The 60,948-nt window shown below is 31.2% G+C and overlaps 4 protein-coding genes and 2 non-coding genes across 9 annotated transcripts in view; 4 read left to right on the top strand and 2 right to left on the bottom strand.

Moving 5' to 3' along the window:
* Window positions 1-717: 717 nt before the first annotated feature.
* On the bottom strand, window positions 718-4,946 carry LOC109816966 (uncharacterized). The gene is made up of 6 exons (XM_020382143.3): window positions 4,254-4,946; window positions 4,025-4,148; window positions 3,846-3,951; window positions 2,335-2,371; window positions 1,959-2,202; window positions 718-1,109 (listed from the first exon to the last, which is right to left on the bottom strand). Exons 1-6 carry the CDS (start codon window positions 4,506-4,508, stop codon window positions 1,021-1,023), a joined length of 855 nt encoding a protein of 284 aa, XP_020237732.1. The 5' UTR covers window positions 4,509-4,946; the 3' UTR covers window positions 718-1,020.
* A 4,916-nt stretch (window positions 4,947-9,862) lies between these two features.
* On the top strand, window positions 9,863-9,947 carry TRNAM-CAU (transfer RNA methionine (anticodon CAU)). The gene is given in 2 exon segments: window positions 9,863-9,900; window positions 9,912-9,947. It is a non-coding gene; the product is annotated as a tRNA-Met (tRNA).
* A 33,985-nt stretch (window positions 9,948-43,932) lies between these two features.
* Window positions 43,933-52,952, top strand: LOC109816967 (putative pectin methyltransferase QUA2). 3 transcript variants are annotated; one of them, XM_020382146.3, is made up of 9 exons: window positions 43,933-44,253; window positions 45,014-45,869; window positions 45,960-46,092; window positions 46,739-46,979; window positions 47,871-48,084; window positions 48,256-48,431; window positions 48,562-48,865; window positions 51,451-51,589; window positions 52,390-52,952. In XM_020382146.3, the coding sequence occupies exons 2-9, from the start codon at window positions 45,160-45,162 to the stop codon at window positions 52,546-52,548; spliced, it is 2,076 nt and encodes a 691-aa protein (XP_020237735.1). In that variant the 5' UTR covers window positions 43,933-44,253; window positions 45,014-45,159; the 3' UTR covers window positions 52,549-52,952. The 3 variants fall into 3 exon arrangements, with proteins under 3 accessions (XP_020237735.1, XP_020237733.1, XP_020237734.1); XM_020382144.3 differs by having other exon boundaries at window positions 43,933-44,383; XM_020382145.3 differs by lacking the exon at window positions 43,933-44,253 and adding an exon at window positions 44,407-44,795.
* A 1,021-nt stretch (window positions 52,953-53,973) lies between these two features.
* On the top strand, window positions 53,974-56,064 carry LOC109816973 (Ubiquitin carboxyl-terminal hydrolase family protein). The gene has a single exon (XM_020382157.3). It carries the CDS (start codon window positions 54,257-54,259, stop codon window positions 55,466-55,468), a length of 1,212 nt encoding a protein of 403 aa, XP_020237746.1. The 5' UTR covers window positions 53,974-54,256; the 3' UTR covers window positions 55,469-56,064.
* Window positions 54,035-54,119, top strand: TRNAY-GUA (transfer RNA tyrosine (anticodon GUA)). Its single transcript is given in 2 exon segments — window positions 54,035-54,071; window positions 54,084-54,119. It is a non-coding gene; the product is annotated as a tRNA-Tyr (tRNA).
* Window positions 56,065-58,231: 2,167 nt separating the features above from the next.
* LOC109816972 (uncharacterized) overlaps window positions 58,232-60,948 on the bottom strand; it is a 3,657-nt gene continuing 940 nt past the window's right edge. For both annotated transcript variants that reach the window (XM_020382156.3, XM_020382153.3), the window contains exons 2-5: window positions 60,877-60,948; window positions 59,340-60,654; window positions 59,082-59,228; window positions 58,232-58,978 (exon numbers count right to left, since the gene is read on the bottom strand). The exon at window positions 60,877-60,948 is cut by the window's right edge and continues 309 nt beyond it. In XM_020382156.3, coding sequence (XP_020237745.1) covers window positions 58,497-58,978; window positions 59,082-59,228; window positions 59,340-60,654; window positions 60,877-60,930 — 1,998 coding nt within the window. In that variant the 5' untranslated portion in view covers window positions 60,931-60,948 and the 3' untranslated portion in view covers window positions 58,232-58,496. The remainder of the gene's footprint in view (window positions 58,979-59,081; window positions 59,229-59,339; window positions 60,655-60,876) is intronic.

Here is a 60,948-nt window from a genome sequence, read left to right as displayed (position 1 = left end):
AAGAAGAAGAGATTAAAACAGGGTGTTCTATTTTGGTCTATCAGGGTGCTGAAATTAAGCCACTTCAATGTGATCTAGGACTTCAAAAATAACATTTTGCAAAGGTGGGAATGAAAAATTTGAATAAACCCCTAAATTAGTTAAGAAGTAATTTGATGACATTTTAATGGAAGAAATAAATTTGTCCCTCTTTACATAAATTAAAATGATGGTACGTTTCAATAATAGATGACCACATTAATGATTTTTATATTAAAAAATGATAGTATTTATATATTTTAGAAAGTTAAAATTACAAGTTCACTATAAATTAAATAATTTACTAGGTGTTTCGACAATAATGTCAATCATCATATTAGTAATGTCTACTTCAAATACTCATCATTAACTATCGATGTATCAAATGTCAATATATAATACATAATATTACTAATGTTGATCTACAGATTTATATTGACAGTTTAATTTTGGTTGGACAAGTATTACACTGAGAAAAATAATTTTAGCGTCTGATATTTTTTGGATGAACCTATGATATCTCTCAGTATGAAGTTAGGCACTAATCCATGAAATGTTAGGATTCATTTAAGGAGTTAATTTTATAGATATCATATGCTCTAGAACATGAGTACGTAGAATTGGGTTCACAAAACTGATTACTGATTGACCTGGTATAAACATAGGTCTGATTTTAGATGCGCGTGTCAGGCAAGAGTGTTGTACCGTGATATATAGTAGTTAATCTTAATATAATAGATTTATACATGGCAAATATTCATTTCACTTCTCACACTTGTACTTAATACGTCCTACATGCGTGTGTGTGAATAAGTGAAAGGAGAAGATAATGAAGAAGTTGATTAGTCCGTCTTTAGAAAATGTCATGTGGAGAACAGCTGAAGCATTATTTCCTAAAGCAAAAGCTTGTGGACTAAAAAAATTATGATATGATGTGGAAAAGGATGAGGAATTAATGTGATGAAATTTAACAGTTGAAACTTAGCAGGTATTATATATTTATTAGTTCTTCCCTTGAGTATTTGAACTTTCTGAAGTTATAGCTACTCCGGCTGCTGTTTCAGAGGAGGTACGTTGCTGACTCTGTGAATCTGATCAAGACCAACCATATAATAAACAATAATTAATAAAAGTTATGCTAAAACATAAAGATATATAAATAATGATTAGCAATTCATTTTTTTTCTTCATATTTTCTCATGTATGTCAGAGAAGCCAAATGCACTTCACAGCATCAGAATGATCAAAATCTGTGAAACGAAGTGCAAATAAATATGTACTACCCCATCACTTTTTTTATTGTTTCAATTGTACGTATATATATATATATATATATATATATATATATATATATATATATATATATATATATATATATATATATTTAAATTCTTTGAAATACAGAAGTTAGAAGTTGATCCAACCTAAGTTGTACTTACAAAGTGGAAGAGAAAGAAGGTTTTGTCTGGTTCGAAGTGTGATGGTTGTATTTATTCAAAACTAAAAATTACAGCACTGATATATACGATAGTATCTCTAACATGCAGTGTGGGCCAATGCAAGAATGACAGAACATTTGACTGCATTAAAGAATTAACCACAACAATTTTTTCCTACTGAAACCACATGCATGAGCATCCACTGTTACTTTACACGATGACTCTCTTTCCCTCTGTCATGACTTTCCACATTGACCCATTACACATCATACGAGTCATGGCACAGCTCATTCACATGGTTCTGTGGTTGCCCGTGTGGACCCCCAATGCCATATATATTGCAGCCAAATCATAATATATATCGTGTCAGTAAGTGCATCATAATTCATAAATCTCTGTCTCTCTCACTCGCGTATATCGTGTGAAATATATCATATATGTTATGTGATTAGAGGGAAGAATAATAAAATTAATTAAAGAAGAGAAGAGAATTAAAGCTACCATTAAGGGAAGGAAAGGGTTGCCTCATTGGTGATTGTTGGGGTGGACGATATCCAGAGAATGAGACTTCCATGGGCGTTGGGTAGTATAGATAGGAGCGATTTGCTTGGGGTGAAGAAAATGTGTTTCTTGGTGCTTGCAATGAATAACCATAGTAATATGGGGTGCTCATGGTTGAAGATGATGCTCCATAAAGTTGTTGATAGTATTGCGGTTGTTGAATCTGTGGGTTGTACAATGTGGCCTGTGTTCATACAATCATTAAGCTAACATTATCCGATTGTTCTCCACTCTATCACTACCTAATTTGAGATGTGATCATTTAAATCAAAATGTTTCCAATTAGTGAATGAGTGAGAAAAATTAACAGACTTACTTGGTACCCGTAATCAGCAGGAGTGTAGGTTGTATAGCTGCAAGAGTAAAGTTGAAAGGAATTTAATTATTGAGAAAATATGTAAATTAATTGCATTAGTGCATTTTTTCCTTTGAGAATAAGTAATGACTCAAAATGGCATTGACTGGTGAACTTAATATGTAATGTTTTTCCGGTAACTTCAGTAACGTCGTATATTGTCGTGGGCCCCACATTGATCAGTATATAAAGAGAGGAAGAAAAAGAGATCGATCAATGTTTGTATTGTGTGCCAATATGGAGTTCTGGTACGTATAGTCCCTAAGTTTTAATTTACTATGACTTCAGTCACTGCTTTCTTATAATAGATTGTGTTTCCCAATAAACAGAAAAGGAAGGAATACATAAACAATAAAATAGAAAGATTAGCTTTGATGTTAGTATCTCACGTAATAATTTCATTTTACGAAAGAGAAACATACAAAAACAATTATAGAAAGACACATTATTATTCATAGAAGTTTCATTAATTTTATTTTTGTATCTTTCTTTCTGTTTACATGACTTTGTTTTATGTATTACTAACGTTAAAATATAAAAAATAAAATAAAAAATACGGTGATATACTAAATTTCTAACATATTTGCATGCACACATACAGAGTCAGTGATGACTTGTAAACTGAAGTAATTAAACTTTAAACAGAGATACTATATATGCAACTCATCAAATTGATTATCAACCACCATATTTCATTATAATATCTTTGGCTTTAGTGTAAAGAATGCAACTAATGTTAATATTAACATATGCAACTAAATATAGTATTTTAGAGCCCTGAATAGTACAAGCTGGTGTGAAAATGACTCGATGGTTCAGATTCAGAACATGCAAAAGTACCGAAAGGCGTGGGATTTTATCTTGTACAAGATCATAAATCAAATTAATTGATGCAGGACCACACTGAGCATATATACACTATGCACCATCAGGGGTCACATATCTACCGGTCTGTATCTGTTATGACTAGCATTTTTACTATTACCATAATTGTATGTAACTATCTAAATCAAAGATACTATAAATATAAACATATAAAGTCTTGGTAAGCTTTATTTATAATTTATGAATTTTTAAATTTAAAAATATTTCGAGTTCTTCCAACACAAACAGAAAAATATATAGATTTACAGAAAGAATGAAGCGAAAAATATTAAATGCAAGTGACTAATAAGCTAAAAAATGCATTTGGTTAAGCATTATAAGAGTGAGTTGAGATTATGCAAAATAGAAGGTGCAATAATGCACGTTATGTGGATGGCAGAGCAACCTTTTCCCCTTTGTACTTGTATTTGGATATGATTTATAGGCTGACAGTGATTCCTACTATAACTGGTGAGGAGCAGTGAATAGCAACATATGCAGACAGTAAGATGTAGTGCGTCTATATGCACTTCCCCATTAACATCATGGACCAGTTCCTTTGACTCCAAATTATGATTTATTAATGAAACAAAGCTAACTCAACTCACCCATATGGTGGGTACAGAACAGGTGGTGGTGGTGGTGGTGGTGGTGGCAGCGACGGTGCTCCCGCTGCCGGTGCTGATCCTCCTCCACCTTGAACTATATTCCTCCCTGCCATAATAATTAACCTTGTCATATATACTACTAGTAATAGGGAATTAAAAAGAATGTAATGTAAATTAACCTCGGGGTGGTGAAGGTCGAGTCCTTCCCAGAGAAGCAATGTTACAATTTGCTGTTCTTCCATCTATTACTGGGTTTGGATCAGCACATGCCCTTCTTGCTGATTCCTGATCGCAGAATGTTACCTGTATAGGACATAATAAGAGGATGAAATAAAAAATAACGTGGTATTGAAGGTATGATGTATGGTAATGTTATGTAAATAATGAATGAAGGAGTGAACAACATACGAATCCGTAGCCTTTGGATTTTCCGGTGCTCTTGTCAGTGATTATGACAGCTTCAAGAATGTCTCCGAACTGCTCGAAATATTTGCGCATTTCTTCGGTGGGAGTCTCCCAGGCTAGTCCTCCCACGAACAATTTGGTGAACGTTGTGTCTCCGAACTGTGACCGATAATGTGGGTGGTGATGATGAGCCATGGCATCCAAAGAAGAAATGGGTGTCCTTGTTTGCGGATGGAGAGTCACTACCGTTTCACTCATTCTCTTTTCCCGGACCAAAATTCCATCAAACTTTTCTGCTTTCTACTATATATGTCATCCTCATCATTGCATTTCTAGAGGTTCAGAGAAAGAGAGGTGGGTATGGTTTATGATGATGTATTATGGTTATTATTTGATGGTTGTTTGGAAGGTTGATTGCAACAAAAGTATATATATATCGAGAGGGAAGAAATTTATTTATTTATTTATTTATATATATTAAAGAGAGAGAAAGAGAGAGATGTGACAGCTGCAAACTCTAATTTGGTGGCCATAACAGAAGTAAGAAAGACAATGGATTTGTGTAGTGTCGTGTGACAGCTGCGTATGTGTTTACTATCTCACTACGAGTGTCAACTGTGTCCGCACTGTCTCTGCATTAATATACTCTTACTCCCTTTTCGCCTCTCCTCCTCCTCTTCTTCATTCCTAGATTTTTAGCTTCGCTTTTTCTGTAACCAAAACCACATATATACCAAACTTCTCTATAATTTTTTTGACAACCATTCAGTCTGTACCGTCCTTATTTAAATTACCCTTTAACCAAAAAAAACGAGGAGATATGGAGCCTCTGACGTCTGACCATAATTCTTAGATGGGTCATTTCACATTTTTTAAAAAAAATTGTGCAAATAATGGATTGGAAGGACAAGGGTGCACGTTTAGCTGATGGAGTCACATTAAAAAAAAAATATATTGACATGAAACATATTTTTACTTTTTTATGTATGCATTTCAATGAAAAGGAAAAAAAGGTTGTCGTATTTCAGAGTTGACGGAACATTTTCCTTTGTTGAATGGGATGAAAACTTTTTTCTATCTACATCTTTCCCTGCGGTTTGTTACTACAGGAACCAAAAGTTAAGTATGGTGTAAAAAGTATTAAAAAAAAAATATTTTAATTTTGAATTTAACCTCTTGAGTTTCTTATCCCGTGTAATCGATTTTATTTGATTGTGGTAATAAGCGCGTACAGACATGCTAGGGTTATCAACTGCAGCAATCAATATTATTACACACCTTTTTCCTTTTATGTTGGGACCAAAATATATCCCACATGATCCCATGTTTGTATACCTGAATCCGCTAGTCAAAACTAATAGCAAATCCACCAACACGAAGCAAAACAGGATATAAATACACGCTTGAGTCGTTGATTAAATCATGTGAAAGCAAGGCATTTAGCGGCTAGCTAGCTGCGATGAAAACAAAATTAAATTCTGTTACGAATTATGTACCCATCAGCATCGTATGATTCCCTTGTCAATCGCGATTGGTGACGGTAACAATCTCTAATAACATGGCAGCGGCACATATGTATATTTTATTAATAATGGTAGACCATTATCTTGTCCAGAAGGGCACGAGAAATGAGAAGCAGAAAACATTATTAATATATAATAGTTTTGGATGATACATGTTTGGCACTCAGATGTTGTAGTAGAAGTTGGCTTTAATGATGATGTGTTGCATGAGTTTTAACAAGCGAGGCAGAGGCACATAGGGAGAAAGGAAGAGGGTCATTATCTAACTTGTTGGCAGCGTTAGGGACGAGGAGACAGCTATAGTTTTATGTTAAAATGAAATACAATAAGTTAGTCTCGTGAACTGGCAGTACTCTTCTCCACATGGGGTCATATGAGTGCTCAAGAGCTATGAGCTGGATTTCCATCCACTCAAAGGGTTTTAGGAAGCACATATGTGACCCCCCCAACCTGGCTTTTATGTTTCATCAACCAACACCCACCAATCAATGCCCATTTTAACTAGCAAATATTTCTGCCTGCATATGCTTCTTATCTTTCACCTCATAAACCATCATTTTCTTCCTCTTTCATTTCTTCTAACCACTCTAGATGCTTCTTTTGGACACCCAATCATGTACTCTTCTAACTCCCAAAACGTCTACAATTTACATCATTTTCTCCCCTTATTATTATTTTCAAACAAATTTCATATCTATTTCTCTCAAACTATCATAAAGACCTTTCACAATCTAAAAGATAAGGTGTAAATATATTATTGGTCAATAAAATATGATTTTGACCCTTATAATTTTACAAATTTTACCATTTAATTCCTATAATTAAAAGATCACATTTTTGTTTTTATACATAATATTTTTGTCTCTTTTTAGTTTATATAGTTACATAAATTTTATCGTTTAATCTCTATAAAAATAAACGACAAAAATTAGAAGGGGGAATAAAATGATATATATATATATATATATAAATTAAAATAGAATATTTTTAATTATAGAAATTTAAAGTAAAATTTATGAAATTATAAGAAACAAAAAAATTATTGAATAATAAAATATTTAATATCGATATAATGTGATAGTATGATATAATTGATAAATAATTTTATTTTATTTTTTTTATTAATGAACTAGCTTAAAAAGGGGGAAAAACTAATGAGAAAATAAAGTAGTTGAAATTTGAAAATCAGCCATAAGCGAGATCGAAAGAAAATCAAGAGAAGCAGAAAAGATCCTTGAACTTAGATCATTTGAGAGACCGAATATGACAAGAGCACCAATTCATCCATTTATATCTCTGAAAATATGCTCACAACTGAAAGACAAAGTGAGGAGTGTGAAATATTTAATATAGCTTGAAAAAGACTATGGCAAGGATGAAGATGATCGATGACATCTTTCGAGAGACCGATAGTTATGTTTCATGTAGTTAGGAGTTCAGTTCCCAAATTAGTACATATAGAAGACCATCTTTTGATTTCTTAAATAGAACCTGAAAGATTAATCTATGCATTGGACTTGGGATACTCAACTTGAAAGAAAAAAAAAAAAAAAGATTAGATTGTCATTTAATATATTAGGTTTTAGTAATTAGAAAGATATGACAAAGATTTGTGAGGGGTACTTAAATTCAGGTAGATAGCTATTGCATTTGAGGTAGAAAAAATAAATTGTACTTGAAGTGAGCCATTGAGGGTATCTTTGTATGATTTCGAGTGTAATTGAAGAAATTACTGTGGTAAGCTTGTTGAATGATATTTTGGTTTGCATTGTTCTGCAATATCAACAACGCCAACAAGAGCTTGAAAGAGTGTAGCAAAGGAATCCAATCCATTTGATCGTGTACCCCGACCTCATTTATATTTTTCCCATGAACAATCGATAGGAACCTCTTTCTTCAAGAATGGAAGAACTGTTGTTACGAAAAGAGACATAAATTGTATGATTCAGGAACACATCATTACTTTCATTGGGGTCTACCAGTTTTCTTTTTAATATTTTACAGTAGCAATTTAAGTCTTTCTCAATCATGACATAACAACTTTCTACTCTTAGAGAGAAAAAACATACACATAAGCTATTTTATATGGGTATTTGTTATGATACACTTACCTTAACTTCTATATATATTTTTTTCTATTTCCCTTTTACTTTCTGATTATATCATCTGTCGAATCTTTTATTTTCTTTTTTTTATTTCTCTCATTCTCTGGTATCCACCTTTTAGCTTATGCATCACATGATTAAAGCAGTTTAATTATAATAAATACCACAGAAAACAACGATTAATGATGTAATAGTTGAATGAAAGCGTAAAATTTACATTATCGTAACATAACATTTGAGTTAAACTCCAAATTTATTTTTTTAAAATTTTCCTTTCCCTTTTTACAAAAAGTTACGTTCTTTTTACACAATCGGAGAAATCATGGATAACTTGGAATTAAAAAAAAAACTTTTTAATTGAATATTTGGTTCAGATTCTTTTATAGAGAAATCCTCATAAAATTGTTTAATTAAAAATAATATTAATTTAAATTTATTGAATATTTAACTGAATTTGTCACAAAATTAAAGAATAAACGATTTAAAAGGAACAATAGATGTAAAACTATCTTATTTCTTAATTAAAAATAATATTAATTTGATTTAATATGTTACAAAATAAAGAAGAGATATCCACCAAATAAATAAATAAGAGATGATTTAAAAGACATAATACATATATTACCTAACCCTTAGAAATGAAGGCGTGAATTTGTTATATTAGAACAAAATATATAACTCTTGTGTAATAATTTTGAGAAAGAAATGTCAAGATATATATAACATCACCAAACATGCATTAATTGCGTGATTAACTTTTGTTGCACAATGCAGTTCTTCATCGACAGTATTAAATAAGCAACAAACAGCAATTAGAAGTCCAAGACATGAAGCACCCATATCAGTAGAAAGTCAAGTAAGAAAATGGGTTAATGGTCCAAAGAGCAAAAGAATATTGAAAAGTTAAATTTTTAACCCTTAATCAATTTCAAGATGGTTAATTAAATCTACCGTATCATCAAAATCCATAATTTTTTGTGAGAAAACTTTTAAGCTACAAGTGTAGAAGGTTAGAGTTTTTTTTTTTTTAATCACATTAAATTGCACCTCACCATTTTATTAAAATGAATTGACTCATAAAGCATTTGAATGAAATCACTAAATCAGTTCAAAACTAAACCATTTTTATAAATATATTCATAACCGATTTTAAAATCAAACCAATTTGAATTAATTTTAAGAACTGAATTAATTTTTCAAAAATTATGAACAAAATCATAATTAATGTACTCTTTAGAGACAAATCAAAGATCTTTTACTAGTCAAGACACTTAACTCAAAAACTAATTAAATAAACAAACACATCATAATAAGTAGAAAATTGTTTATTTTATTAAAAAAATTAAAAGAAGAAAGTTTGCACAAACAAACTTCAAGAGGTCAAACTCAAAAATATTATAAAAAAAAACTATAATTGTTATGTAAAAAATTAATTATAAAATATCATTTGATAACTAACACCATTAAAAAGTAAAAAATAGGAAAAGCAAAAACGAAGACTTACTCAAACATTTTGAGGTACTATAAATCATTAGACTATGAGATGTGAGACATAAATAAATTATTTTTAATTAATTTTATTTCGTTATTTAAAAAATGGTGTATTGGTTCATCAAACTTAATTACTAATGCAATTTGATTTTTAAAATTCATTTTGTATAAACAATGTGGTTTTATTTTTTTCAAACTGATTATGACTTAGTTGATTTCAAATTTAAATCAATTCATTTGATTTTTTTTTTTTTTCACATCCCTATCTTACACCCAATATAGAAAGAGTCCTAAGCAGTGACAAAATGAAATGGGCTATAATGATATCTATTCAAATTGTGAGCTTCCAAAATTGAATTTCAAAGGCTTGGACCAAAGAAAAAGGCCCCTTCAAGAAATAGCATCTCACATTGTAGTTGGGCTTAAAGCTGAACCCTATAAACAAAGAAGAACCCTTTTTCATGTTATAATTTACCTACAACTCACATAAGCTGGGGTGGTGGCGCAGTTGGCTAGCGCGTAGGTCTCATAGCTTCTGAGTAATCCTGAGGTCGAGAGTTCGAGCCTCTCTCACCCCAAAAGCCAATTTTTAAAGTTTTTTCATCACCCCTTATTAAACTGGAGTTAATTTAACAATGCTTACCGTTACAAGCCCAATTTTAAATTTTGGGCCAATAGATTCGCAAAGGTTTAGTTTAGGATCTAAAGATACCCAAAGCACTCAACAATTTCTTCTGATCCTCTCCTTCTATTACTATACCATATATATTAGGGCTTGCTATTTGCACCTCTACAGTACACTTCGTTACCCTTCCATTTCCTACCCCCACTCTCTTTTGTGTATCCCTCACCCTCGTCCCTGCATCTTCATTTTCACGTTCACTCCTTTTTTTATACCACTTTTTATATATTCTCTTTTAACTTCTTTTTTGTTTTGCTTTTTTTTTTCTTCACATACCGCCGATTTAACAGAAATTAATTTCTCTTGTATATGTCTGCATGAAAGAAACTAATTTTTGTTATATATTTGGATTAAATATATAATAAAAACAAGTTTTTATATTCTCATAAAATATGACCAAAAAAATTGTTTTTTTTTTTTAATTATAGTGACTGTACGGAAGCGTAGCGAATTATTCTTTTCTTAAATGAATTGATTTAGATTGAGTGGTCAGGTAATTTTTTGTCTTTTTTAGAATAAATTATATCAAAATAAATTTGCTATATTATAATTTTAAAATATAATCAGATTAATATTCTTTTATATTAAAGAGATTTTTTTTGAAGAAAAAAAAAAAGCAATGTCGTAATTGAATTGTTTGGTGAAATAAAAATAAGTCACCAGTCGAACCAATTAAAGTGGAGTTGGTTAGTGTAAACCATAAATCAACTTAGTTATCAAAAGTAATGCATATTTTTCAAATTAGTTTGGAATAAATGATGGTATTGTCAAATCAGATCCTTAATTTTACGCCGCCCCTACCTCTCCCCCATCTTCATCAAACATAGATACATTAATTCATGCTGATTGATTCAATTATTTTTTTCTAATTAACAAGGAATATATATTGTTATATATATTGTTGTTCTTATTATTATATTTTAAAATTTTCACTCATATTGTACTTATATAATTCTCTACTTAAAAGAATTGCTCATTAAAATAAATACTCTTATATTTTTTTTTTTTTACCGAACTCTTTTATAATTTGAGTATTTATATGTTCTTTTAAGTTAGTGAATATACCAAAAAATAAAAATTTAAAATAATGAATTCATTAATAATTTTTAAAATTAGTAAATAATTTAAAAATAAACTAAATCTTCAAAATATTAATTATTTTAAGAGTAAATTCTTTTAACACTTAAAAAGACATCACATGCATATATCTTTGTAAGAAAAGAAGTTAATATAAGCATTAAAAATTAAAGATATTGAGGTAAGGCCATTGATTAAGGAATCGTTAAGTAAAATTTTTTTTTAAAAGTTACAATAAAGTTACACACTACACAGGGAAAGTGCATGTGTTATTTCACTTTTTAATAAATAAAAAAAAACTATTCTAATTTCTTAACCACGAATATTAATTGGTTAGCATTTTCCTAAAATTATAACCGTTTTGAAAAGAGAAGTGCAACGGAAATAAAAGAAAGAGATAAAGAATTAAACTATAGATTATTTTTTGGTGGGTCAATGAGAGTATGATACTATAGATGAGGTGATGTTTGTGGTAGATGCACTCTTGAATAAAGGATACAATCCCTTTTGAAGTGAGTTTTTGGCTTTTGTTTTATGTTGGGGTCCTTCTTGGAGGTTGGGAGTGTACCACAAAGAATACTACATCTCAAGTTAAACGGTACTTATCCTATAGCTCGCATTTATTCATATCCTCTTTTCCCATCATGATACGAGTGAAGCTCGTTCCCATTTCTGTACATGATTTAACATGCATTTAGTTACTTGATTATGACGTACATTAAGTAACATTATTGACACAGATGCTCTCTCTCTCTCTCTCTCTCTCGGTCACATTCTTCAGAAATTCAAGGTTAGCATAGTAAACAAATTAGGACATATATAAATTCCCCAAGTTATATATATCTATATATTGGTTGTAGCCCTCCATTCATTCTACTGTTGTTAAGAAATCTTTGTAGTTGTATTCATCAAATCAAGTGAAAATATCACATGCAAAGCGGGGTCGTGATGCTCCTTGGTACCCAAATTAAGGTGACATGGCTTGGTTGCGTCTTGTGCAATGATCAAGTGTAGCTAGTGACATTTGCAAAGCAGCACTACACGTTATGAATGAGACATTCCAAGAAATGGCTGCCATGACAATATGAGTGTGGGAGTGGCCAAAGTAGGGTAAGTTTTTAGGACCAATAATCAACTAAAGAGATTTTGATCCCCATGTGCTGCGGTAAATTAAGCAAGTATGTGAGTACTTTCAATAAGGGGGACCATGAGGTACAAAAATAACAATGTCTAGCATCTAAAGGAGTATTTAATTGCCGGGGCCAATGGGCAAATATTGCTTGGGCCCGATTTTGAAACCTGATTGTTGTCACTTTCATAGATTTCCAACTGTTTTTTTACGTTCTTAGCTTATACGACCCTACACTTAATCCTCATCCACATATGTTTCTAGGTTTTTCGGATTCATACTGATTATTCATTAAGATTCATTTAAAAAATATGCTTATGGAAAGCCAGCTGCAGCTTCATATTTTGCATTATTACTTGGACCGATTAGGGTTTTTTTGAGTTATACTATTAGTACTAGTTGGAGGTTAAGACTTAAGAATAGCAAGAACGCGCTCGTGAGTAGATATATAGGCCAATACTTCCATTGAAAACTACAAGTCTACGTACAATATTAATAGCAGGAAGGATACACGATGTACCCTATCCTTTTAAATTTATTGCATTTTTTTTATTAATTAATGATACAACGATCCTTGCATGATATCAAAAAGATAATGAAGATTACACTCACGCAGCCCTTCCTAACGGAAAAGGGAATTTAATGAAGAAAACAAAATTCCACAGCAGCGTGTTGGCCAAGTTCATGGACACACACATACATTGAAGAAGATTTGCTTTCTCACACATTTGAAATCTTCAAGGATTGGGAAAGTTCCAAATCCACACATCCTATCAAAGTCTTGTTTTCGTGTGAAAAAAAATTTCACATGATTTGAGAATCAAATTCAAAAATAATTTATAAACACTCTTTTTTTTTTTAACTTCAATCTTTTTAAAATAAAACCTTCATAAATTATCAAGTGTTTAAGATACTCTTACCCCTTAATGGATTAAAAGACTGTAATAGGCTTGTTTTTTCCATTTAACTATTTGAAATCTTAGCTTGTAAATAAAAATAGTTTTTTTTTTCACATGTTGATTGATGATGTTTATGGGTGTTCATTTAATGCTATTGAGTTATGGTGTTTACATATTGTTTTGGTTCATGAACATGTGTTCCAAAATTGGCAATCAAGGCCTGTATTGACAGGATATAATTTTCATTAATTAAACATTATTTTCATATTAATTTTTCATATCTTATAACAGAGCTTATAATTTCCATATAAAAGAGTTGATAACTGTGTTTGCATTGCTACATTAAATCAACATGCATGCAAAAACAGGCATTGTAAAAGCTGGCGCTCAGTCTCTGCTTTGCCCAACAGATGGTACAAGAAAACAGTAATATTCTTTTACTTTTTAGCCACAGTGAGTCAGGAATCGTTCCGATAGTAAAAAGCATAATTATTGTTAATTATTCTGAAAATGATTATGACTAATCCCTGTATATGGTACACTAAATACAAATAATCCAGAGATATATATAATAATGGTGTGATGTGTCGGAAATGGGTGTCCATACCAACACAATTTTCAACAGGTTAATCAATTGAGTTTTCTTTAATTTCACAAATTAATTAGATAATACTACTATTATGTATAAATGTTTATTTAAGTTATGTTTGGGTAAATATTTTCACAAACACCTCTGAAAAGAATATACGACACGAGTACAACAAAGATGCACAATATGAAAAACTCCTAAAATTTTAAGATCGATATATGCTTGGCATATTTTAAATAAATCCACGGTATTTTTAAAAAGACATTAATTATATTTCCCATTAACAAATAACTATATTAGTGGCTGGTGATGATAATTATATATCTTTTTCTTACCCATCTCAAAATATTTTTTCCCAGAAAACATACCTAAAAATTACACATTTTTTCTTAATCCATGCAAGAATATCACAAAAATGCCATTAGACCTATTTGAAATAACTGTTGGAACTTGCTTGGATATAATATAGAAGAGTTTTTAAGAGGCTTTATTAAAGAAAAAAAAAACTTTATTTTTAATAAAAAAAACTCAAAAAAATTCTTCTAAATTTATATTCAAATATATTCTTACTCTTTACACCTAAAATGTGTGGTGGTGTAAAATTTATTACGAGATAGAAGAAAATAAACACAAAATTTATATAACTTTTAAGCGATTCTCTGATCTCTACTGATTCTCTTTGTATAATTATATAATTAAAATTACATTTTTCAATTTCATAACAAGAAAAAATTACCCTCTTGCTAAATAGTAAATACATCCCTATATGGTAAAATGAACAGTTTATAGAGTGTTGACTTTATACTTTTCATATTAATAACTCTCTTTTTTTATTTTATAAAATTTAAACGTTAAATTTTAAAGTTCTCATAAAGAATGTCAAATCTTTATTATTTTATGAAATTTAAATATAAAATTAATATTACTTCGGATTACTTTATTTGAATGAATAATATGTAATTTAAAATATATGTATATTTATTATTAAAATATTTTTTTAAAATATATAAACTATTTAAAAGTTGTATTTAATTATGTAAAGATTAATATTATATAATTTAAGGATATTAAATGGATTTAAAAAATTATTAAAAAATATATTAATTTTTTTAAGGAATAAAAATTCGTTTAATGTACATTGGGATACAATATTTTCATATTCGTTATGAGCTTTTTAAAAATGGTTATAGATACTCCCTCCATTTCAAAAGTTTTGGTCTTTTAACTTTTTATATATAGATTCAGAAATATTTACTTTTTAAACATATCTAGACCAAATTACTCTGAAAAGTAATATTAATGTTTCACTTAATGTAATCTTAATTACTCAACTATATATAAGGATATAATTGATAAAAATTATAAAATGATATATTTAAATCCTAAAAGATCCAAAGTTTTTTAAATAAAAAATAAAAAAGCTAAAATAGACCCAAAATTTTTAAATTAGGGGAGAATTATTTATATCTAAAAAAATACTACTACTTCATTTTAATTAATTTTTATTCCTATGATGAAAGGTGAAAAGTTATATTCTTATAGAAATATGCAAATATATTTTCTGTCAATTATAACTTTCATTTTAATCTTAATTTTTATTTTAATCATTTTGAATTTAAAAATATTTACAAGAATAAAATTTAAATAAACTCATTTTTTTAATTTAGTCTTTTTATTTAGAAATATTTCAGTTTAGTCTGAATAATATTATTAATTATAGTACTCTCTTATAAGGTTACTTTTGAAAATCAATATTATAAACGTGACCTTCAATATGGCTTAGTTAACCGACACTCTTATATATCACCACATGGAATCGATCAAAGCAACAAATTTTGGACTCAAGTGATTCATATATGGTCCTACTTACAGCTCAGATTAATATTGCTTCATGTGCTAACAATTTGATTTATTAATGGTTGATATATAACATTGTTTGCTTTAAACATGATTTATTAATCTTTATAAAAAAATAAAAAATTAGAAACTAAAGAGATTGTTTTGTTTCGTTTCTTCAATTACAATAGAGAAACACATTTTTTATGCAATTTTGGCCAATTAAAAAGAATCACACGCCAAAGCATATTAGAGCACAAGTTTTCAGCTCAATGCTAATTATTTCCTACCCAGGTAAGCTTCATTATATATATCCTAAGAACTCAACTGCACTAATTATCTGAATATTGCACTTTTCATCGAATTCCATTTCTCCATGGCATAAAATTATTGAAGAATCTAGCCACCAGTGCTCGATGAGGCATAGATCTACAACTTGAGCTAGGCATTAGTCAAACCATTATTGAAGAAGAAAGACCAATGCCGACCTCACATGAAATGTTTTGACCTTCTTAGATAATATTAATGCCTTCCATTCTCCAATAAATTCTCTACCCATTATCACTCACAAGTCACAAGGCACATTAAAGTCAAATGAGCTAGGATCTAGATTTTCGCAATTGCAAATTGTTTGTGTTACATCAATCTTAATATTAATGCTAATCCATGTTTTTAGGATATTAATTAAGAAATTAAAATCAAAATTTTATAGTATTAGAATGTGCTGTTATATATATCGTGATTTTTAATGGATTAATATTGATCCAGCATAACTTTTAATGAAAAATATTTATTAATTTCTTGACATTAATTAACAAGACGCATAATAAAAATACATCCACTTGTTTTATTTTTCTATTGCAGCAATTATTGATTGCGGATCTCCAAAAGCTTGACAATAATGATAAACCATAAGGTCTGAAGTTTGAATAAAGTTTTGACTTAATTTAACTGCAGAAATTACCTCAATAGTTGACTTGATTACATCCAGTATCCACGCATAACCAGCATTTGACTGTATCTTTGGTAAAGTTCCACATCCCATGCAAATGTTATTTTACACACCGTGGGGGAAAAAAATAGATTCCTTGCCCATTAATAAACTTGTTCTATTCTTATATTCTAAAGTTTAGGAATAAGAACGGTCAAGAAAATGATATTCCAATTTCAATCACACAATGGCATATATCCTTGTAAGAAATAGTAAGCTGAAAGAATTTAGATATGTTCCTGTATTATATATATCAAATATACATTTCTTAAAAAAATAAAACACTGGACTGAAAACCCTTGAGAGACATCCTCATAACAAGATATCCGGGTCAAGGAATTTCACAAATGTGATATTGTTAAATATTTAATTAAGTGGTGATATTATATATATATATATATATATATATATATATATATATATCAAGTATTCTGTTAATACCTATTATTTGTTTTTCTATCTTTCTTTTTGTCATAGACATATCATATGATTCATATCATCTATCAACCTATACTTGTATAATTTTTTTTCTGTCTTAGGTGTTAACTAGCATTGGTGTCTATTAATCTTTTTCGATATTATAACCCAAAAGGAAAAAAAAAAAAGAAAAAAAGAAAGAAGATGCATATATTAAAAAAGTTTTAGAATAGTAGATTTGAATTAACTCAACTCTATAAAATTAATTTTTAAGGTAAAGATTGCTCTTCATTTATATATACTATTGGGCTTGGTATGTAGATAAATGGTGGATGAATAATTTTTAATAATTTAGGATAGGTAATCTTTTTTTAAAGATTTAGGATAGGTAGTTCTTTTTTAAGGATTTAAGACAGTTCTGATATCATTTTAAAATAGTGAATTTGAACCTAATTCAATTATCATCTTAAAATAGTGGATTTGAACCTAATTCAATCTTACAAAATTGACTTATAAGATGAGGATTATTCTCCACTTATATACACTATTGAACTTAGTATATGGATAAATGATAAGTGGATATTTTTTAATAATCTAAGATAAATGACCATTTTTTAAGAATCTACTCTTTTTTAAAGATCTAAGATGGTTCTAATATAATCTTAAAATAATAGATTTGATCTTAACTCAATTCTACAAAATTAGTTTATAAAATGATGATTATTTTTCACTTATATATTATATGATTGTTTAATCTTTAGTCGGTGGGAAAGTTAATTTTTTCCAAATAAAAAGATAAAACAAAGAGGGATCCGGGTAGTTACCCCCACAACGGCAGAGCTTTTGGCAAAAAGGATTGCAGTGAATGGTATGTAATTGTACAGATTGCAGTGAAGAACAGAAAAAGAAACGCACTCCTGCAGTAGTACGGCTTTTTTTTTGGTGCACACGCAAAGAAGAATTGGTGCATGTTTGATTTTAATATGTAAGCTCTCAATGGATAAGTCTTCGTATGAAATATTATCTCCCTTGAAATGGGTAATTTGTTATCATCTCTAATAAATGTGCTGAGTCAATTCTTTGACTTTGTTGGATTAATTGTTGCTCGATCAGTGCTATGTAAATAACGATTTTATTATTAATTTGTTACCATCTTTCTATTTTCACTTACTTCTTGTATGTCACTTACTTTCTTAATTTTATTATTGAATTAACGATTTTTTGTATGTCTTATGTATGTCATCCTCTAATATTTCAGGAAATGACATCAAGCCTGTACTTAACGTGGTGAATCCTCAACACAAGTGAGTTTTTAGAGAATTGATGCTTGTTTCAGCTTTGTTTGCTAGTTGTTTTTTGTAATTATTGTAGAACTACATGATCCTAGTATATACCCACACACTTACAGTATTATAGAAGAGTATTTAGAAAGTCGATTTCTAGTAGAACCCAATAATTACTTGAGTGCTTATGGTCCACCGCTCAATCTTTTCAATTCTTGTATCCACAATCAACAATGCTAGGTAGCTGAATTGTATGTCACCAAATGACAAACTCTTCTCAACTTCTCTTCCCTGAATAATTTCACTCATTACTAATTTAAGTAACCGACCTATCAAACAATTGTGGCAATGATGATATACATTTAAAAATATTGTTAATTTCTTTAAATGCTTATTATGATGTAACTAATATATGATGTACATATGTTGCAGGTTTTTGAAGATACTGCACATTGGAGGAAACCAAATTGGAAGACATTCGAATTTATTGGGAAAATTTCTTTTTAGAAAAATTTAGAAATAGACCATGTTGAAAGGTCTAGTATTACATGTAAAATTTAGAAATAGGTGAATGTGACTTCAACATTAGGCTTCCAAGTAGATGTCTAATTTAGTGACCTAATTTTTTTAAGCTTTTCTTCTCCTTGTAACAAAAAAAAAAACTCTTCTTTATGGATCCCAGATTGGCCTCTCTTGATTTTTGAGTATATGGCTTCTCTAGTATTATATGTTATATAATGATAATGATGTAATTGAGTCATTCCTATAATGATAAGGATTCCAGATTGGCCTTTCTTAGTTCATGATAGATTTTGATGTGGATAATTGAATCAGTTTTTATAGGTTATTTATAATTGAATCTGTTTTATTTTAAAAATTAAGCCGGTTAAAAAAATACAATCTATAACGGTTAAATGTAAAAATTGACTTAGATAAATCTAAGTCGGTTTTTAATAAAAATCGACTTAGATGTATGTGTACATCTAAGACGATTTTATTAAAACTGACTTAGATGTATGTGTACATCTAAGACGGTTTTTATTAAAAACTGACTTAGATGAATGTGCATATCTAAGACGGTTTTTATTACAAACCAACTTAGGGGAGTGTATTGGATTAGGATTTTAAAGGACTTTTTTAGTGAAAAAAAATCCTGCGGATTTTAAAAGACTTTGCAAGATTTTCATGACTTTTAAGATTTTGTAGGATTCTACAAGATTTAAATCAGGATTTTAATTGATTCTACATGATTTTTAAATCAGGATTTTAATGGATTCTGTGGGATTTTGTAGAGTTTTGACATTTGATAAGATTTAAAAAAAAATTCATACATTCAAATTTAAAAAGAGTCAAAGATAAAAATAATAAAAAAAACAATAATGTCTAGATAAATAATAATAATAATTCTCCATAATATTCTATCATCTTTTTATAGCATCCACTATCAATTGTAACAATTCATCGGAATCCTCCTTGGTCCAAGCTTCATAGTTTTCTTTCTCTTTTCCTTTTTCTTTATTATTTCTATGTGAATCTCCCATTTGAATTACTAAAATAATATATGTTGAAAACTAGTTATATAAATAATTATGGATAAGAGACAAAATCAATAAAATTATATTATTATTTTTAGAAGCACACCAATTATACAAGATCGAATATATCTTGGCTATCCAAATGGATCAAATATCTCAATCATTATAAAAAAAATGTAAAAACGAAAATATAAAAACAAAAGATAATATTTTATATAAAAAAAATCAGTATATTCGATACTGAGAAAATATTTAGATATATAATCTTTTTATATAAACGGAAGTATTTAGATATAGAGAATATATATATATATATAGTTATATATTATATGATAATTTTTAACGATATTTATAAATGTAAATTATTCTAACAAATATTTTAACAATATTTCATTTTTTAAAAAATAAGCTAATGAAGGCATAAATCCTAAACCCTAAAAAATTAGATATTGCAATGTCTTATGTTAATTTTCTTTTTTAAAAATATTAAAAAAATATTAATTTCACAATATAAAAATAAAAAGAAAAATTCATAGTAAAAAAAATAAAATAATTGTTGAGTCATAAAAGGAGGGATAAGAGTAACAAATTCAAGAGAATGAGAGAGTTCGCAGTTTTTATGCTAAGAGGGTTCTTCCCCCAACTAAGATCCATTTTCATCTCATTCTACTCACAGAAACCCTAACAAATTCATCTTTTATATATATATATATATATATATATATATATATATATATATATATTTAGAGATTATGATATCAATTTCATCTTTCACCTTTTTCTTTTCTTGACGTGTGTTATAAAAAAATTATCACTTAAAAGTTGAAATTTCAAGCATTTTTTTTGTTATATAAAGGAACAAATTCAACTACATAGAATAAAATAAAGCAAGTCAATTAAAGAGAACGAACAGAAAAATAGAACAAGTCAATGACACTATCATTTACATATCAGAGTTTCACAAAATAGGAGAATGAGATGAGAACAGTACTACAATATTATATATGAGCAATGAACAATAATGTAGTATTATTAGTAGATAAAAAATGGAGAAGACAGGAGCATAGAAAAAAAAAAGATGAAAAACTCACTTGAAAATTATTAAAACACTTGAAAAATCACTTCAAACAATCCTTCAAAACCCGTTGGGTTTGGATGGGATTGTTTTATGAATCTGGTATTTATAGATAACACTAGAAAGTCCTTTAAAATCCCTCTCACACAACAATCCTTTAAAATCCTTATATTTTTGAATACCAATGGATTGTTTTTAAGTTGTAAAAAATCTCAAATGAATACCAGTGGATTTTAATGGACTCTTTAAAAAATCTTGAAAATCCAGATTGAATACCACTAGATTGTTTTTAAGTGACATAAAATCCTGATTGAATACCAATGGACTTTTTTACTCAAAAAAAGTCTTTTAAAATCCTACGAAATCCTAAACCAATACACCCCCCTTAAATGTATGTGTTAATCTAAGTCGGTTTTACTAAAAATCGTCTTAGATGTACACATACATCTAAGTCGGTTTTAAGGAACCGACGTAGATATGCTCATTCATCTACGTTGCTCTCATCTAAATCGGTTGTAGAACCGATGTAGATATGACAAAATAACCGACTTAGAATACAATCTTTCTAGTAATGGGACGTTTTGATCATGTTTAATTTAAGAAGAAATCATTTAAACTAATATTTAATAAGATGAATTTTTAAAATAACAAATAAAAAACAATAATTTTAAAAGTTAAAAATGCGAATTTCTAGGAAAGATTTTTAAAAAATTATTAAAATATTTTTAAAAGACATAATTCAAAGTATTGTTAATGTTTTACTTTTTTTTTTTTTTTTCCAAAGCAGGTGAAGAATTAAAATTTGAATGTTGTCCACGCTCATTGTTTCATTTTCTAAAAGACCAAAAAAAAAATTCACAAACATATCTTCTGAAGAAAGTACTTAAGTTGTTCGAGTTTAATATATTTGCAACATAGTTGAATTAACTCTTCTAACAATTTTTTTTTTCATGTATAAAGTCTGTATTTGAACCTTTACATAAGAAATATACTATTAAATATTTAAAACACATGATTAGAAGGTGATATCAACATTCAAAGTAGGATTACTTTAAAAAGAGACAAGTCAAATGTTATGCACATTAATTTGACCTTCAAGTAAGTCAGTAACTTATACAGAACTTCGTTTTAGTCCCTAGGTCACTCAAATGTGCATCGCAATGTATAGTTAATTTTTATATTCATCCAATATTAGTAACAATTGATAAAATGGCTCACTTGACAAAGTGTCAAATTGGTACGTTAATTATCATATCTCATTATTAAACAATATTATGTGACTCTGTTACCACGAGCAACACGAAAGACGACGACGACACCTTCCTATATGGACAAACTAAACAAATCTCACTCCAAATTAATCAATAAAAAATAAATAAAAACAAAAAGGTTCTCCGAGTATGTGCCATGGAGAATGGAGAGTGGTGTGAATAATTCCTCAAAATATTAATGCAACAATTGGATTATTTCACAAGCGCAACAACTACCAGAATCCTTTCATGGTTTGACCACAGTGGCAATGAGGTTCCTACATAGTTTGACTACGACAGTCAAGAGGTTTATTTATGCATAGAAAAGAAATAGGATGGAAAGAGTGAAAATAAGAGAAATTGTTTGGTTGAATAAAAATATAAAAGAAAGAAATTAAAAGGTGGTGAATCTCACTTATTTATTTATTTCTTTCTTTCTCTTCTCTTATTTATATATATATATATATATATATATATATATATATCTTATTTTTTTTCATATTTCTCATTTATTTCTCTTTAATTTATTTCTTATCTATTTTTTATTTTTTTACACTATTTTTTATTTATTTATTTCTTCTCTATCAAACACGAACTTAGTCCCTGTTTGTTTTTGCTGATTTACTGTTCACCGACGAAGGAAAGGTGAAGAAAGTACACGTTTATTTTTGCTGATTTGCAGCGAAAGAAAAGCGAAGAAAAGCGAGAGAATTCGTGTTGCCGTTCCTCGCGCTTTTGCAAGAAAAGAGATGAAAGTCATGTAAGAATTGAAAAAACCTAATAATACCCCTGTTCCAAAGGCTGAAAAGAGATGAAGAATGGATACACATAATCGATTATGCATGGCACATAATCGATTATGGGCTGGCATAATTGATTATGCTGAGGCATAATCGATTATGTGTCATAGATAATCGATTATGATGGCATATTTTTGCAAATATGCAAACTCAGAACTGGCTGTTCCAACACAGGATTTTATGAGCAATATGCGAACTTATAACGAGCCGTTCCACTTTGGGAACGGGCCGTTCCACTTTAGGAACAGGCTGTTTCACACATGGCCGTTGTGGGTTAATTTGTAATCCCAGAACGGGCCGTTCCACTTTGAGAACGGGTCGTTCTGGTCATATTTAATTATTGTTTACTTAATTGATGACTGAATTGTATTTTCTAGTCCATTTTACAAATATGTTATTACCCATCTACTTTGTAATGTTAAAATTTTCATAATTTTTTTAATTGGTAGAAATTAACTTGTACAATTAACAAATGTATCTTTATTTCATTCTAATTTATGTCAATGATTTATCAATTTTTTTAATTTATTATTTAACTTTCAAAAAATTTGTTGTACAATTTTTTTATATATTTTTTTTTGAAGCAATCAATTTTTTTATATTAAGAAAATTCTATTATTTAAATATTGACATCAAAAAATGGAAATATAAAAAAATAAAGTAATACATGTTTATAAAATTAAAATAATAACATTTTCATAAACATTAATAAAATAATGTTAAAAAATATAATTATCATAATATATTTTGTTATTATTATTTATTATTATAAATATTATTATTGTTATCATTATTATTAATATTATTATTATTTATTATAATTAGTATCATTATTATTTATTATGATTCTTATTATTTTTTTAATATTTATTATTATTATTATCATTATTTATTATTTTTTTAATAAATTATACTTATTAATATAATTTTATTGTAATTATTATTATTTACAATAAATAATATTCTGCTCATTTTTAATCTAAAGGTAAAAGTGTAAATTATATATTCATCTATTAAATTTTTAATTTTTATGTATCACATCAATCAATTTTTTACATAAATTTTCACAAACTTTTCACTCACTTTTCACTATCTTTCCCTTAATTTAAATCATCTCACTTTTCACTCTCTTTTTCTTTAAATATTTCCTTTTCTACTTCCCAAATTCATCTTTCAATCCAAATACAACCTTAAAGTCTTGCAGGATTTTGGTGATGACGAGAGAGAAAAAGAGGGGGGGGGGAAGACGAGTCCTCTTTCCACATAAAAGGTACTTCCTTTTATCTCGTATACTTTTTATATTTTTAAATAAACTTTTGTTTTTTTTTATTATTCTTAATTAGTTTAAGAAAATAATGATTATTGTTATTATTTAATTATATCTTCGTGTTATTTAAGCCTTAATTGTTTTACATATTTTTTAATAAATATAAAAAAAGATGGTATTGAACAAATAAAAAAATGTAAAAGTAAAAATATTAATTATATCTCTAATTTGTATATCATCTTGAAAAAAATATTTTAAAAAATCGTAGGAAACGCCGAAACGGAATTTGAGAAATGAGACAAGGCTTTAACATCACGAGACAAGGTCCGTGACACTTTGCGCAGTCAGTCCCAAAATTCAATTCCGCGTTTACGCCACTAAACGCACTCTCCCTAATCGACAAACCAAAACGGCTACACTCCTCAAGTTGCAAATTTTTCTTTACTTTTATTTTTATCATTAATCAGTTTCTTAAAAATAATTATTAATTTTTTTAAAAGTATTATTTATTATAAATTTAAACTAATTTAGCCTGTAAGTGTTTATATTAATAATGTATGTAAATAAATTATTTTGAGAAAAGGACTCATTTATATATTTTCACGATCGCCAATAAAAATTAAATTACTATCTTAAATCACTATTTTTTAGGATGAACACTTCTTATAATATTATAGTAAAAAAAATATATATATATATATATACTAATATATAAAGGGGATATCCTTTTTTTAGTAATTAACTTAGTTTCCACTTTTTTAACCATTATATTCATTTATATTAAAAAGTTTAAAAAAATATTTTTTAATTAAATTTAAGAATTTAAAATTAATAAATTATTTTTATAATAATTACTTTTAATTTTTTTTTACATAAATTATTTTATTCTTTATTTATTTTTTAATAATTATTTTTTTATAAGTAATTTTTTATTTTATTTTTTAAAATTTTTAATATAATTCATGAAATACCTTTTTCCTGTTAGTTATATATAAAAGCTTTTGCCACACTACGCAACACACCAGTACTTGATGCCTGACCAACACGTCACGATTTTGTTCAGCCGACACAAAAAAACGCGACAAAATGGACCCACTTCTAAGTTCTAACTGTATATTATACTCTAATCGTAAAAGCAAGTTCAATGTTATTTTCAAATCTTAAGGTTAAGTAACTTGTCAATATTATTAGTGTAAATAAAATTTTATGGAATTCTTTTAGTTTTTTTTATATAAGTAATAATTAAATTTCGCAAGAAATAAAAAATGATTATAATGAAGATGTTTAATTATTTTAAAAAAACATTTTCCAATTTAAAATGAAGTCTTTATATAAATAAAAAGAAAATTAAACTTACTCAAAAAAATTAAGTTCATTTTTATTTTTAAAATAAAAAATATTAAATATTTCTAAATCTTATTTGACAATAAATCAATTAAAATTGATTAAAAATAGTTTGCTATATATTTTAGTTGTATATCAAGAAGATAAGAATCTCACATTATTTAACTATTCTTTTATTTTTTGTTTACATATAAATTTATACCTTAGATTTTTAAGGTATTTAACATTTTTTTTAAATATGAAAGCATAATTCATTTTCATCAAATCAACTGTGATATTTTTAGTTATGGCTCTATTGTTGTACATGTATGTTGAAATAGTAACACTATACCTAGGTTGAGTTGGGTAAGTTGTAAGGGGTTTCTAGTCAAGAGTTTAGTTGACCCTAAGGGGAAGTGGTATATAAAGTTTTTTTCTTCTAAGAATTGAGCGTCATAAACTCAACTTTTGAAAGATCTTAAAGAGAGAAAGTAGAGTGAGAAACTTCAGATTTCTGAAACTTTTGTTTCTTTCTTCTAGATTTCCAAGAGGTGTGAGAAGTTCCTTTGATCCCCGGTGTAGTGATTCAAGCATTCAGAGGCTGAGAATTCGAGTTTGGGTGGTTGCAAAGCTTGTGGAAGTTTAAAGCTCTTCCTTCTCCTCTTCTTCAATTTCGGTTAGCTTAGAGTTGAGATAAGGTAAGCTAGATGAATGGTTGATCGATTGGTTGTGTTGCATAGGAGTAAGATGCTCAATTGTTGCATGAATTGGATGATTTTTGAACTTTGAAGGTTATGTTGGTGGGATTTTTGGTGAAGAATAGAGAATGATGTAAAATGAGTGATTTTGATATGTTTTGGACTTGCATGTGTTTTTTCTTGATGGTGTCGAGTCTTGTATGATGTGTGTGGATCGTTAGATGCAATGCATGTGTTAAATTTTCTATATTTCAACTATTAGGGGCAATTTTTATGATCGACTATGACATTGGGCATGCTTATGACGTTGGGCGCATGATCAATGGCGTCAAACATAAGGAGAGAAACTCGTCTTGGGTCAAATATGAGAATTTAGGAAAGTCTCTGATTTGGTGGGCCTAGTTGGATGGTGTCAAACGTTATCAAGGTAAAGGCTCCCTGTCAGGATGATGTTAGGTGCCACTACAATGATATCAAGTGCAAGTCAGACAAAGACTCTCTACCTGATATGAGGTCAAGTGTGGGTTTTACCACGCTAGGTATGAGGTCCTAAGGGGTTTTCACCTCGGTCATACTAAGCACAGTTTGGATGGCATTGGGCATGAGTACGACAAAGAGTCCCTTTCCTTGATGGCACCAAGCATCATGTATGTTGTGTCAAGTGCAGGATGCTTGTATGATAGGTGTGTTTTTGAATGTTGTATGACAAACATGAGTAGATGTATGAGCTTTATTGCATGTTGTATAAAATATGAAAATTGTAGTTTTATGTATGTTGATTCGATGTAACATATATAGACATTTGTATGGTGTTGGATTATGATGAACATATGTATGTTATATATATGTACGATGTGGTTGATCTCTATATGTATTGACTAGATGTGATGCATATAAATGATGTATGGTGAGGTGTGGATGCTAAGAATGTAGTAGGGAATTAAGGTATGTTGGCTAACTTTGGACTTGAGGAAAATGAAATGTTTTTGAAATCTAAAGATCCTATATAAGGAATTTTTTAATGTGCTCGAGTATACCACTATTGAAAAACCCTTCAAGAGTAAGTGTGTCTTTTAGAGTGAGTTTTGAAGTGTGTTGAATCTCCTCTAAGTTCTTAGTTAGTGATTGAGTAAGGTAGGAGGTTGAAGGCTATAACATTTAACCAAATACCTGAAAAGGTTGTATAGTTCCTTGAGGATAATTAATAGGCGAATTTCATATATGACTTGGTAATGCATACTAAAGTTGTGGTAAACATTTACCCAACTATATTATTCCTAATGGTGGAATCAAACTTTCCTAATGTAAGTGACAAAAATTGGGATACCAAAGGAGGGATTGTTATCCCATTTTATTGTGATCGAGTTGACGTTTCGGGTGCAAAAATGATTGGGTTGGTTTGATAAAGTAGAGTTACTTAGACTGCTCATGTTATTAGGAGATCTTCGTAGGTAAATACATTACGACACATTATTTAAGGTGTGTGCATATGATATATGTTGTGATGTGTTTATATGCATTGTTGAATGTCTTGTGTGAGATGGTTTAGATGAGACATATGTTGACTTTAGAGTGTTTAGCTTTCATATATGGTTATGATATGATGTCGTATGATATAAAATTGTTTTCTATGCTTACATATTTTTGAACTCTAGTTTATCTTTTTTATTTCCTTACTGGTTTGAACTACGATGATCGTACTTTGTATGAGAGCATATCAGGGCTAGGCTTGAGGAGTTGTTGTTGGCAAGTGGTGTGACCTTTTGTTGGTGTTAATGCTACTTGATGTAGCTTGTATAATTGTGCTCGATTGACATTAAAACATAAAATTATTTTGGGATTAATATATAAGTGTATATAACTTATCTATATTAGTACATGTGTTTCAATTTTATATTCACATTCTCTATATATAAATGACACATTCCCTCCTTTAAATCTTGTATGTTCTAATAATCTAGTTTTCGCTACTAGTAGTGATTTATATGGTGTAGTGACCATGATGAGTCTTTACAAAGACCAAAAAAGAATAAACACATTAGTTGTTGTCCAAAAAGTGGTAACTAAAAAAGAAATATGCCAAGTGAAAATGTTCTAATGTGTATGGTTGTAAGCATGTAACAAAAAAAAAACAGTCCCCTCAAAATCCTTATCATCCATGTTACGTCATTGTTGGCTAAGGTTGGTGTTACCTTTATCATATTCACAATGTATATAACCTCTCTTTCTTTGATAGTGAATTTTACCAAAATTTTTTGTAACAGCCCAATTATTCGCAGGGCCAAGAGCCCAATTCGTTGCCCGGAACGGGCCGTTTCAAAAGTAAAACGGGCCGTTCCAGAATAAGGAAATGCTTAGAAAATGAAGTGGGAGAACGGGCCGTTCCAATTGGAGAACGGGTCGTTCTGGTTTGGAGAACGGGCTGTTCCAGAGGGAGAACGGGCCGTTCTAGAAGCAGAACGGGCCGTTCTGCTGGGTTTGAGAACGGGCCGTTCCGGTTTTAGAACGGGCCGTTCCAGTTGAGAAATTTGCGTAGGTTTGAAAGGTTCAGAACGGGCGTTCCACTTTTGGAACGGGCCGTTCCGGGTAGGTGAGCCTAAAATCCTATAAATAGCGCCCCTCACCTCTCATTTTCACACATCTCTCATTCTCTCTTCCTATTCGCTTCTGTTCTCTCTTCTTTCCCTCTTCTTCTCTCTGAAGACCAAGGGGCACTTAGAGGAGGAGACCAAGAGATCCCTGTTTTAGTTCAACTGCTGTTTATCAAGGTACGGGGGAAAAAGGGATTATTTGTATGCAAAGTTACATGAGGGAATTGGGTAGAAGAGGAAGCTCGTAAGATTATGAGTAATTTTATAATTATTTCTGTTGGGATAATTATTGGTCTTATATGATTTTATATGTATTCAGGATCATGAATATATATTTAATTTGTAAAAAATAATGGTCTGGGATAGAGAACGAACGAAATTGTGGAAAAGTGTCTGTGAGCTAGGTTTTGAAAAAATTGAATTATTTCTGTTTGAGAAATTGATGATCCCATTAGATTCTGTATGTGTTGGGGATTAGAAATATATATTTAATTTGTAAGAATGATGATTTGAGAGGGAGAACGAAACTGTAGAAAAGTGCTGTGAGTTAGGTTTTAGAATAATTGGGGGTTTTACGTTTATGTTAAGATTATATTAAATTGCTAATTCTATTGATTATTATATTAATTTATGAATGTTATTGTTATATTATTTGATAAAATTGATGATCTAGGTGAGGATTCATGGTGAATTACTTGAGGGGTATGTGAACCACCATTTTGTGTGGATTGTGTATGTATTGTGGATGTGGATGTGGATGTGAATGTGAATGTGAATGTGGATGTGAATGAGATGTGATTGTGGTTCTTCACACCTATGACCAGGGGTGAGCACGACCCCGGATTGTTACATAGGTATTGTGACCTTGGTTAACATGTCAGGGGTGAGCACGACCCTGAGTTAGGGGTAACGTGACCTTGACACAGTGTTATATCAGGGGTGAGCACGACCTGAGATTGTTACATAGGTATCGTGACCTTGGTTAACATGTTAGGGGTGAGCACGATCCTGAGTTAGGGGTAACGTGACCTTGACACAATGTTATATCAGGGGTGAGCACGGCCTTGGATAGTTACGTGGGTATCGTGACCTTGAATAACATGTCGGGGGTGAGCACGACCCTGGGCTAGATATGCTACAGGGGAATCGTGACCTTGGCACAATGTTATATCAGGGGTGAGCACGACCTTGGATTGTTACGTGGGTAGCGTGACCTTGGCATAGTGTGAAGTGCAAGATTTGTGATGATTGGTGTGATTGAGAATTATGAAGTGATGACGATGCATGATTGATTAAAATACGATATGTTGAAATATTTATGAATATTAAGTTATAATGAGTTATGATTATGTTGTGTTTTCCTTGTGTGCTTTTCGTATAAATGTTTTCTTTTCTTACCGTACAAATTGTGGATATTTTAGGTGAGGAAGATCCGGCTGCGAGTGGCATCTAGAATGCCAACTTAGGGGTATGCTCTGATATTGTGACATCGGGACAAAGGACTTTTAGGACAGAATTTTTATATGGATTTGGAATTGTAAATATCATTTTGAAAACAATTTGTAAACTCTCGTGTTTCATTTTCTAAATCATTATTATTGTAGTTATTGAAGAACGATTTTTGAAGTTTCTCATGTGAACCCTTTTACCGAAATTTAAACATTTATTTGTAAAGTTAGAGTATATGTGTTGAGGTAGTAGGGTGTCACAATTTTCATAGACAATATTAAGTCCTTTAGATTCTTATCCACGAATGCTAAAAATACAAGTTGATTTGAACTGCTAAAATGTGTAATGCACTGTCCTAAATGACTTATCCACAAACTTTCACATAAGTTCCTAAAGATTCAATAGAATTTTTCGAATATTAAACTAAAGATATAGAAATAGTAAGTTCCTAAACTCATGTAATGCAAGTCTGTTAAGATTCAACAAGATCTTTTTAATATCAGACTAAAGATATAGAAATAGTAAGTTTTTAATATTTATAGATTGAAGATATTAATTGTTGTGTCTAGAATTAATTACAAGAATTAAAATAATTAATTTTAAAATGTTAGATAATTAAAATTATAATTATCAAGTTATTATATCTCAATAAAATCAATATTAATTAGATTTTAAAATCTATAATTAATAAAATTACTATTTTAAATTTTAATTTAAAATAATTTCATAAATAAATTAGCCTTTTAAAATATCTCAAAATATACAACATCTATGTCCAAACCGAAAATTAAATCTAAATAATTAGTTAAGAAATACAAATATCAAACTTTTATCAATTTTTGTTTTTAGTCTTTGAACAAATTTTATTTGATTTTTAGACTTTGAATTTTTTTTTACATAAACAAAAAATTTTAACACTAGGGACCAAAATTTTAATGGAAGAAAAATTATAAAGATTAAAAGTGAAAAATTGACAAAAATTTAAAGATTAAATTAATAAAAAAATGTTCAAGGAATAAAATAAAAATTCAAGAACTAAAAACATATTTAGTCCAAATTTTATAAAAAAAAAATATTATTTTTGCTTCGTAACATCTAAAAAAAAGAAAATATAAAAATAAGTATTATTTTAGTTTTTTAATATAATGTTAATTATTATTTTATTTATATTTAATAATATTTTATAAAAAATTTATTGTTATATTATATTGTTTAAAGATTAATATTATAAAATTATTATTTTTATTTGTTTTTTAACTTTTATTTGTTAAGTTTTATTTAATCCAATTTAACTACACAGAACCTTATTTTTTTTCTTTTGCAATTTTAAGGCAAGGGCGTGTAATAATAGATTGTAATTTAAATCTTCTAAAGGAACTAATTACTGTTTAAAATAAAAAAGAAAGATTGTATCTATATTTAATTTTGAATTAAAATATCTCGATTAAACTAACTAACCGAAGTATTATTAATTCTTGATTTCATTTTCATATTTTCTTAATTAATGTCTTCTTTCGGTTTTCTTTTGGAACTATACATAATTTTATTAGGAGGTCGCTTACTTCTTTTTTTATTTTATATTTTATTTTTCTATCCTTAAAATTACAATTACAATGAGTTTGTAGTTAAGATCTTGCAGATATTATTCTAAGTTTTATTATTAAGTCGAATTTAATAATTTAGGAGTTGGCTTACTAATTAATATAATTATTGATGATGAGATTTATGTTTTAGAAATATGTTTTACAATATAGTGCATTATTTTATAATATTATTTAATTATATTAAAAAAATTTATATAAGAATTTTAAATATAATGTGTTTAAGTTTTTTTTAATCATAATATTCATATAAAATATTCATCATCGAAAGTAATAATTAATTTTTGTCATGGAGATAGAGACTATAAACACACATATCATGAATATTTTTCTCTCAATATGGTCTCTCTTATATCTAAGATTAAGATTTGAGCTTTAGACAATTGAATTAAGTAATACAAGTTGCTATCAAATCAATCAATGTTATTTGTAAAAAATTGTTTAACACGTGTATGTAAAATTGTTTTATTTTTAGCTAAATTATATTTTTAGTTTCCTATAATATCAAATCCACAATTTTGATTTATATAATTTTAATTTTATAATTTTAGTTCTTCAATTTTTTAAAATTTGTAATTTTGATCTCTAGTTAAATGTTCATTGATCGTTAAAATTATAATGTTAATCATGCATGATATGATATTAAGTAAATGATATAACAATTAAAATTTAATAATATTTTAACTAAATTTTACTTTTAGTTCTTATTTTTATTTCAAAAAAACAATAAAATAACATAAAAAAAGATTAAAAATAATAATAATTAAAAGTGTAATTTAATTTAAATATTGTTAAATATTAATAATTATGTCATTTATTTAATATTAAATCATTACTAATATTATAATCTTAACTATCAATTCATGAACATTTTTCAAAAAATAAAATTTTAAATTTTATAAAATTGAGGAACTAAAACTATAAAAATAAAAATTAAGTAGCGAAAATTCTAGACATGATGTTATAAAAAGAACAAAATGTCATTATTTTTCTAACATTAAGAACCTTTCATAATTTGTACAATTTTTCTATGCAAAATGTTTTGATCGACATTATCCAATTCAATATTTCTATATTTTATTTTATTTTTACATAATTTAATTGTTCTGTATACGAAACTGTAGTCAATAGTAACTCCAAGCGTGTGGTTCAGTGGTAGGGGTTGATCTATGCTTAAGCAAGGTCAGGGGTTCGAATCCTGCCTTATATATGCAGCCGCGTTAAATCTTGGTACCATCTATGTCTTGCAATAATTATAATATAAAAATATATTATTTATTGATACTTTTATATTTATAATAAATAATTTATATTATAATTAAGAATTAAAGAGAAAAGTGTAACATTAGATACGTTCTTAAAAACTTGGAACAAGGATAACATAACACAACAAATGATTAAGGGAAAAGGTAAAATTAACAAAAGTCACCATGAGAAGATGTGTATATTATTGCGTGCAACAAGAACATTTACTTTTTCTATATAAAAAAAATTGCTTCTATAATCATCAATATCTCGACATAATCAGTATTTAGATTAAAAATAAAGATAAATATGAATATATGAATTGCTCTATTGAATGTGCTATGTTTAGTAAATTAGTCGAACCATTTATCAATGGTCGAACATGATCTACCACATGTCTTTATGCTTCGAGATGATGTCGTGGATGGAGAGATTAGGAGTTTGAACTACTTGAAGAATTATGATCGAGTCATGTTCTTTCCTTTGTTGTGCAAGCCAATGATTGAATTATTTGCATTATTTTGAACACTTAATGTATTTAGGATGATTTCTCTGTATTCGCAAAAGTTTGGAGTGACTGGTGTGAGTGAACATTTACTAATATGAGAAAAGAACTAACCTGAAGGCTGGATAACTAGAGATTAATTCCTTCCAAATCTAGGTTTTGAGAATTTATGGTTACCTTCATTAATGGGATGTGATGAAATAAATGTGACTTTTACAATGAATGTTAATTATTTTTCCAGTTGCAATGAGACATCTTTTGAGACCAAGTTCTAGGTTTTGCATGCCACTTGTATTTATCTGGTCTTGTTTAGGAAATTTTTTTTACATGTATTTGCAGATAAAATCTATCAAAAATAATAAATGAATGACTCAAATGGACATTTGTAAATAATAAGTATAGTTTCTTTTCTTACTCATTTAAAAATAGAACAAATAAGATAGTATTTATTTATGTGAATACTGGTTAAATAATATCATTTAAATACCCTTTATATAAATAATTATAAATTTTTCTAATTTATCATATTTTCTTTATTATCTTAGTTTTATGAATTGAGATTTTCATTTAGGATTACAAAATTGATGTATTTTAAGTTATTATTTTTAAATATTTAAACAAAAATAATGTTAAATACATATAAAAAAAGTTAACATCAATTATTTATCTTTAATATTTTAATAGAATTAATATCTAATTTTTAAAATTATTTTTAATACTTTTTTTATAATTTAAAAATCATAAATATATATAAATATTCACAAATATATATTTGCATGTATATTTATAAAATTTACATATATCTACTTAATGAATACTTATGTAAATATAAGATGAATACAAAACAAATTTTTATTCAACTGAACAAATAAGACAAGAAATTTTTTGTCCACTCTCAAATATTCCGTTGCCATCCCTAATTTTGTCCTACTTTAGGATTGATGACTCTATGTCCTCTTCTTCTTCTTTTTATGGTTTGTATTGGCTCAAAGAAATTGAATGTGAGTTGCTTTATTGGACTAGGTGACTCATCATTGATGAACCAGAAAGATACATGTGTATTTATATGAGTTACTCTTATTTTTACGTATGTTAAAAATATATATTTGTTTATAGAATTAATATTGTTTTTATATTAAGATAACATAATTAATTATTTGAGTTTTTTTTAACAAATATAAAAAATAGAAGTATTCAAGTTAAATATAGTCTTATGCATACTACTCTATCTCTAATTATAAGACCCTTTCAACTAAACTACATCCTTTAAAAAAATTATTTAACTTAGTTTAGAACATTAAAATTTTCAATATATTTAAACTATTTTAACAAAATTAACCTTATTTCTTTTCATTTAATTATTTTTCACCTAATTAAGTAATATTTATAATTTTTAAAATATGAAATGATAAAGGCTTTTAATTATTTTACAATTATATTGTGAATAAAAATCAACTCACTTCATTTCATAATTATATATATATATATATATAATATTTATTGAAAATTAATTCAATAATAATTAATTTAGACACAATAATTGAAATATAAAAATTCAAACATTCTAAAAATAATTTTTTAAATTATTACTTGAACAAATGAGATTTTTTAAATTATCTAGATTAATAGGAAAAAAGATTTTTGAGAAATAATAATAAATTTAAAATTTTAGCTTTAAAAAAAGATTTTTTTTATAAGAATACTTTATACAAATTTAATATTTCTTCAATACATAAAACTTTGACATGTGAAAAATAGATAACATAAGATTAATCACCATCATTTTTATCTATAAAATATATAAAAATTCATGCCCTTTCCTTTTCTTTTCTTCCCCAAACCCTACCTTCACTCACTTTGACTGATTCACCTTCTTCTTCTCAACTCACTCTCACTCTCTCCTTTTCCTTGTTGCTGATTAATCTTCCTTGCGGTAGCCTTGGTTTTGAAGGTGCTGATCAAGCTTAGGGCAGAGCTAGCTGAAGTTGTCTCTCTTCTCCGTTCGTTTTCAAGCTCCTTCTTCTTCCCTTCGTCCTCCATTTCCCGGAAGCTCGGATTCTTTCTCGAGGTAAGGGAAGCTGGTTTTCTTGTTGCGTTTTGGCTGAAAATGGGTCTAAGAACTCGTTTGGTTGTTTATGATTGTTGATTCTTTACTGATCGGGTGGAAATTTGAGTTTTTGGGGTCTTTGGGGTTTTGAGAAAAATTTGGGGTTTTTTCTTGTTTTGTTGTTGCATGTGTAAAAAGGTGGTGTTTTTGGACTCTTGGATGAAAATGTGGTACTTTGAACCATTTGCATGCTGGATTTCTGGTTGTTTTGCAGGGTTGGGTGAAATTTTCGAACTTGCTTGTGTCGTTGCTGAGCTTCGCGCTGAGCGCAGTTCTTCGCGTCGGGCGCGTGGCTACCAGGGGACTCCATTTAGGCAAGCCCGCCGGGCGCAATGATGGGTGCGCAAGGCGCGCTTGGGAATGTGGGTCTCTGGCTAGTCCACGCTGGGCGTGACTTGGACCGCGCTGGGCGCGATATCAGTTGTATCCTGATTTGGGCTTTTTGTTTCAGCGCTGAGCGCGACCCTTGTCGCGCTGGGCGTGAGACTCCTTGGGAGTCTCTGCCTTGAGGGCGCTGGGCGTAGTTTGAATCGCGCTGGGCGCAATTGGTATTGCGCCAGGCGCGAGTGAGCCTTGGGCTCTCTGGCTGGGTCCCGTCGGGCGTGAGCATGCTTGCGCTGGGCGCGTTGGCCCCCTGGTGCTCTCTGGTTGCACTGCGCTGGGTGCAACCACGAGTGCGTCGGGCGCAGAGATAATAATGCACTATATGTTGTCTAATGTTGTTTATGCGGAGCTAAGTCTAAGTTGATGAACATGAAGTGATGACTAGTAGATAATGCTGTTTGATGATGTTGAGTTGTATCAGATGAATATCGTTGTAAGATGTCTTGATGTGCTGTAAGATGATATGTTGTGCTGTAAAGTTGTGCTGTGATGTATGATGATATGAGCTGTGGTAGGCCATAATGGTTTAGTTGTTGTAGGCCATAATGACTGAGTTGTTGTAGGCCATAATGGCTGAGTTGTTGTAGGCCATAATGGCTGAGTTGTTGTAGGCCATAAAGGCTGAGTTGTTGTAGGAGATCTCCGAGATGATATGCGTGACGACGCATTATTTGCCATTTCCTGGTTTGTTGTACAATCGATGAGATGTAGGTTGACGATGTGTTGATAGTTGTAGTTGTTCATATTACTTAAATCTTGCTATACGTAGTCTTTTTTATACTAGCTTACCCTTTATTGTTTCCATGTGGTTTGGACTGCGATGATCATACTATGTATGGGAGCAGAGCAGGGATAGGTGGGTGGCTAGTGGTGAGTCTGCAGCTGGCAGGCGGAGCTGATCCTAGTTGATGTTTTGTTGTTCAGTTACTTGGTGTAGTAGCTTGGTTGTATTGTTATACATTTTGAATCTAGTCAGACTTAGACCATGTATATATGTATATTCTAGACACTATATGTATGCATTTATTCCTATCTGTCCGGTTTTCAAGTGTATTGAGTTGTGTGTAATAACTAGCCAGGTCGTTACATCATGACTTTAACAATAACTAGAATTGAAATCATTACACAATAATAAGACTATTTAAAATAATAATATTATTATATTTATATAATAAATTATTAATAATAAATTAATTAAGATTATAATAATGTTAAATATCATATTATGTATCTTTCCTATCTTTACAAAAAAAAAATCCTATTATGCATAATAGAAAAATAATTAACTTAACATTAGAATATACGAATATAAATAAATTTTTTTCTTCTAAACCTTTTAGAAAAAATTTACCTTATAATATTTTATTAGAATTTAGAATATTGTTATATTTTGTATGAAAATTGTTTTTATTTTATTTTATTTTTAAAAATACATATGATTGATTAACATTTATAAAATTGGAAGTTAACTGAGTTCAAAAAATTTACTCAATCTATTTAATAATTAAAAGAAGTTATATATAATATTTATTAAAAATTAAATAATAAACAATTTTTTAATAATAATTAATTTAAACATATTAAATGAAATGCAAAAATTCAAACATTATAAAAACGAAAATTTAAACTTGAACAAATAATTTTTTAAAAAAATTATCCAACTTAAAAGAAAAAAGATTGTTGATAAATAATTATAAATTTTAATTTTTAGCTTATAAAAATAACTTTATTTAGAAGAAAAAAAAATTATTTTACAAATTTACTAATTCTCAAATACGTACAACTTTAACAATATGTGAAAAATTTAGATCATGAAAATTTTATCACCATTATTTTTATTTATAATATATAAAACTCTTTTATCTTTTTATAATAACTCCAATCGAAATCATTAAATAGTAGTAAGACTATTTAAAATAACAATATTGTAATAACTTATATAAGAAAATTAATATAAAAAAATTAGTAAGATCTTTATCATAATAATACATGATAATAAATAAATTAACAATAGAATAATGTTAAATATCAAATTATTTGAAATATAAAAATAATTATCTTAACATTAGAATATATGGGTATAAATATATCTTATATTTCTGAGTATTCAAAACTTTTTTATCTCATAAATTATTTTAATAGATTTTATAATATTATTATATTAATTTTGCAGTAATACTATTATATATATATATATATATATATATATATATATATATATATATATATATATATATATATATATAACATTTATGATATTGGAAGTTATAATGATAAAATGTTTCGTGTTTCATCTTGTTCAACTTAGTAAAGTGAGTTCAAAATTCCAACTTACTCTATTTGACAACAACTTTTTTTAAAAGATAAAAAAGTGTTTATAAATTTAATATTTCTTAAACACATAAAACTTTAACATGTAAAGAATTTAGACCATATAAAGTTTATCACCATTATTTTTATCTATAGTATACATAAAACTTATTTGGCATTCACAATAATTCTAATTGGAATTTAAAACATATTTTTTTCTTCAAAATCTTTTAACCTTTTTTTAATGTTATAACATATTTATTAGAATTTAAAATATTTTATTTATTTTATATCTATTAATATATATATATATATATATATAATTATTTAACATTGATGATATTTATAACATTGTAAATTTTTGTTAATTATTATATTTTTATTAGTAATTATGTGTTGTGTTGTTTTGAGGAGGGTTATTAGGAGACTTTAGGAGTTAAGAAACTTTTGAGGAATTTTTAGGTATTTAAAGGATTTATCTAGGCAGATGCCCAATTTGAGTCTAAGAGAGAGAGTATATAAGATTTCCTTTAAGAATTTAGTTTCATAAGTTCATTATCAAGATTTTTATATAGATAAACTAAATAGAGGAACTATGAGGTTTTGAAGATCTCCCTTCTTCTTTCTATGCTTCCCAAGTGCACAGGGATTTTTGTTGGTTGTTAATTCAAAGTTGGGAAGCTAAGAATCAAGGTTGGATCATGCAGACCTTCTCAATGTTAGCTTAGATCTCAAAACTGTTTCTCTTTCCTTCTCCCTTGTTTTCTTTAGATTTGAGGTAAGGGAAGTTAGATTCTTAGTTCTTCTTTGATTGTTTGGTTGCTCGCTGGCTGATTGTGTGATATGGGTGCTAAATAGTTACAATTATGTTGAAATTGCATGATTTTTTAATGGTGATAGTTGAACTTGGTTGTCTTTGGTTTTCAAGAGAAGAACTTGATAATCTTGAGTAATGGTTGTTGCATGTGTTATATCTTGTTGGAAATGAGTTGCTAGTGATGTATATATATGGAATGTTGCAATGCATGCTTGGTATCTTCTAGTTTTCAGGTGGTTTGAGACAATTTCATGAATTTACAAGTGTAGAATTCACCATCACGTCGAGTGTGCCTTCATGACATCAAATGTGACTTGAATAAGGGATCCTTAGTCTTATTCACGTTGGGTGCATGATTGGTGGCGTTGGGAATGAGGAGAGAAAATTGTCTCTAACTTGGTCACTCTGAACATTAAGTTGAATGGTGTTAGGTGTGGGTGAGATAGAGAGTTTTATGTCTCAATGACGTTAGACATAAGGTGTATGGCATCAGGTGTGAAATGCATTATGAAACTTGTTGCTTGCTTGATAAAATGGTGAAGATGGATAGGTTATGTAACAACTCAAACACACTAGAATGAGAGGAATCTAGAGATTTGTACATGTGTGAGACTGTACAGTTAAGGATGACTTAAAAAAATTAATTTGTACTACCTGTACTAATAAGATGCATATACTTTTTGATAACTCATCACATAAGAATGTCATAGTTAAACGTGTTTAACTTTGAACAATTTAGGGATGGGTGACCTTCTATAGAGATAAAGTAGTATGTGATGATTATGTTGTGAGTAGTTAGTTGACAAGTAGAAATGAGTTATAAGTTGTGTGGTTGCAAAGTTATATATTGATTGTGTAGTTGTGTAGAATATACAATGTGTTGTTGAGATGTATGATGACTAAATAGTTGAATATAGTGATGATTTAGTTGTGAGATGTAGAGTTGCATGTTAATTTCATTGTTGTGTTGAATATGTAAAAAATTGTCATGTTGTTGAGTTGTGTTGACCACTTAGAACTAGAGGAAAGGTTTTCAAAAATTGCATATCCCATTGTGTGGATAATTCTATGGTTTTGAGAGCCCAATTTGTTAAAAACCCTTTTTGAGAAGTTGACTTTTAAAATGGATAATTGTATTGTATCTCCTTTAGGACTTTGCTGGTACCGTGTATGGGTAAGGTCGGAACACACATGTATGAAGCGACCATAACATATGTGTCAGGTTGAGTTATACTGATTACAAGTTATCAACCGAGTTAAGTACGAAATCGAGAACTTATTTCCTAATCAAGTGGAAGGACATAGTATTTAGAGGATAGTCTGTCTACTCCCATAAAAGGCTTGGTTAAGCTAACTAATATCGTGATAGACCCATACCTAATTGTTCTACCTTAACAGTAGCATTATACTTTTTTGTTTAAGTAGTGACATCCAAGAAATCGAGTTGTTGGGTTGTGAATTTATATCCAATTTGTTATTGATCTAGCAAGCCCAAAAAAATCACCTTGTGTTGTATAAGATATCCTATTTGAAATGCGTAAAAACGTATATATAGTTGTTGTGTTGAAAATACTGCATATTTGTGATGATTAACCTGTGTTGAGAATGTTGTGGTGCTAAGTTGATGTATATTGTTGTAAATTGAGTTCTTATGTTGATATGCGTGGTTTACTATGATGCCTAGGGTTGTTCAATATTGTAGATGAGACGATGATGTGATGGTGTAATTAAGTTGTTGATATTCTGTATTAAACATATATTATTTCTATTTACTCTAGCTTACCTTGTGTGTTTCCATGTAATTTGAGCTACGGTAATCATACATGATATGAGAACATGACAAAGATAGGATTGGAGTGTAGTTGTAGAGGCCACCCAGTGGCATTGGAATTGGATGCCTTTTTGATGACTACCTAGTAGTGGTAAATTTGTAAAGACAATTGTAGTTACTTAACCAACAACTTAATTGTATATTTACATTTACTAGATTACTGTATGTATATTGGATACATTTATTTAGTTTTTTCATCTTTATCTTTGTGACATAGTACATACTCTAGTATCTGTAAGTATATAATCTTAAGTTAATTGTTCTTTGTTGCTAGTTTCTATGTCAATTAGTGTAGGGATCAATGTGAGTTGTTACACAATCAGTATTCTTTCCTTTTAAGGCTATCGGGATGTCCTCAATGAGGTGGTCTAAGATCTATCTAGTACATAAGCTCCCAAGTCTTCAACTCCTTGGAAGAAGAGTTTATTTTCAAATAGATTATCTTTTTGACGAGAAAAAAATTTGTTCTTTACCTCAAATTTTGAAATTGTTTTGATATGTCATCGTCTCAAGATGTTTAATTAACGGCAAGGTCACTTCAAAAATGTAATGATGATATATCGATTATTACAAAAAGTCTTGAAGACTTAAACTTTATAATAAATCATTTTTATTGAGCTAACATGAACCATTTTAGCTTTTGGAGACTCAGATGATATGATGAATGAAACATTTTGAAAAACATTTGTTTCATTTTATTTTGCCTATTCAATTTTTTTAAAAAGTTTTTGTGAAAATATTTATCTGATTTAGCTGTTCATATTTTAACTTTAATTAACTTTGTTTATTTTTAGTGGTTTAGCTTTAATCCTATAAATGAGGTAAACATTTTCCTTCATTCTAATGTTTGTTCTTGGTTAAATAAAATAAGATGAAAAAAGAACAAAGAGAATGAAAATAGAATAAAAATCTTCGTTTTACTCATTTGGTCTATAACAGAAACAAAAAACGAGATAATTTTTTAAGATGAGAGTGGCAAAAAGTTTCTGTCCTCACATGAAGAGATTTGTCCTAGTTTCCGTGAAAAATTCACAAACCTTTTTAAGTTTTATTCTTCATTTATGATATTTGTCTTCTTTAGGTAAAAGTAATTTTTTTTACACATATTTTTCTTCTTTTTTAATCTTCTCTCATTTAAATAAAAAAATATATTCTCATTTTAGCTATCAAAATAATATATTTTATTATATTTTCCCACATTTCTTTATTTGTTAAAACAAAACAGACAGAATATTTATTATGTTTTTCTAAAAAGAGAATCCAAGAGAAAAACGTAAATAAAAATTCTAGATGAAGCTATCCTAATTCTCAACTTTATTTTGTTCTCTTTTATACACTGATTATGATATTCTCATATCAATCTTATAGATTTGCATCATAATTAAGTTCACATTTAAAAAAATTTAACATGAAATAATAATTATGAACAAAATAAGTATACATGATAAAGAAAGCATGAAAACACCATTATATCTTTTATTCACCTTATACAGTATACCCGATCGAGACAGGTCTCTCAGGTCAAAATGATTATAGTAAGTAATTACACTTTGAAAATCTGTCTTTCTCTGTATATATTATAATAATGTTTTGAATCTACGTGGTCCATTGAAATTGAACACCCCAAAAGGTGAAATAATTTCCATCGACAACCAAATCTTGTTTAAATGAAGAGATGCCAAAGCTTTAGCATATGTTATTTACCTAGTATGCATCTTGGTGAATAGGGTATGGGATTGGCATGACCATGAACATGAACATGACCCCATAAAATGTGTGTGCCAAACAAGTAACCTAGGAACCCCGGAAATTCTGAAAAATAAAAAGAATAAATAAAGGTGGGATAGGGTACGTGACCTCATGCAATCGTGAAGGTGCACCAATAGTTGCATTTATGAAATGATGATAGCCTAACTGATAAAATAAGGCGTGGGTCAGTGTCCCATTTCATGATCAAGTCAAAATGCACATAACATAACGTTACTTACATCAAATAAAACTACCAAACAAACAACCATGCTTTTGTTTTTCCCGTGTACCACACCACCTCTCTCTGATCTACCATTTCGCTTCCCTTTTCTATAGTACCTTAAGAACCCCACTTTTTTCTCCTTCCATTTTTTCTTCTCTTAACAAGCTGTTTTTAAACTTTTTCAAAACTATTAGAAATCGCCTTTAAAAGAATATCAATGAACTTATTGTGTTAGATCCCAAGTTTGGGTATTATAAATAAAAAATATGTGATTGAGAAATTTATTTTTAATAAATCAAAATATTTCTTAGTTAAAAATTAAAGACTTTTTCATGAACATCAAATCTCTAACTATATACTTAAGAGATAGTGTTATCTTCCAACTATGCTATATTTTGTTCTTACATGTAACTAACATATAATACCTCAATAATATGATCAGTAAGGTTATTTTTAACAAAAATTAGTTACTAATCATACATACTTCTTCTTAATGATATATCTGAAAACTATGGCATCAAATATATGATATTTTTTAGGGCAATCAAATATATATATGTTAGTAGTTTTAAAATAATGATTAATGTTAAGAAACCCGGAAAGGATGATGTGGGAGTTGGATTAATTGCCTACTATTTCCACAAGATGCGTGTATTTTTTTATTAGGATATGGCATGATTAGCGGGAAGCATTTCATGTAGAAGATTAATTAGGGTCCTTTTTTAGGTAGCTTCCTAGCTCCCACTTTTTTCTCCTGTTCAGAGTAGATAATTAATACTGGTCCGTATTTATTTACTGCTCCTCTTAATCAATAAATTAACATGTAGTAATATCTATATATCTATATATATATATTTATCGAATTTAATTTAATTATTACATGGCCTGGGGGGTCGTGTCACGAGTGACGATCGGATCAGTACAAAATGTGCTTGCTTATGTTATGTTGGCTCGTATTTGTTTCATAAGCAGAGTTAGTATTGGAAGCAGCGAGAGAGAGAGTGTGTGTGAGAGAGAGATATGAATTAGAATAGAGAGAAAGCGAAAACGAAAACGAAAACGAAAACGAAAAGGAGAGGTGTTATTATTGTGAGTTGTGGTGTGCACCAACACCAAGCATAGCAAGCAAAGTGGCCATAGAATTCACGCTGGTTTCTCGGGATTCTTAATTTTCTTCTTCTTCTATTTTTTCTTCTCTTTTTTGCCCCCAACAAGGAGGAGGTACTTGTCATTGCTTCTTCCAAAGCTCTCCCTTTGATCTCACGCCTCTCCCCAATGTTTCACTCTTTCGTGTTGCTTCCTGCATTGATCTAAATGGGATTTTGTTTTTCCTTTCTCAATTTCCATTGGGGTACGTTAGATTGCTTTTTTTCTTTTCTTTTCCTTTTTCCTTTTTTAACAAAATGAGCTTGCGCTTTTTATGACTCGTTTCTGGGTTTCGATTGGGACGGCCAGCGAAGGCCATTTTTATTTATTTTTTACTTTTTACGAAAATTACCATTAACTGTTTATGATTCGCTTCTGGATTGCGATTTCGTAACACAATGGCGCTGTTTTTTGTTTTCTTTTGTTTTCTTTTAAAAATGGAAAACGAGCTTACGCTTTAATGAGAGGCTAATTAATGTTGATGGAAGTAGCTGCAAGTGTTATCCACCAACCTATGTTCTCTACTTCAACTTTAACTTCTTCGAATCTTGTTCTTTCCGAGTTCAGACTTGCAATTATAACTCAATTTTTCGGGCTATAATTCAAATCTTTCGTGGGTACGTTTGCATTTCAATATTGGGTCGGTGATGGATCTGGTGGTGTGAATTAGTTAATGGTCTACCTTCCCTTTATTCCCATGTTTTTTAATTTTCTGAATAGGAAGATTGTTTTGTTTACTTCCTGTTGCTGGATTGGTGTTTTAAATTGTTTCTATTCTTATTACTGCTTTGTTGTATTTTAAATGAACCCCGTCATTTTCCATTTTTTATGTTAGGTTTGTGTTTGCTGAACTGGAGGCGGATTCACCCAATGATTTTCTCTACACAAATCAGAATGACGTTGGAATAACGAACTTTGATTGGTTTCTGGGTGTATTCATAAAGGATTTGCACACTAGGCATTGAGCTTATTGGTTAGAGAATGTCCAGGCCTCTGCACAGAGGGGCATCTGGGATTCGGATCCCTGATAGCAACTATGACTTGTGGGACTCGCAATCCAAAGATAAAGCAGAAAAGGAAGGTTTGGATAGAAGAGGTTCCTCTGGCCTCAGCCCCTCACCCTTGAGGTCTCCCTTTAGGTTGCTTTTACCAGAAAATTCTCATTCCAAATATGGTGTCACTGAGAATGGATTCTCATCTGATCCCTTCATCATTGGCACCCCAAGAAGTAGGCATAAGTTGGTTCTTCTTTTCTTGAAGTTTAGTTTAGTGTTTATAGTTATTCTTGCTCTTGCTGGATCTTTTTGGTGGACAATCTCAATCTCAACTGCATCGAGAGGTCACATATACCACGGTTATAGAAGACTCCAAGAGCAACTTGTATCGGACCTATTGGAGATCGGGGAGATTTCTTATGCTCCCTCAAGGCTGAAAGAGTTGGAATTCTGTTCTCAGGAGTTTGAAAATTATGTTCCTTGCTTTAATGTTTCTGACAATCTAGCTCTTGGTTTTTCTGATGGCAACGAGTTTGACCGGCAATGCAGCCATGAGCTCAGGCAAAATTGTTTAGTTTTCTCACCAGCAAATTACAAAATTCCTCTTAGGTGGCCTACTGGGAGGGATATTATTTGGGTTGCTAATGTTAAAATCACTGCACAGGAGGTTCTTTCTTCTGGAAGCTTGACCAAAAGGTGAGTGAGTGGTATGATACATCTCTTCTACTTGCTGTCATACCTTTTGCTGTTGTTTCAGCTAAAATGTTTGTGTTTTCTTGGTTACAGGATGATGATGCTTGATGAAGAGCAAATTTCCTTTCGTTCAGCCTCTCTTATGTTTGATGGTGTTGAAGACTACTCGCATCAAATTGCAGAAATGATTGGACTCAGAAATGAATCTAACTTCATACAAGCTGGGGTAAATTAATATTTATTCTCCAATGAAAATGGTGTAGTTGTGGATTTGTTACTTTATTTTTTGTGGTGGCCCTCATCAACTATAGTCACATTTGACTAATTTAGTGCTCGTTAGTTATAAAATTGAACATACTTAACTTCATCTACTTTGCTTAATTTTGATAAATGGGCGGGTATCTGTATTGACTTTAAGCTCACCGCCTACTCTTTCTTCGGGACATAATTAACTCTTTTTGGGTACTTACTCTAATGGTACTAATATTACAAATATTTAGATACCATCAATGTTGTCAATATTGCGAGTTACCTTTTGGAATTAACAATCTTGAAGGTATTTTCTGCAATCAATGAAAAAAACCAAAATATGCTCTATTTGCTTGAAATGTTAACCTTATTTAAGAGTCAGAAAATCCTACGGGATTATTGAATAAGCTTTTTTACATTTTTGGCTAAGCAGCATCTACCCATCTATTTGGTGGGTAATTATAGCCATAATTTTTTTGTACCCTGCATTTGGAGGGTTTGGTGATAGATTTTCTGATAGGTTATGGTGATATTGAATGTGAACTTAGTTCTTATTGTATAATTGCAATATTCCATCCCTGAAATGTTCTTTGATTGAGCATGTTGGAATTCTAAATGTACAGGTTAGAACCATACTGGACATTGACTGTGGCTACGGTAGCTTTGGAGCACACCTCTTTCAAAGTCAGCTTTTAACTATGTGCATTGCAAACTATGAGCCTTCTGGCAGTCAAGTTCAGCTTACACTTGAGAGGGGTCTTCCTGCTATGGTTGCTTCTTTCACTTCAAAACAATTGCCATATCCATCTCTCTCCTTTGACATGATGCATTGTGCAAGATGTGCCATTGATTGGGACCGGAAAGGTATCTTTGAAAACCTACTTCATACTACTTCCTATAGGGTCAATGTGGTTCTGTCATTCTATGCATTCATTCAACAACTCCAAAGAAAGTATTTATTGTGGATGTCATTGGAAGGAGGAGTTAGATAACTGAAAATAAGAAGAAAAAAAAAAATCATTCTTATAGACTTATAGTACTTATCCATTCTGTTTCTTTAGTTATGCTCTTTTATTTTTACATATCTCTCAGGAATTGATCGTTGAGGGCTGGTTGTCTCTTGTGGTATTGCATTGTTTCACAAGTGAGCTTAGACCATCAATCAACACTCTTTTGGAACCAAGGATAAATATTAACTGTTGAATGTCCTATTCCATTTATTTTCCCATTTTGATCCAAGTAATTTTATTTTTTGCAATTTTGTACACTGTTCATGACTTCATATGCCTACATCACTGTTTGGGAACCAAGAAAAAATATTTATTTATACGGACTGCTAAGTTGTTTCTGGTTTTTCCAACTAAGCCTAATTTGCTTTTCTCATTTTTCTTAAAAGTATTGCCCTATCCATTATGATGCTTGCACTGACAATCTTCCACATGAGATGCTGCAAGTCCTGCTGTACACTCCAGGGAAAAAAAAATTTTAATTCAGTTATTTGTTACAGGAAGTTTCCCAAAAATTGTCTGTTTGGAACCATCTCACATGTCTGCATGAATTTCATCCATCAAGCTGCCTCTATTTCATATTATTATTCCTTTTTCAAAGTTTAAACTTAAGAATCTAAAATTTTAGTTGAGTTTAAAACAAAAGCTTCAATTTTTCTGCATTTATTAATGTAGTAGTACCTTGTGGTCAGTGTGGTGAATTCGCTGAATATATTGATCTTATTTACATTCATATTACTTGGTATAGATGGCATTCTCTTGATTGAAGCTGATAGACTTTTAAGACCGGGGGGATATTTTGTCTGGACTTCACCGCTTACAAATGCTCGTGACAAAGACAGTCAGAAAAGATGGAAATTCATACAAGATTTTACCGAAAACCTTTGTTGGAATATGCTGTCACAGCAAGATGAAACTGTAGTATGGAAGAAAACTAGTAAAAGGAAGTGCTATAGCTCAAGGTAGTGCTGCTGTGCCTTGTATTTGACAAAAAAGGTTTTAACTACGTATATCCTGGGAAGCAGATTTCTAGTAACTAAGGATCTATGTTATATGTATATGCATTTGTTTACTGCATAAAATTTTATAAATGTACCTGATTCTTTGCATTACCTGTCTGTTTGTATTTCCAGAAAGAATAGTTCTCCCCCTCCTTTGTGTGGCAGAAGCTATGATGTGGAGTCTCCATATTATCGAGAACTGCAAAATTGCATCGGAGGAACACATAGCGGCCGTTGGATTTCTGTTGAAGAGAGGGAAACTTGGCCTTCCAGAGATCATTTGAACAAGAAAGAGCTTGCAATCTATGGTAATTTCTATATTCTTTAGTATTGACATATAGATTTCTCTTAATAGGAGAATTTCACTGTACTGTGTCACTGGAACGAAATCTCCAATCCAGTAGGTTATCTTAATGTGCATATATTTACTTGCTTTAGGGTTGCAATCTGATGAATTTGCTGAGGACTCTGAAAGCTGGAGAGCAGCAGTCCGTAATTATTGGTCTCTTCTGTCACCTTTAATATTTTCTGATCATCCAAAGAGACCTGGTGATGAGGACCCTCCACCACCTTATAACATGCTAAGAAATGTGCTAGACATGAATGCTCATTTTGGTGGTTTTAATTCTGCGTTGTTGCAAGCTGGAAAATCTGTATGGGTAATGAATGTGGTCCCTGTGAGTGCACCCAACTATCTTCCCTTGATCCAGGACCGAGGTTATGTTGGCGTTCTGCATGATTGGTATTTTAATCTCCTCTATCTTATTTTAGAATTTCATGATTATTTGTTTGCCTTTTTTTTTGTTTTGTTTTTTTGCTTGGCTGAATGTAAATTCTCGTCCATCTGATAAATTTTCCGTTCTTCCTTAACTTTTTCAATTTTGCTTTATTGTCCTGATACCTTCCAAATATATTGAATTATTGATTTCCTTATGTAAAATATAAGCATCAATGCCTTGATCTAGGTTGTATACTTATTTAAGTTTTGGTGAAGGATATAAATATTCTTAATGTGCTTTAGTTTTGTTTGACGTAAAATAATAAATAATTGAAATGTCGGACTTTTTTTTAAGAACAATATAGTAATACAATTTGTCAAAAATAAACAATATGGTAATACAACAATAATGAAAGCCTTATCCCACTCAATAATGTTGGCTACATGGATCATAGGATGCAATTGGGCTCATTTGAAGACCAAATCCTACCATGACATTACTGTTATCAACTCCCTCCAATCTCCTTCTTGGTTTTCCTGCCCCCTTTTCACATGACTAAAAACCATGCAATTTACATTTTTCACCGGTGCTCTTAGTGACCTTTGTATGTGTCTAAAACACCTGAACTGCTTTTATGTCATCTGGCATCATACCGATATCTTCTCATATATAATCATCAATCTTCTCCTTTTTGTATGGCCACACATCTATCTTAACATTTGTAATAATGATCCTAGATATTTGAACTTCAAAACTTGTGGCTTGACATCTGTTGGGAATTAATAGATCTAGTTCCCACCTTTGTAAACGCAAAATAGGCACTATGTGGAAGCATAAAATAAGAATAAAGAGTAGAAGAATAACCCAAATTTTATATGAAAAACCTTCTCAATGTGATTAAGGAGAAACCACGCGACTAGTTCAGTAAAATATCTCCATTATAAAAGTAGGATTATAAACAGACTCTCTTTCTCAAGAGGATCACTCAAAGAATCTCATGCTTCTCAATGACTATCTCTCATTTCTCACCAAGTTGGTGGAAACAACTCTCTCTTTCTCTCAAAGAGAAATAGAGGAACTTTCTCATTCCTCTCCTCTTTTTTCTCTCAGAGGATTCTAGAATGGATGGGACAAAATCAACCATGACTCCCACTGGGTGGTAACCCCTTCGTCTAGGTGGTAATTACTCTCATCACAAGTCTCAAGTTATAGTGGATGACATGACCCTTCATTCATTACTCTCCATTCATGGCTCTTTATTCACCATTGGAAATTTTGGATTGATTTCCCAACAATTCCTCTCAATTAAAATTTCCAAATATTCATATTCACAATATTTTTACATCATGTTTCCACTCTTCAAACTTTGGTGTACTCTTACCAAACCTTTAATGTCAATATTCCTCGACCAATATTTGAGGTGACACTTTTTGTACTTTCACCTTTGTTAGCTTCCAGGACATTCCACTTGACTCACTCATCAAGAAGACTTTTGACACAAAAATTGCACCACTATTAGCTACTAGGACACACTGCTTGATCCCTCCATCTTGAGTTACAAGGGCTAAGAGCTCCCCCAACTAGGCAAGCTCTAATACCACTGTTGGAAATTAACAAATCTAGTGTCCACTTTTGTGAACGCAAACTAGGCACTATGCGGAAGCACAAAATAAGAATAAGGAGCAAGAAAATAACACCAGAATTTTTACGTGGAAAACCTACTCAATGTTAGTAAGGAAAAACTACGGGACTTAGTCCAGTAAAAGATATCTACTTTGAAAGTAGAATTACAAATAGTCTTTCTTTTTCAAGAAAATCACTCAAAGAATCTCACCCTTCTCGATGACTATATCTCAATTCACACCAAGTGCGATGGAAACAACACTCTCTTTCTGTTAGAGAGGAATACATGAACTCTACTCTCTCTCAAAGCGGATTTTAGAATGGATTGGATGGGATCAACCATGACCCCCACTAGCTGGTGACCCCCTCTTCTAGGTGGCAACTACTCTTATCACAAGTCTATCTATTTATAGGGAATGACATGTTTCTTCATTTATGGCTCTCCATTCATGGCTCCTCTTATTTTCACTTCCAAGTTATTTTCCTCTTGTTTCTTGGAAAATAAATTTAATGAAATAGTGAAGCTTGTACCAGTCAAGAACTGATTCAACCTATTAGATTTCATAAACCGCATCCGAAGAATTGAGTTAAGATGCTAGGTGAGAGCAGTTGAATGATGTATATCTGTAACATTCCCTTAATGCAAGAGCTATTTGGGCTTAAGCATGAACAGTGCACAACTTTACTTCACTCAATGCTAAAATTTAATTGAATTGAGAACAGAAGCAGCAAGGATTGAATTCACAATCACTTGGAGGCCATGTCATGGATTAACTCATCTTAAAACTTAAGCTATTAAATGGAGCGTCAGAAATGGTTTTATATCTCTAAACTTTATGATATGTTGCAGCTTAAATTAAATATTCTAAACTTATCTGCCTTGTGGAAAGGACATTGTTAATTGTTTTTACATTTTAGATTATGATTGTGAACTATTGCCACTACTTATAGACTTCTTACAATTCGGATCTTCTGTGGTTTCTAGGTGTGAGGCCTTTCCAACGTACCCTAGAACCTATGACTTGGTGCACGCAGCAGGACTTTTATCCCTTGAATCTGCTCAGCAGCGCCGATGTACCATGCTTGACATGTTCATCGAAATTGACAGGTTACTGCGCCCAGAGGTATGTAAATGTACTCTGGGCTTTACTTTTCATTTGTGGTCCTTTTCCTCTTACATTTGTGTTTTTCTATTCACTTCATTTGATATTACGAGGTATAAATATATAAAGATATGAGCATAACTGAAGCCTTTTTTATTCAACGCTAGTTGGAGTAAGGATAACCTTTTTAAAACCTTAAACTCCTAACAAAGGAAGGAGTACTATAGATTTCGCTTTGGTGGAGCTTTATTGTCATGCACTAATGTAATATATTCTGTTTCTTTGTTGAATCAAAGTATAATGGCCTGGATTTGAGCATATAATCTAATACTAACATGATAGCATGAGTTGGTGGATATTATTCCCTGCCTCTTTTGAGCCTCGTTAATGTTTTCCATTTCTTGAGCAATGATGCTAGTTGTAAAATTTTACCATGAGCGTGATATAGAACATGTGTTACGTATGAATCCAATCGTGATTTGTATAGTCAGTTCAATGTCCATTTGTACACGTGTCATGTAGCTTATACTCTAAAATGCCTGTACTTCTGAAGACAGCAGTTGCCAAGTTCGTCTTTATTGTCAGCTGTGAAAGCTAGAACTTTTTTTTTCTTCTTCTTCAGTGAAAGCAGAAAGCTAAAATGTTATTTTTGGTGCCAAGTATAAAAATAATAAAAATAAACTCACCTTAGTTCCTAATTGTATGAAGCTGCTAAGCATCATGCAATAAAGAAATAACAGATTTGCAGGAGGCTCTCACCAGATTGCTACTTTCCTTTGAATTGACTTTGGATATGCTAATAATAATGGTCATGTGTGCAGGGTTGGATTATAATTCGTGACACAGTTCCTTTAGTAGAGTCAGCAAGAGCTCTAACAACAAGGCTAAAATGGGATGCGCGAGTTGTAGAAATTGAAAGTGACAGCGATCAGAGACTCCTGATCTGTCAGAAACCTTTCTTTAAGAAACAGGCAAATTAATTCATTCAAATCCAGAAGAAATTAGACCATAATATTCTTATATTCATTTTCATAATGTTCATTTATTATCATAATGCTCCGCCATAGAAAGTGGGGATTGAAATTTTTGGACAGAAAAAAGCCGGAAAAACCATTAGAGGAAACAGTGAATTCTCGTCAATGATACCGCCACAACTCCTATGTAGCCGTAAGGTATATGCATAGGGCCTTGTAATTATCAAACGAGGAGCAGAGCAGATGAAGAAGTATACTGGTAGATTTGATTTTTCATGTGATTTGGTCTCAGTCTGATTACAGTTACACAGACACATGATAGAATAAGTTATATTTATGTTTGCTGTGGTGTATAAAATGCTCAGCGGTTCATTCCCCCATATTCGTATAGAATTATTTTTCTGCTCTCATTTCATAGGTTCTTTAACGTCTTCTGTAACGACCCGGCAAAACTATATTTTGATAAATCTTGACAACTTTTATAATGGGAAATCAAAATCACATTCTCCATCTGCCAGTGTAAAATTACCTGACTTCTGGTTGGATGTATTGACACTGTTTAATAGAATATTTGAACTAAACAAAAGTACTGCAAGAATTGGAATTGGTTGCTTTTGTTGGGATTATCCGATATGATTAAAACCTGCAGGCTGCAGTTGTCTTTCCATACTTTGAGAATCAGTTTCTCTATTTTCTCTTCACCTAAACAACTTAAATTGCTTGAGAAGCAAGGAAGTTTACTTTTTGCTGAATTACAATTATAAGTTGTTGAGTTAAATTTTCATGATGTAGCTGTGTTTAAAGCAGTTTACCATCTAAATATTTAGTTGTTTTTTTAAAAAACAATTGTTTTCTCTAAATTAATGAGATCCAAGTTAAACTGGCATGAGGAGACGATTACAATATGTGATCAAAATTTGTCTATAAAACCACTTTAAAAATGGTAGTACATCTGTAATAGCAAAGAATAATAATATAATCGGGCATATGATAATGTGCAGTGTTTATTTTACCTTGCTTTCTGGCTTTGCCAGATTTTCAGGTTAATGACAAAAAAGAAATCATTTGATTTCAAAAATTTAGTGTAGATGGCATGCCTTTCGCCTCATTAAATAGGTGAATTAGTTTTCACTTGAATTACACACTAGCAACAAATTTGTTTTGAATTTTGAATTTTGAATTTTGTTAAATTCAAAAGCGTGTTTGGAAGATGCGATCTTCTCTGGACAAAGTATGTGTCAAGTTATATTTTATAAACATAAGCTTTTGTATCTTTTTACATCAAATACATAAAATAGATATAGAAGCTAATTATATTTGCTTTAATATAACTCGTGTGGATCTTTTACCACGAACAACCAAACATACTTGCATACAGAAACTTGTTTGAAACACGTGTCAATTTATAACTGAAGTTGTCTAGCGGAGGAAGGGATGGATTATGTAATTGAGAAGTCTAATAGATAGCTTACTGTGTGAACACCGAATGTGACCGACCTTAGCTCAGTTGGTAGAGCGGAGGACTGTAGTTAGTAACAGATATCCTTAGGTCGCTGGTTCGAATCCGGCAGGTCGGAGTTTTTTAAATTATTTGTTTCTTTAGTTTTTTTAAAATCCCACTGGCTAATGGCTAATGGCTAATGGCTATGCCTATGCGCATCTAATAACCGTTAATAATTAGCCACAGTTGATCAACGATTCTGGTTGAGATTTCATGGCTTGGCGCTTCTTCTCCTTCCTCTCCAAAATCAAATCCTCTAAAACCCTAAACCCTAATGTTAACCCCTCCTCCACCAAATCCCCATTTTCCACCTCCTTCCTCGTCACCAAAACCCCCAAAAGCCTCAAGAAAAAACGCAAGCCCAAGCCCAGCCCGCGAACCACCCCGGTCCAGACCCAACCCAACCGCATCCACGAACTCGAGCGCATCCTCCACCGCGACGCCCTCCTCCGCTTCGTCACGCGCTCCAAGCTCTTCCTCTCCACCCAGCCGGAGCACGTCCTCCGCCTCGACGACGCCGGCAAGCTCCACCGCGAGCTCGGCTTCCCGCGCGGCCGCAAGGTCTCCCGCTTCATCCGCCGCCACCCCCTCCTCTTCCAAACCTACCGCCACACCGACGGCAAAACCTGGCTCGGCTTCACCGACCTAATGGAGGACCTCCTCGCAGAGGAACACTCCCTCATGGACTCCATGGAACTCAACCGCGTCGAGAAGGTTCGAAAGCTTCTCATGATGTCCGCGCGCCACCGCATCCCCCTCAGCAAGATCCACCACTGCAGAACCCTATTCGGCATCCCCGACGATTTCCGCGATAGGGTTTCCAAGTACCCTAATTTTTTCAACGTCGTCATCGACAACGACCGTAGGAGGGTTCTCGAGTTGGCGAATTGGGACCCTCTTCTTGCCGTGAGCGCGCTCGAGAGGGAGTTCGTGGTTGACGAGGATGGCGCCAAGAGGAAGTTTAGTTTTCCGCTGAAGCATGGTAAGGGTTTGGATTTGGAGGTTGATGATAAGAAGAAGCTTGATTTGCTTAACGCGCTTCCTTTGGTGTCTCCCTATTCCGATGGGTCGAAGTTTGATGCTTGGACGTTGGAGGCGGAGAAGTATAGGGTTGGGGTGGTTCATGAGTTTTTGAGCTTGACGTTGGAGAAGAGGGCGTCGATTCATCACCTTGTGGAGTTTAAGGAGGAGTTTAGTTTGACCAAACATACTTATGAAATGCTGAGGAAGCAGCCACGGGCGTTTTACTTGGCCGGAACTGAGATGAATTGGGCCGTGTTCTTGAAGGATGCGTATGATCGGAATGGGGTGTTGATTGAGAAGGATCCCCAGGTGGTGTTTAATGAGAAGCTCTATAAGTATGCTCAGGTGGATGAGATGGAACCTGGGTCTGATGATAGGGTGGAAGAGCAGCATTTGAGTTGACTTGTTGAGCAACATTTTTGAACACCAAATGTGTTCTGAGAAGCTAAAGGTTTTGAAAGTTGAGAAAGGAAACACCATTTGGAACCCTTCAGTTTATGGGTGATCTATGACTGGAATCAAATGACTTTCTCATAATGGGATGCAGAGAAGAAGGAAGTTTCTTTTCATAATTCAATCTATGCTTGTGGTTGGCTTCACGGGTCCTCTTTGATTCCAAGGAGGAGCAAAGAGGATTGGATAGGAGGGGTGGCAAGGATTTTAGGTTCGTCAACGTTATCATCTTATCTGGTATCTGGGTATACGGGGTTCCATAGTTCAACTTTCTGCCTAGATTTTAGTGTATAATTTTTTCTATGAGATAATCACCTATACACAAAATTTTTTTACATTGGCAACCAATTATATCCTTTTAATTGTATTATGTCACTATAAACAGATTTACTTTTAATAGTGACATGGATATAATTGGTTACCATTGTAAAAAAACTTTATACGAATAATGTATAGGTGATTAACTTTTTTTTTTCATAATTGATCTTAATACCAATACCAAGTTTTTTTTAGTTATTTCAATAAATATAAATATTTTTGCATTATTTCTATCAACAGTTGCTCTATCTTCTGCATGAGATGCATATAAACCTTAGAAAGCAAATCGATTTGTATGTGTCCTAGCTTGTTTCCCTGTTTCCTTTTTTTTTTAAATTGGACTTTGGATCGATAACAATCTATTGAATTTGATTTCCTTGGTTATGAGCTTATTGTATGTGCCTACCCGAATGGATACGGGGGTAGTATTTGTGGTTCAGCAAAAAATTTAAAACTAGGGAATGAGAATAAGTGGATATTATCACAAAGATATTGAAAATTTTAAAAACAATGAAGTATAGAATTGTTGTATAGAAACAATTTTCATACTGTACCTACTCGTGTAAGAAAAAATGTTTAAAAATAGCACAAGTTCTGAATGATGGAAAGTAGCAGTTTGTTTCTGTATTGTATTGGTCGCCTAGTGTCTAAGTAGCCTGATCATCTTGATACTTCATGCCTTTGACACTTAAGTCTAGAAGACTGTGTATCGTACCATTCTTGTGATTAACCGACTTGGCAAATATGTCTCATAAAAAGACGTCTCATAAAAAGACTAAATCGGTTTTTGAACCATTTTCTTCATAAATTGTTGGAATAAGGTTCTATAAGTTACGATATATACATGATAATAATTATAAATATTAATATTTATAGATTTATTAATGACAATAATAATCTAATGTGATTTGTAAGATTATAATAAGAAATAAGAGATATTTATAATATCACCTAGTGTATATATAGGAACTCCTGAGTCTAAAAGAAAATCAAATTTACACTTATTGAATGTTCTCAACTGGGACAATTGTTAGGAAGTTGCATTTCCATAATAGTTTCAATCAGTAACAAGTCAAATAACTAAATAAACTTTGATGTTGCATCCGAACTTTTACTAGGAAGATAAGCGTCAATTGCATTTGCAACCATGTGTACTCAACAAATACTGATATTGCATGCGCAATTATTTAGAAGTAATTCATACATTATTGTACCTTGAAAATGAATAATTGAATGGATGAGTATTTGTGTATCAATGATAACTGACCCCATTTTGAAATTGTTATGGAAATCATAAGCATGCTAGTGATCAACAAAATTTGACAAAAGAACTGCTAGGACTGCTAGGATCCTAGCAATTAGCATCTTGTTCGTACTGAGTTTTAAAAATTTTGGCCACTACTAGTACGTTTATCTGCAACAACGAAAATTCACTTTCGAAGTTTCAAATTGTGCTATTGAAATACGATCCTTGTGAATAGCAGCATTCTAAAAGAAATACCGTAAAACACGCTTGATGTTTTTGGATCTCCATTCAAATGAACCAACGGCTCATTACTTGGCTCGTGGTCAAATCGATGTTGCTTTTGGGAAGCCAACACAACTTTTGACATTCACGAAATTAAATCATATTTCGCGACAATTTGACGATGGAACAATTACAAGTACTCCGAAACCTTAACAAATTCTCAAGTTTCATTTTTTAATTTTTGATGTCCAAAATTGGCCACTACTAATGACAATGCCTGAAGGATTCCAATGACAACTTAAAAATGTTCAAACCGAGTGAGCCAATGCCAAAAGATAAAAGGCTGTCGAAAAACTTCTCCAAATTGAATTCACGAATTTTCAGTTCTTCTGTATTATTCAAATTGTAGTAAAATTGGGAACATATAATTCACAGAAGTTAGTAATAATACAATGCAATGAATCATTGTTTCTTTTATTTTTTATTTGATTTCTAACTAGTATAATTATTGTTTCAGTAATGCTTCAGTTTCACTGTATACGCTTTGACAAGAATAGCAGGCGTGCCTCTTTTTTCGTAGTTTGAATCACGGTGATGATATAAACAAGAAGACTTGTAATAGTATGATAGACAAGTGGAGGAGCTTGAACAAGAGCTCTCACAGAAATCTTGTTTGGCCTCGATTCCTTCAAAATTCAAATAGATGCCACACAGGTAATGGGAGTTTTCTTGCGGTATGTTTCATTTTCAGTTTTAAATTGATTGTTGTGCCTCCTATGAATTGTTCAGTTGCCATGTATTCACTATTCACCCAAGGTTTGGAATTTGGATGATTATGATAGCGACAAGACAACAGTACGTAGGAACAGGCTAGCCAATTACTGTTTTGCATGCGAAGATTGTTCAAGTTTGCAAAAGCCAGATGATGACATCAACTTCCACACATTAAAATTGGAAACAATGAAGACTGCATTACGTCAAGTCTTAAGCCAATAGACTCTCAATGACTAGAGCACTCTCCTTTATGATATAAAACAAACACACAATACTTACAACAATCACAACCAAGCCTTATTCCACAGGGTGGATTACAGGTCGAAGCAAATATTGGCCAAAAGCAAGTTTGAAAAATACCCATCCACTTTATCAAGTCTTAGAAATAGACTGATAAATTGCAATTTTTACAGACAACTAATGATGTTTAGATCGGCTCCTTGACCTGTTCCTGCTTTTATGGGAAACACTAGAAATGCTTCTATGCACAGTGGAGGAACTTGACCCTCCTTGGCCACCACCTTTCTTTAGTGCTCTCCTGTACGAGCTCCGGCTGCTGTTCCCAAGTGCAGCTTTGGCAACACTATCGGTGTGTATTTCTCGTCCCCTTTGAGGCTTGATAGATTGCTTGTTCAGGTACACAAGCTTTGGAAGAAGACCACAAACTGCTTTGCGCAGCTGGTCATCACTGATGTTGCTTTGAATTGGATTTCCAAGCAGATTCAGAGCCTGAAGTGAGTTGTAGTGGGCCACCAGCTGGCCTAACGCTTTGCTTGTCGCAATCTTGTTAAAGCTCAAGTCCAAAACCGTGAGCTTCAAAAACCTGTGTAGCCCCTCAACATCACTTATCTTGTTTCCCGCAAGATATAGCTCTTTAACTAGTGTACAATTTGATAAACCTGATAAAGCACAGTCGATAATTGCATTGTAGAAAATACTGCAAGAAGGCTAAGAAGTTGAAGTAAAAACCTCCATTGAGCATCTGGCAATAAAGAGACTAACCTTGTCCAATTCTTGAGATGCGATTATAACTCAAGTCAAGTACCCGCAGCCGAGTTAATTCTCTGAGGCCCTCAATGGTGCTGATTTTGTTTCTTGACAAATTCAGTGTATGAATACCCTTTGGGAGAAATCCAGGCGTGATGTGAGCTACAAATCAATTAAAATTTTAAAAGGAGTGTCAATGAATTAAGTTAGTATTTTTATTATGATTAAATGATGTTATATTAAGGGTGACTTTCTTCTCTCAAACAAGCTTACCTATGAGATTGCTAGACAAATTGACAGAGCGGAGAGTGGAGAAGTGTGAAATAGAAGGGATGGCTTTTATACCAATGCCTGATATATGAGCTGTAGTTGAGGCTGGGTTCAGGGACTGAACCACAGTGTTGGCATTCAATATCTCTTTTGAAAGATTGGCATCTGGATATCGAGCCAACTGAGCTGTGCTTGAGGATGCTATGAATTGTGGGGTGGCATCAGGAGAAGGTGGGAAGGTAATGCTTCCAATATTGTCATCATCAAAATCATCCTCAGGAGGAGGCTGCTGAATTTCGAGATCTTTCACCCACTCATCCACTCTGCTTAAGGAGGATGATTCTGTTGAGAAAGCCACCCATTGATTTTGTGGCCAAACACCAAAATTTTCTTTCTGAAATCTGCTCCACCTTTGGTTATCAATATTTCCGTGAAAGTGTTCCCCAAAAGATGAGCTCGGAGAGATTGATTCCACATGTCTCAATGCCTTGCCCTGTTTTGGTTCAAGGGTGTCTGAGGAGTACCCACATTGACTATTTAAAGCAGCAACTGTAGGATGTATTTGTGTCGATTTGCTTAACTGAGATCTATGTATATTCCTGTGGCTCCAGAGGAACAACTTCCACCACAATCTTTTACTTCTAGAAGGGAGAACTTGACTTGAAGAATGCCTTTTCAACATCACTCTATCAGCACTGCAGTGAGTCATCACAGACCTGGGGCTTTCTAGATTAACCTTGTGATATGCAGATAATTCCTGCAAATCCTCAAAAGACTGTGACTTAGAGGATGGAAAGAGATGAGAAGTCTCCCTAAGTACATCCCTTCTTTCCAGGTCAGAGCAGGATCGCTTGAGCTTTGGAGAAGCCAAAAAGTCAGCCTTGCCAATCCCAGGATCACTGACATGTCCACTTTGGATTAGATCAACACTCTTTTTGCTGTATTCATGGTCTTGCAATTGAATGTTGGATTGGTTTTCATTTAAACTTGGGTACTTTACCTCTTCATTTGATGGATCACATCCTCCTTTGCTTGCAGCCTCTTCGTGGACTTGGAGATCAAAATCAGAGAACTCCCTCTTGATGGAAGGTGACTCTTCATGCTCATCTTCCCCTTCATAAGCCTCTTCCACTTCCGTCTTCACAGGACTCTCAAGACTCATAACCCTCACATTGCCCTTTGAATTCTTCTGCACACCACAGGGTACTGTAACATCAAGGGTGGCTGGCTTCAAATCATGACTCTCTGGTGAAATCTTTGGGTGCAATACTTGGTCAAGTTGAGCTTTAAGCTCCCCTGTTGAAGACCGTTCAGTACCCTGAGGAAGCAAACAAAAAGCAGGTAAATTATATGGTTTACACCACAAAAAGCAGATAAACAGCTGAGAGATGTTTTCTCATCCTCTTCTTCACAAGTGATGTTTCATGTTGTGAGGCATGAGAGCTTGGTGTGGATGTTTTTTAACTTTTAAAACTAAAAACAGCATTTGAAAATAAAAGCCAAACACACCCAATATCAGTATTCAGTACATATTCGTTACCTTGTTTTTCTCCTTCTTTCCACTCAAAAAAGAGAGACACCCACACAAGGCCATCGCAGAAGATAAAGCTTG

The sequence above is a fragment of the Cajanus cajan genome, chromosome 6 (genome assembly GCF_000230855.2).
Source record: "Cajanus cajan strain Asha chromosome 6, NIPB_CcT2T_4, whole genome shotgun sequence".
Classification (NCBI taxonomy): domain Eukaryota; kingdom Viridiplantae; phylum Streptophyta; class Magnoliopsida; order Fabales; family Fabaceae; genus Cajanus; species Cajanus cajan.
The sequence above is the reverse complement of the archived record's forward strand: the minus strand, read 5'-3'. Positions and strand labels throughout refer to the sequence as shown.

Bases quoted from the DNA above. Each gene is read 5' to 3' on its own strand.
- LOC109816967 (XM_020382146.3), top strand. From the start codon at position 45,160: ATGTCCAGGCCTCTGCACAGAGGGGCATCTGGGATTCGGATCCCTGAT. The intron at 46,980-47,870 runs GTATCTTTGAAA...TACTTGGTATAG, and splicing joins CATTGATTGGGACCGGAAAG to ATGGCATTCTCTTGATTGAA. The intron at 48,085-48,255 runs GTAGTGCTGCTG...TTGTATTTCCAG, and splicing joins AGGAAGTGCTATAGCTCAAG to AAAGAATAGTTCTCCCCCTC.
- LOC109816966 (XM_020382143.3), bottom strand. From the start codon at position 4,508: ATGAGTGAAACGGTAGTGACTCTCCATCCGCAAACAAGGACACCCATT. The intron at 2,372-3,845 runs GTGAGTTGAGTT...TTACTCTTGCAG, and splicing joins GTTCTGTACCCACCATATGG to CTATACAACCTACACTCCTG. The intron at 1,110-1,958 runs GTAGCTTTAATT...GGTCTTGATCAG, and splicing joins ACCCTTTCCTTCCCTTAATG to ATTCACAGAGTCAGCAACGT.
- LOC109816973 (XM_020382157.3), top strand. From the start codon at position 54,257: ATGGCTTGGCGCTTCTTCTCCTTCCTCTCCAAAATCAAATCCTCTAAA.